At 39.3% G+C, this 72,089-nt stretch overlaps 1 long non-coding RNA gene across 4 annotated transcripts; it reads right to left on the bottom strand.

Annotated features, from left to right (window-relative positions):
• Positions 1-35,634: 35,634 nt before the first annotated feature.
• Positions 35,635-65,287, bottom strand: LOC149126207 (uncharacterized). 4 transcript variants are annotated; one of them, XR_016234921.1, is made up of 4 exons: positions 65,019-65,287; positions 59,504-59,650; positions 48,553-49,030; positions 35,635-36,145 (listed from the first exon to the last, which is right to left on the bottom strand). It is a non-coding gene; the product is annotated as an uncharacterized LOC149126207 (long non-coding RNA). The 4 variants fall into 4 exon arrangements; XR_016234920.1 differs by lacking the exon at positions 35,635-36,145 and adding an exon at positions 46,562-46,926; XR_016234922.1 differs by lacking the exon at positions 35,635-36,145 and adding an exon at positions 46,562-46,926 and having other exon boundaries at positions 59,523-59,650.
• Positions 65,288-72,089: the final 6,802 nt, after the last annotated feature.

The following is a 72,089-nucleotide window of genomic DNA, read 5'->3' as shown; positions in this document are numbered from 1 at the left end:
ACAGATTCTCATCTGGGAGCATTCTAATTAGCGAACCAATCAGAATGGGTTTATGATTTAGGATGTCTGTCCAGCCAATGGGTGGCATATCTTAAAAGTTCAGGAAGACTCATCTCACTTACAAGTGATTAATAGGTAACTAACAAAGTCAAATCCTATATAAATCTTCCATAAGAATAAGGAGTAGAGTAATTCCTTTCAGTCAAAGACATGCCAGAAAGCTGTGCTTAAAAATTAATCAAAACTAGAGCCTCACCCAAAATGAGAAAAATGATGTTAAGAAATGCTACCAGTGTTCACTTTTCATCTGAGGCTGATGGGACCATCACTAGCTTGCATCCTATCTTCACTCAGCCAGTTCCAAGTCTGTCCCACTTGCCTTCCTGCTCTATAGAAAATCATGGACAATTAAGGATCTTCCTCTCTTTGCCTAACACATTTCCTTTTGCTGTCTAATGTATTAACAGCCCATAATAGTCATTTGTCAACCCATTGCAGAATCACTTGCTATCCTCATAATAGTTGACTTTGCAAAAAATCTGCTAATGTGTCTTTTTAGCATCCTTGTTAAAACTGCACAGAATTGGCTGAAGTTATGACTCATCCTAATATTGGATGCATGTAAAAGTATGATTTGTCAATTCTCATGCTTTTTTTTTTTTTTTTTGACAGGCAGAGTGGACAGTGAGAGAGAGAAAAAGAAAGGTCTTCCTTTGCCGTTGGTTCACCCTCCAATGGCCGCCGCAGCCGGCACGCTGCGGCCAGCACACCATCCTGATCCAATGGCAGGAGCCAGGTACTTATCCTGGTCTCCCATGGGGTGCAGGGCCCAAGGTTTTGGGCCATCCTCCACTGCACTCCTTGGCCACAGCAAAGAGCTGGACTGGAAGAGGGGCAACCGGGACGGAATCCGGCGCCCCAACCGGGACTAGAACCCCATGTGCCGGCGCCGCAAGGCGGAGGATTAACCTAGTGGGCCACGGCGCTGGCCACAAAGGGCTTTACATATACATTTTCTCTTCACCTTTCATGTCAGATTTACCCTAATCCATACAGTTCCAATCAAGATGGATTTGTGTTTTCCCTCCATCTGTTTTACAGGGTTGCCCTGTAATGTTTCTGTTTCTCAGAAGACACAGTCCCTCGTGTTTGTTTTTCTTTTGGTAGCAAGAATAGGGGGAGCCATTGCTAGGGAACATATGCACGCCATTCCGTATTTGCATTAGGGATGACTTTAAGGAATTCCAAAAATCATATGGCTCAGTAGGGTATTGAAGGAACATTCCTCAACCAAAGCAAGGCTATATATGGCAAACACACAGCCAGCATCTTATTGAATTGGAAAAAGCTGGAAGCATATCCACTAGGATCAAGGATGCCCACTTTTACCGTTGTTATTAAGTATAGTCCTGGAAGTTTAAGCAAGAGCCATTAGGCAAGAAAAAGAAATCCAAGGGATACAATGTGAAAGGAGGAAATCAAATTATTTATGATTGTAGATGACATAATTCTGTATATTGGAGATCCAAAAGACTCCACTAAGAGACTATTGGAACTTATAAAAGAATTTGGTAAAGTTTCAGGATATAAAATGGACATACAAAAATCAATAACCTTTGTATATACACAGAAAATGCTGTGGATGAAATACTTTATCCATTTTAGTATATTTTTTTTTGTTCTAGTACCATTGGTTGAACTCTGTAATTAACAAACAATTATTCTTAGGTGTTTATATTTTAACTGAAAAGTGATCCCTGTTAGGAACTCAGGGGCCTTCCATAGCCTAGGCAGCTCATGACAAGAGCCTAGGGTGATTACTGATGCCATAAACAAGAGTGTCAATTTGTTAAGTCAACAACAGGAGTCACTGTGCACTTACTCCTCATGTAGGATCTTTGTCCTTAGTGTGCTGTACATTGTGATTTAATGCTATAACTAGTACTCAAACAGTATTTTTCACTTTATGTTTCTGTGTGGGAGCAAACTGTTGAAATCTTTACTTAATGTATGCTAAACTGATCTTCTGTATATAAGAGAAACGAAAATGAATCTTGATGTGAATGGAAGGGGAGAGGGAGTGGGAAAGGGGAGGGTTGTGTGTGGGAGGGACGTTATGGGGGGGAAGCCATTGTAATCCATAAGCTGTACTTTTGAAATTTATATTCATTAAATAAAAGTTTAAAAAAATTTAAAAAAATAAATAAAAAAAGAATAAAAAACAAAAACTTAAAGATAATTTACATAAAAAAGAAAGAATTTATAACATCAGTCTCACTCACAATGGCTACAAACAGATTTAAATACCTTGGAATAAATTTATACAATGATGTGAAATATCCATACAATGAAAATGATAAAACAATAAAGAAAGAAACAGAAAAGACAAAAGAAAGGAAAATCTTCCATGTTTGTGGATTGGAAGAATTAATATCATTAAAATGCACACCACTGTAAACAATTTACAGATCCAATATGATCACAATCAAAATACCAAAGGCATTCTTAAATCTAGAATAAAGGATACTAAAAGTCATATGAAATACAAGAGACCCTGAACAGCTAAAACATTCTTAAACAACAAAAACAATCTAAAGGCATCACAATACAAGTTGTCAAGATATACTAAAGGGCATTTATTATTAAAAAAAAAAACCAGATACTGACACAACAGTAGACATGTAGGCCAATGGAACAGAATAGAAACCTCAGAAATTAATCAACTTGTCTACAAGTAAGTGATCTTTGACAAACAAGCTGAAATCAATCTCTGGAGAAAGAACAGTCTCTTCAAGAAATGCTGCTGAAAAAATTGAATCTCTCCATACAGAAGTATGAAACAAGACCTTAGCCTTATACCTTACACAAAAATCAACCCAAAACGCATTACAGGTCTAAGCCTATGACCTGATACCATCAAATTACTAAAGGAAAATATTAGCAAAATTCTGAAAGACATTGGAATAGGCAAAGACTTCTTGGAAAAGACCCCAGAAGCACAGAAATAAAGATAAAAATAGATCATGGGGTTCCATCAAGCTAAGAAGCTTCTGCAGTGTAAAGGAAACACTCAGCGAAGTGAACACATACTGGGAGAAAATATTTGCAAACTATTCATCTGATAAAGGAATAATATCCAGGATTTATAGAGAGCTCAAGAAACTCAACAACAACAAAACAATCATGTAAGAAATGGGCAAAGGAGATGAATAAACATTTTTCAAAGGATGAAATACAAATGGCCAATAGCACAAGAAAAAATGCTCAGTATCACTATCCATCAGGGAAATGCAAACCAAAACCACAATAAGGTTTTACTTCACCACAGTAGAATGACTATCATCAGGATAACAAGATGGCATATTAGGGAATGACTTACTGCACTAGGCTAGGGATAAATAATTAAAAAAAAAAAAGTAGAATGTGCATTCTCAGGGGAGGATTGGAGAGAAAACCACACTAGAAATTCTACAAAAGGAAGAGGTATGCCATGGACCTGTGTGGAACATGTATGAACATGGACACAAACAAGACTGCAGCACAGGGCCGGTGCTGTGGCACAGTGGGTTAATGCCCTGGCCTAAAGCTTCAGCATCCCATATGGGCACCGGTCTGAGACCTGGCTGCTCCACTTCTGATCTAGCTCTCTGCTATGACCTGGGAAAGCAGTAGTGATTCCCCAAGTCCTTGGGCCCCTGCACCTGCATGGGAGACCCAGAAGAAGCTCCTGACTCCCAGCTTTGGGTTGGCACAGCTCCAGCCATTGCAGCCAATTGGGGAGTGAACCTCCGGATGGAAGACCTCTCTCTCTCTCTCTCTCTCTCTCTGCCACTCCTCTCTCTGTGTAACTCTGACTTTCATATAAATAAATAAATCTTTAAAAAAAAAAGACTGCAGCAGCCAAGATCCAGAGCTGGTGGCATCATAGAGACAAAAGTGAAATAAGACAGCAGTAACCTGTGGTGATATAGCTGGAGAGAGAGCATGCAGAGAATCCAGAGTGGAGACTTGGGGGCTAGTATTTGCCTGTGAACCTAGTGAAAGTGGGTGGGGCATGTTTATCTCACCCCAACCTCTCCACAACAGTGCCCACTGCCCAGCTTAGATAGGGAAGGAACCATTTTGGCTTTGGGTGGCAGCTATGGAAGGCTTTGTGCATGCGCACAGCAACTGGCTGAAACAGAAAAAACATTTTCTTGGCAGTACCAGCAGCAAGAGCAGAGAGGGAGCAGTATTCTGCCAGTGCTTCTTGCATACATGTAGAGTCCAGAGATTCTAGAGGAGAGAAAAATCCATAGTCCCCACTGACTTTGGGCCTGGCTGGAGGAATGAATCAATGGTTACATGACAGGGTGCAAAAGGTAGCTGGGCAATCACTGGGTGTGGCTCCACACACTCAGAGATTCTAGGTTGACTGGGGCAGGTCATTGCAGCAGGAACCATGTAATAAGTATATACCATGTAATAAGTATATAAATAGATTCTTAATTCTATGTAGATCTATATGTATGTAGATACAGATAATTAGATGATTGATAGATAACATCTCTAATTTATAATGGATTGACATAATTTTTCAATTTGACAGTGATACAAAGCAATACATATCCAATGGAAACCAAACTGTAAATTTTTATTTAGGGTCTCTCAGAGGCTAAAACATGCATGTGATCCTCTCTCATGATGCTGGGCTGCAGCAACAAGTGCAGCTCCCAGCAAACTCTGCAATCACAAGTAGAAAATTTACACCCCACAGTGTGCTTTTTTGCTATACTGTGGTGTTTGATAAGCTAGGTACATTCAATGCATTTCCCACTTACAATATTTTCATTTTGCAATTGATTTGTAAAGACATAATCCTATTGTAAATGAGGAGTCTCTCTCTCTCTCTCTCTCCTTCCCTCCCCCTCTTCCTCTCTCTCTCTCAGCAATATATAAATTCTGGTTTCCTAACATAGTAGCTGACATGTTCTCTTTGCTACCATCTCCTACTACTCTTCATCTTTAGTTCCTGTTCAATCTGACACACAAGTAGCAAAAGAAACCAACCTTTCAAAGACTCTGGGAAGGATATTCCAGGCAACAGACACAATAAATGCAAAGATCTCAAGTGTGGAAAAAGCCTGTATTTCAGAAGCTAATTAGAGGTCATTGTGAGCAAAAGATAAAAGGGTATGAGAAAAACAGGCAAGTTAGAGGCAAATCACACATGGCATTAGACACCAGAAAATTGCTTGGGTTTTCATTTCCAGGAGTAATGGAAGCCCACGAAAAGGTTTTAAACAGAGGAGTAATATGATCTGATTTGCCTTTTGGAAAATAGTTGCTATATAGAGATGGCTTTGAGGAAGCAAGAAAGGAGGCAGTAAGAGTCTGGATGGCTGCCAGGTGAACAAAGGTTGAAGTGACTGTGTAGCCAAAAGAAGTGATAGATGTGAGTCCTTGCTACTTGTTGGATGTAGTGGAGGATTAGCAAGGAGGAGGGAAATAATTCTTTCTGGATGAACTTGATGGATTGCATTCTCATTGGCTGGTATGATTGATGTTAACTTGAGAGAAACAGGGTGACAGAGAATTTAAAAGGTTCATTTGGTCTAACTTGTCAGTAAGCTGTGCAAGCGTAAATGTTAGAGTCAACTGAAGAACCAATGCTATGGTATAGCAAGTAAAGCCGCAGACTGCAATGCTAGCATCCCATATGAGCCCCTGTTGGAGATCAGGCTGCTCCACTTCTGATCCAGCTCCCTACTGATGTGCCTCAGAAAGCAGTAGAAGATGGCCCAAGTGCTTGGGCCCCTGCACCCATGTGGCAAACCTGTACAAAGCTCCTGGCATCTGGTTTGGCCTGGTGCAGCCCTGGCCTTTTGGGGAGTTAACCAGCAGATTGAAGACCTCTCTCTCTCTCTCTCTCTCTCTGTCTCTTTGCCACTGCCTCTCCTTCTCTGTAATTCTGACTTCTAAATATATAAATAAATCTTTAAAAAAAAGCATAAAAAATAAAAAAAGAATCAATTGACTATGAGTGTCTAAAACAAATGCATTGGGAATAGTACTAATGCAATTTTAAAAGCTTTCTTTAATTCTGACTTCATATGTATATACACATACATATGATTTAAATATATACATATACTTAATATATACATATATAAATGTATTATGTACATGAGATTTACTTGTATTGTGGTAAAAGAGTATTTTAGCTTTCTTTAAAAGAGATTCGAGTCCCCTGATAATTCTCACATGTATTTCTGTAGAAAGAATTAAGTTACAAAACCAAATCTAAGACTTCAAAATAATGTTGTGAAGAAACAACCCTCATTTAATCTTCATCAGATGTAGGATCACAAAGTAATTTGAACTATAAGGAGCTTTTTAGTTGCAGATATTAAAGAAAATAGTGCTTTCACTGGAATTAATCAGCTGGAACTTGTGATGATTTTCATTGTATTCACTGCTCATCATTTTGTCTGTTATCTATCATTCCTGAGATCTTGAAATAACTCAGGGAAGAAATGAGATAACTCTCTTTAGCATTATGATAAAAAATAGTTGTTTTCAGGAACATTCACTTTTGACAGCTTAAATTTTTCTGGAAGATATCTTACCTTCAAAAGAAGCTCCAAAGTACCCACTCTTATTTTAGGGAAAATTGAATATGAAAAAGGCATTTGAAATTTTCTCATGACTAGACTTTAAATTTGAATAATTAAATGAATAGTTCATGTTAAATTATCAGTTGGCAAGTCAGGAACCAAAGACAGATGAATTTGATTCAATCATTTTGTTGAATGTTGACTTTAAGATTGTCAGTGTACTTTAATTTCTTGACAGTGCTAACTTTAAATTATTAGAAAGTACAAAGATGAAAAAATGACCCTGCTATACTTCAAGGGGTGGGGAAATCCATAAAAGCTATCAAGCTCATTTAAAAAAGCTTGGTGTAGCACCACAGAAAGGGGGAAATTAATTAGTTTTCTTTTGGAAAGTAATCATAAAAGAGTAAATATCTTTGCTGATACATAGTAAAATTCACATTTTTATAAAATATGTGTGTAGTACATAAAGATAAAGTTACATAAAAACAATTATACTAAATTGATAACAGAATACAAATTAGCATGTATAACTAGATATAATATTGTATAAATCCATATCATATATATGTGTGTGTATGTGTGTTTGTGTGTGTGTGTGTGTGTGTATAATGTGCAATACTAATCATTCATTCAGGAAACTTACTGAGAGTCTTCTCTGTGCCAGGCACACAGACAATGTGTACAGTGATGAGAAGAAGAGAGAAAGGGAAGGGAAGAAGAGAGGAAGGGAGGAGGGAGGAAGGAAGGAAGGGAGGAAGGAAGGAAGGTAAGAAGGAAGGAAAGAAGGAAGGGGAATCCCCTAAGAGATTAAAATCTAATGGATGAAGGCAGACACATAACAAATAATCATCATATAATAGGTTTTTTACTTATTTATTTATTTATTTTTATTTTTGACAGGCAGAGTTAGACAGTGAGAAAGAGAGACAGAGAGAGAGGTATAGACAGTGAGAGAGAGACAGAGAGAAAGGTCTTCCTCCCATTAGTTCACTCCCCTAATGGCTGCTACAGCCAGCGCTGCGCCAATCCGAAGCCAGGAGCCAGGTGCTTCCTCCTGGTCTCCCATGCGGGTGCAGGGCCCAAGCACTTGGGCCATCCTCTACTGCCTTCCAAGGCCACAGCAGAGAGCCGGACTGGAAGAGGAGCAATCGGGACTACTACCCGGTGCCCCAACCAGGACTAGAACCCAGGTTACCAGGGCCTCAGGCAGAGGATTGGCCAAGTGAGCCACAGCGCCAGCCCATATAATAGGTTAATAAAGTAGAAAATAAAGATGTAAGTGGACCAGAGAATGACAAAGGTTGCTTGTTTAGTTTGAATACTGATCTGAAAACAACTAGGTTGGAAACCTAGAAAAAGTATGATTCATGTACAGAAGTCACATTGAAGATGTCTTGAGTCAGAGAATCCATTCACTGCTCACTCCCCCCTCTCCAACTCCACTTCACCCAGCTGCACTTGCCTTAGAGGGGCTTTGTGCCATCCTAATTTTTATTATTGCTTTGTCTTTCACGATTCTTCTTTTCTCCAGTATTATACTTATGGAAGCTTTAATTTAGTAGTTGCTGTTCACTTTCCCAAGATTTAAATACAGCTTCATTGTAAAGTACTAGTTATGGAATGTGACCAATCCACCTTCATATCTCCATAAATGTGACTGTATTTCAACGAATTGCAACTGTCTCTCTTTTTCTCAGAAGAGAGCTGGTTGATTTTACAAGACAACCACACTTTTTTTTCTCAAATAATCTTTAACACATAAAAGCTATCCTCCTACGTGCGCACTGACAGAAACTTTCATCAGAAAATCACACCACACACACATACACACACACACACACCTCACTCTGATCTTAACTCACTAAATGTATAGATAAGAAATATAGAAGAAAAACAAAGTTCAAATAATGAGAAGTTCCAAATAAATGCAAAAGTTTAGGCCCATTTCAGCGTAGTGTGAACAGAGAGAATAGGAAGATACTTCAAAATGTTCATGGGAATGGAATTAAAATACGTTCATTTTTGTGAGAAAAACAACGAATTTCATCCACAGTTTTCCATAATACATATTTTCCATGCACTTTCTGAAGGCACCACATACAATGTGCTTGTTAGGTTGCTGTTTTTCTCTTGTGCATAGGACAACAGATCTAGAAGGCTGCCTTCAATGCTACCAAAGTTCAAGTACACAGTGAATTCTAAGGCAGTGACAATGAACAGGGCTCCATTAGAAATTGGGAAATTTGTCTGGTCATTTGCAACAAAATGGAGGATTCTGGAAAACATCATCCTGAGTGAAATCAGCCAGTTCCAAATGGACAAATATCATATGTTCTCCCTGACAACTAACCGAGCATTGAAAAGGAAACCTGTTGAAGTGAAATGGACACTAGGAGAAACAATAACTTGATCAGCCCTTGTCCTGACTGTTGATGTACACTTAATACTTTATCCCTTTTAGTATTTTTTTTGTTCTACTTAATACTATTGGTGGAATTCTATAATTAACACACAATTATTCTTAGGTGTTGAAATTTAACTGAAAAGTGATCTCTGTTAAATACAACAGTGGGAATAAGAGAGGTAGAAGATGTACAATTTGGGACATGCTCAATCTGACTTGCCCCAAATGGTAGAGTTAGAAACGTGCCAGGGAATTCCAATTCAATCCCATCAAGGTGGCATGTACCCAATGCCATCTCATAGTCCAAGTGATCAATTTCTGTTCACAATTGATCATAATGATAGCATTAAGAGCCAAAGGGATCACTCAAACAAGACTAGTGTCCGCTAATACTAACTGATAGAATCAAAAAGGGAGAGAATGATCCAACATGGGAAGTGGGATACACAGCAGACTCATAGAATGGCAGATGTCCTACACAGCACTCTGGCCTCAGAATCAAATCTTAAGACATTTGGACCCAGCTGAAAAGCCCATGAGAGTATTTTAGGCATGGAAAGCCAAGACACCCTGGAAAAAAAAAATGACCTAAATGAAAGATCTCTGCGAGGGAGATCCCAGTGGAAAGAACAGGTCATCAAAGAAGGAGGTACCTTTCTCTGAAGGGAGGAGAGAACTTCCACTTTGACTATGACCTTGTCTAAATATGATCAGAGTCAGTGAACTCAAAAGGCTTCCATAGCCTTGGCAACTCATGACAAGATCCTAGGGTGATTATTGACACCATAAACAAGAGTGTCAATTTGTTAAGTCAACAACAGGAGTCACTGTGCACTTACTCCTCATGTAGGATCTCTGTCAATGTGCTGCACATTGTGATTTAATGTTATAACTAGTACTCAAACAGGATTTTTCACTTTGTGTTTCTATGTGGGTGCAAACTGTTGAAATCTTTACTTAATATATACTAAACTGATCTTCTGTATATAAAGATAATTGAAAATTAATCTTGATGTGAATGGAAGGGGAGAGGGAGTGGGAAAGGGGAGGGTTGTGTGTGGGAGGGAACTTATGGCGGGGGGAAGCCATTGTAATCCATAAGCTTTACTTTGGAAATTTATATTCATAAAAAATTGGAAAATAAAAAAAAAGAAATAAAAAAGAAAAATGACCATTTCACCCATATACAGTAAATTTTTAGGTAATCGCAGAGCAATAAAACTATAGTAGTACAATATTCTTTCCATTCAATTATTGTTTATTGCTGTTTATATTCCCACTAAGCGATAGTCATCTTGTTTTTATTACTAAACTTCTTATTTGGTGAAGTATTAAGCCTTTTACTATAATGTCATTTTAAAATATTTTATCTCAAAAACTAAAAAAGAAACAAAGGGAGAAGGAAAGAAATTAGGAGGGAAGGAGAGAGAGGGAGGAAGGAAGGGAGGAAGTGAGAGGGAGGGAGGTGATATCATTATGTTCTTAGAATTGTTTCTACAAATCACATTGAATATGTTATAATCTAATTAAAACTACAATTTAAAAATTATATAAAAACCGTATTGCGGTATGACTTCTGTGTAATAAGCTACATCCATTTACAATATGTAATTCGATGATTTTTTAGGTAATGTACACAGTGTGAAACCACTGCCCACATCAAACAGAACATTGCTATCAGCTCCAAGTCTTTCCTTGGACCCCATTGCAATCCCTCCCTCCTTGCATCCTTGACACTAAGCTATCACTTTTCTATCATTGTCACTGTAAGTGGGTTCTTATTTCCTAGAATACAGTATAAATGAAATCATGTCATGAATATGATCTTGTATTTATTTTTCTCAGCATAATGATTTTGAGATTTCCCCCATGTTATTTCTGCATATTTTATTTCATTTAAAAATTACTTTAAAACTTAGACAGATAATGATTGTACATATTTATAGAATATGTTGGAAATATTATGTATTGTCCAATCAGAGTAAATGTATTTGTCTATTCATACATTTAATTCTTCTTTATAGTGAAACATCCAAAATCCTATTACCTAGTTTTTGTATTATAGAGACATGTACATTATAGTAACATTATCTTTAACCACCCCATTGTGCCATGGAACATGAGATTTCTTACTGAATTCTTAAGGAAAATGTGGATCATATACACAAAGGAATACTACTCAGCCATGAAAAGGATGAACGCTTGTCATTTACAGCAACATAAATGGAACAAGATAAGTACTGCATGATCTCACTCTCCTGTGCAGTCTTATAAAAAGGTGATCTAATAGAAGTTAAATATATAATGGTAGTTACCAGAGGCTGAGGAGGAAAGAGGAGAGGGGTGGCAAAGCTTGATTGACTGGTACTAGGTCGCAGCAGGGTAAGAGGGAGAAGTTCTGGGGTTCTGGGGTTCTATTCTTTTTTATTGCTGAAATTAGAAATCATTCCATACATAGAAAACTAGGTCTTGCTGTAGGCAAAAGAGAAAAGGAATGGGGATTGGAGGAAAGCAGTTTCAAGTACTAGCTATGACCACAAGACCTGTTGTGGAAATGAGTACTATGATAGTCATAAGCATTATCTTTGATATGAACATGTGCATATATAGCATTTTTCTCTCCCCTTCCCATTATTTTATCAGCTATCATAAAGCGTTTTGATAGCAGCTAAACTTTACACCTCCGTATTACTGGAGATCAAAAAAAGAGTGTGGCTTAGAAGAGTGAGCAGAAGGGAAAGGGACATGATGTCCTCTTTTGGAGAGAAAGCCCAGCGTGCTTTCTCCTGTAATTTAGATAATCGTAGTAAGTTAGGTGGAAGTATGACTTTACCATTTGGAATTTCAGTATGGTTAAGGAGTATCTGTAGGTGCCAAGTTGTGGCCCCTTTATAATATGCCAGTTTGGTTAGACCAAATTGTGGCTTCCGGATCTCGCTTTCACAGAATCTTTCCCTTTAAAGCATCATAATAGACACTTTGCACAGGCTTTGTAGGAGGATGATTTAAGAGCCATGTGTGCACAGGTGATTTGTTGCTCACATGTTGTCACTGTCTGGAAAGGGGCAGCAACTGGGCCTGCCACTGCACAACCTTGTACCTCCCCAGCTTCTGCAAGTCCTGCTCCAGGTTCACATAATACTCCTGTAAGAAACCGCAGCATGTTCTCCTGCAGGACATCTGTAACACTGGACTTAGAGTCGTTGAGAGACTATCCTAGGGTCCAGTCCACCCTGTGGGCTCCAGCTCATGTGCATGAGTTCCAGCTCTGTCTTCCTCCCCCTTTTTATATTCATCTGTCCTTCCCTGCAAGTCAAGGTACAGATGAGGCATGAAGACAGCAGCTTTGCAAAGACTGCTTAACTAGTTCTCATAATTGTGTAAAATCAAGTCCCTGTAAAAATTTCCCTGTGTTTGATAGCATATTATTGAGTATCATATAATTAATAATGTATATGTTGGGCACAGCAGACTGCCCCAAGCCACCATTTTTGACACCAACATCCCATATCAGAGTACTGGCTCGAGTCCCAGCTACTTTACTTCCAATCCAGCTTCCTGCTGATATACCTAGGAAGGCAGTGAAGATGGCCCAAGTATGTGGGTCCCTGTTCCAGTGTGGGAGACCAGAATGGAGTTCCTGGCTCCTGGTTTTGGCCTGGTTCTGGGTTGGCTGTTGTAGATATTTTGAGAGAAAACCAATCGATAAAACATATATATCTCTCTGTGTTTCCGTCTCTCATTCTCTCTCTCCCCTCCCTTTATATTAATAAATAATTTTTAAAATAATATATATTAATACACTATATAGTGTACATAGCTTACTGGTTCTGCTTCTCTAGCTGGAACTCTAACTGAAGTACTACCTGACATAATAAAAATAGAAATGATATTTTCTCTAAAATACAGTTTCAAGGAGGAGTTTTTAAGTCTGGGCTCAAATGTGTTTTAGGCAAAAGTCTGTGTAGCAAACAAAACAGAATATTTGCTTTACCCTTTGCTATGAAAAACAAGCAGTTTGCAGGAATTGGTAGTGAAACATTTACATTTAAATTTTTCATCAGTGCATTTGGTATGCCTATGTGTGAAGTCAATCATAGACATTTTCTGTATTAAGGAGATACTGACTCAGTGTTACCATCAATCAGCCAATCAGCTTTGATATTTCTTTGTACTTGCCACTTGTTGATCTATTTTAACATACAGGGTAATATTTTCAAATGTAGATCCTGAGACTCGAGCTCCCCCTCCCATGTTGTGCTATGTCTTTTTTCTTTCTTCTTCAAGGGGCTCTGTGTTCTCACTTCTAAGGACACACCAAAGGCAGATATTCATATGAGAAGATCCAGCCTCCTAACCTTCTCTTTGAGACTTGTACTCATTGATATCCCACTGCTAACCAACTGCCTCATCCCATATATTTCAGACCACAGTGCAGAAAGTCATATGCATTTACAGAATGTGTAACACAGTCTGCACAAAAAGCGCTTAAAAACAAATTGTTATTTTATTGATTGTGCACTTGGCAGGGCCTTTTTGTGGTTGGCAGCATGCATCATGCTTCTTGTATTTCTCCCTACTAATTTTCTTGTTGATGATGGAGATAAAACACCAGCTGGAGTTAAAGAGAGAACATGTCTGACATGTTTATTACACAGATGCTGAGTCCCAGAATGGGAAGACTCATCAGACCCATCGGATGGGTCTCCTGCTAAATCATCCATGGATGCACTGTTTCTAACCATGGGAGCAATTTCCATAGACTGTGTTGTACTTTTCAGAACTCCATCAAAGGACGTTGCTTTTATAGGGGGTTTAAATAACCTATCTCAAGATAAATGGAATTAAATCCTTCACAGGAGCCTTCAGTTGCCAAAAAAAATCAATCTAGATATTACTATTTCATTATATAACTGTATTGCTGCAGTTTAACTTTTTCAAAGCCATGAATGTATTCTCTAAAGGAAAAGCCACACTGGGACGTGAACATGGGTAGGGTATTAATACATGCAGTCTTTCACCCTCAAGTGTAGTTGTGTATACCTTTATGCTTATTAGGCAAGCTCAGGTGTTTCCGATGCACCTACTATGAATGCATCTTCTTAGTCAAGCCTCTATTCACCTCTACCACCTTCACTGCATAGAAACTCTTTACTTGGTAAAGATTTTCATTTTCTTTTTATTTTCCCCATTCTGAACTTTTACATTTAAATCCCAGATTCTGGGATGCATCATCATAGGATTCATGTACCTCTTTCTAAAGCTTGTTTTATTCTCTCCTCTAGGAAGTCCCCAGCAGCTACCTACCCATGTAATACCAAAGTTCCTGGCTCACTCTGTATTAGGTGCTATGTGTGAGGGTACTTGTAATATCCTAAGGTTAACCAAGCTGACTCTCAAGTAACATACTTTATCCCTTTATTTAACATACCACTCTGATTTTAAATGAAAAATCAGCACCATTCAAATTTTTTCTTGGAAAAGTTACTATGAACAGATGCTAATGCTCTTCATATCTGGAATATGTATAATCTATCAAAAGAACTACATATGTGCTTATAAAATAAAATGACTTCCAAAATAACCAAACTATACATTTTTAATGTAAGCTCTGAAAGAAATCATTTTACTGCCCTTATAAAGATTATATAAATTTCTTTTCTTTTGCCAACTCCTTCCACTCTTCACTCTTATTCAAAGTTAAAACCAGCTCAAAATTCTCGATTTTTTTTCTGTTGAAGAATTTTTCTAGATTTATTTATTTATTTGAAAGGCAGAGTTACAAAGAGGCAGAGGAAGAGAAATAAAGATCTTCCATTCACTGGTTCACTCTCCAGATAGCTGCAACCAGGAGCCAGGAGCTTCTTGCTGGTCTCCTACATGGGTGCAGGGGCCCAGGCACTTTACCATCCTCTTCGGCCTTCCCAGGCACATTAGCAAGGAGCTGGATATAAATAGAGCAGCTGGGACTAGAACCAGTGACCATTTGGGGTGCTGGTGTTCCAGGGATCAGCATTACCTGCTATGACAGGGCTGGCCCCTAGAAGATTTTGATCCTGAATGCGGCCAGCGCACCGCGTTGATCAGATGGCAGGAGCCAGGTACTTCTCCTGGTCTCCCATGGGGTGCAGGGCCCAAGGACTTGGGGCATCCCCCACTGCCTTCCCTGGCCACAACAGAGAGCTGGCCTGGAAGAGGGGCAACCGGACAGAATCCAGCACACCGACTGGGACTAGAACCCGGTGTGCCGGCGCCGCAAGGCAGAGGATTAGCCTAGTGAGCTGCAGCGCAGGCCGATTCCTTCACTTTTATGTACACTAAAAGCATGTAAAGATTTTTAGCAGAGAAGAATATCAATCCATTTAAATTATTTTTAAATCTTCATTTACTCAAAGTTTTTCCTATCAGCCTATCTATCCATTCTGCTCACAAATCTGATAAATAAAAACATTACAAAAGACTGAAAGCAAGGATTACTTTTATCATGGATTTCCTCCTTCTCTGCAGTCACAGCCAGAAGGCTAGTATGAATATTCTCTGAACAGTGGAAAATCATCCCAGAGCCCATCCTTTTGACCAGCTTCCCAACATGCTGCTGTGTCACAGGGTCTAATTAGGCTCTAAGGCACCTGATGAGGCTGCCTTTGCATTTATGTTGTGGATGACTGATACTGGAGTTCTTGATCATTATGCTGGAGGACAGTGGGGACTCCCATAATTAGTATGACTCAAAGAACTCCCATGGGGGGCATCATGGTTTATGAATCAAACATGATTAATATTCTGCATCCACTGTACTGGTTTATCCTGGTGCCATTTTGAATCAGAGTGAAACAGAAAACAGAAAGATAATCAAAGATGGAATGTTGTTATGAGGTCTTTCAAAGCCCATATATATTCACTAGGCTTCTTACATGTGTACACATACATACACCATTCATGTACATGCACACACATTCACATACACACAGGCCACAAACACATGTACATGTACATATTTTTGGAAAAAGGCATCACACCTTAAGGAGTTGGGACAACTTTTGTAAAAAGTATACAGTAACAGAAAAAAAGAGTTAGAACAAGGTAAATCTTAGGTACTACTTTTTGTATGGCAGATTCTTCTATTACTTCAACACTATTCAGATGAAAGGGAAATATGCAGGCCAAGACTACCATTTCCTTCAGAATCAGTGAAAATAGATAAATGATCAGTGGTAAAGGATATGTCTGTCCCCACAGGACAGGTGGACTCGACTTCAAGCTCTTTGAAGTTGATCTCTTCCTATTTTGGGAGTTTTGTGTTGCACACAAAGGAAAACCATAGGAGCAAGGCACAGTTCAGGTCCTTACGGAGTGTGTAGGTTGATGGCGGATACGGATCTACAAACACATACTTAGAACATGGTACCTACAGAGAGTATGTATTTGTTATTTACTGTTACCCCAGTTCTAAACTAGTGAGCCTTGGGAGGCTCCCAAACACAGCAAATTATACTGCAATCCCTTATTGAAAATGCTTGGGACCAGAAGATTTTCAGGTTTATTTGGAGTTTGAAAAATTTATATAGATGTAATGAGAAATCTTATGGATTGGCCCCAAATCTAAACATGAAATTCATTTATGTATCACACCCACACACTATAGTTTGGGGCATGAAACAAACTCCCGGTTTAGAATTTTCCATTTGTGAATCATGTCAGAACTCCAAAAGCATGGGACTTCGGAGCATTTCAGATGTTGAAGTTTCGGATTTGGGATGCTCAATTTCTACTGTCTCAGACAGCAAACCCAAGAAGGGATTTTTTTTTCAGCTTTTATTTCTCAAAATATATACAGAGAGAATTCTTAGGCCATAAGAAACTTGCCTGGGATTCATATGTGATATGTCCATTAGGCTTCAGTCGCTATTTTTTAAAATAATCTATTTATTTGTTGATTTAAAATGTAGAAAAACAAAGAAAAAATAGATATTCCACCTGCTGGCTCACTCTGCAAATATCCACCGCAACCATATTTCAGCCAGGCTGAAGTCAGGAACCATGATCTCCATTCTGGTCTTCCAAATGGGTAGCAGGGTCCCAGTAAATTGAAACATCTTCTACTGCCTTGCCAAGTGCATTAGCAGGGAGCTGGATTGTAACAAGTGCAGCCAGAACTTGAACAGGCATTTCACCTCTCAAGGGGTGGCTTAACTTGCTGTGACACAATGCAGGCCACCAGTCACTATTTCTAGCCCATGTGGCTTTTTAGCAGCCACTGTCAACTTCCTCTGTTCCAATTAGCCAACAGCCATCTCATAACATATAGGATACAATTTGAGCTGGAGCAAAAAACAGATCACTCTGAAAAAATTTTTTAAAAATTTTATTTACTAATTTTAAAGGTAGAGTTATAGAGGGAGAGATAGTGAGAAAGGTCTTCCATCTGCTGCTCCACTCCCCAAATGGTTGCAACAGCCAGAGCTGGGCCAATCTGATGCCAAAAGCCAGAAGTTTCCTCTGGGTCTCCCAAGCAGGAAACCCAAGCACTTGGGCCATCCTTTACTGCCTTCTCAGGCCATAGCAAAGAACTGGATCAGAAGAAGAGCAGCCAGGGCATAGACCTGGACCCACATGGGATGGTGGCTCCGCAGGCAGAGGCCCACTCCACTACAGCACAGCATTGGCCTCTGAACAAATTATTTCATGACTTGTAGGTAAGGGGCACCTTGTCCCCCTTGCTCCAGGGACAGGGGATTTATATTCAGCTTCCCATGTGGAGCCAGCATCAGTCTGTCCCCTACAACTTCCAAGAGACCAAGAGAAAGGAAACAGAAATGTGAGTAGCCCATAAAATAAATAAAGTGCAGTTGTGGATCTTTGGGGATGAGGAAGCATCCTGCTCCTAGTGCAGAGAGAAAAGGAAACACAGAGGTACAAGAAAACCTCTACTCAGTTCTTTTGTTTCTCACTGTTCCATCTTCACATTGCCTTCCTTGTGTCTGTTTTATGAAAATACAAGAGTTTACATTTAAGACCCAGGGAAATAGTCCAAGATAATCTCTTCTTTGCAACATTTTCATTTTAATAATTTCTTTTGCAACATAAGATAATATTCATTCTTTTATTATGTGAAGTAATATTCATAGGTTCCAGGAATTAGGATATGAATGAGGCCCACCATTCAATCTGTTACATCCATCAAATGCACAAATGCCTACTCTTCAGATCCATAGTTCTATTTAATAAGGTATACAACAGGTACACACATCAGACAATAAAATATGCAAGTGTTGTGTGCAATACATTACTATTTCTGAGTATATCTATTTATGCAGTTTTTCACCCATAATCTGAGGCACAGCCTTGGAATGAACCTACTATGTGCACACATAAAATTCTTACTTTCTTGCCAAAGGTGAGGATAAGGTTTGAAAACTCTAAACTGTATTGAGAATTGGGAGCTCTTTTATGATTTATTTATTTATTTGAAAGGCAGAGTTTCAGAGAGAGGGACATACACACACACACACAGAGAGAGAGAGAGAGAGAGAGAGAGAGAGAGAGAGAAATCTTCTACTGATTCACTCCTCAAATGGCTGCAACAGCTGGGGGCTGGAACAAGCTGAAGCCAGGATCCAGGAATTCCATTCGGATCCCCTATGTGGGCACAGAAGCCCAAAGATTTGGGCCATCTTTTGCTGCTTTCCCAGGCACGTTAGCAGGAAGCTGAATTGGAAGAGGAGTAGCTAGGACTCAGTCTGGTGTCCATATGGGATGCCAGGTGTTGCATGTGATGGCTCAACCCACTGCACCACAATGCCAGGCCCCAGAATTTGGAGTTCTTAACTTTTATAATTAATCCCTTTAACAAGTAAACTGATTGTTGCTATCAGTGCTCCAGCATGAGGAACTAAGCCTTCAGAATTGTATTCAATTCTGCCCAGAGAAGCAGAACCAATAGGATACAAAGACACAGACCTTTAAGAGGAGTTCTGTGGGAATTGGCTCATGTGATTATGGGAGGCCAAGAATTCCTGCTGTCTGCTGACTATAAGCTGGAAGCCCAGGAAAGCCAGTGGTGTCATTCAATCTGAGTTCAGAGGCCTGAAACACTGGAGCTCTGAGTTCCGAGGACAAGAGAGTGTGCTAATCTGCTAATGAAACCACCATCCTCCCAGAAACCAGGCGCACACTCTTGGCATCTGTCCATCTCAAGAACAGAGATTAAGAATTCACCCTTCCTCTGCCTTTGTCTTCTGTCTGGACCCTCAACAGATTGATGCACAATTGATGAGAGCGTATCTTTACTTCGTCTATGGATTCAAATGCTAGTCTCTTACAGAACCATCACCCTCACAGACACACCCAGAAATGTTTTACCAACTATCTGGGCATCCACTAACCCAGACAAGGTGACATAAATTTTACCATCCCAACAATGTTGGTGATTGCTAATTCACTAGGTGCCAGTCTCTGTTGTAACACAATTTTGTATATATTTACTTCTAATCATCACACTGTCCCTATGCTGTAGGTCTTATTACTATTTCTAGTTTACAAAGGAGAGAATAGATCCAGAAGGGTTGAGGTCATGGTGTGGTATTTCACAGCCAACAAGTAGCAGATCCAGGACTTACAGGCAGGCATGTAAGACCTGGATCTAGGGTCTGTGTTGTTGACAAAGGTGGTGTTGAGGAAAGACTGAGCTGCCCCCATTCAGGCCCACCCTCTGATGATGGCCAGTGTGGTCCTGACGAGTATGCTGGGATGTGCTGCACCTGCTGCAGCCTGATGTCAGCACCTTCTTCTAAGCAAACATTAAATCCCAGTTTGATTTAATTATGATCTTAATTTAGCATTGCGGTAGAAAAAGGGTGTTTCTGAACCCTGCACTTCACAAATCAGTCCCTTTCCCTCAGCAATCATAATCTGCTAATGAAACAACCAAACTCCCAGAAACCAGGCACACACTCTTGGCATTTTCTCTCTTTTACCCTTGACCTATTCTCCAGAGTCGTCACTTGCTCTACAGACTTGAGGTCACAGGTATTAGTCATCCTCCCTCCTCCTCTGTTCTAGAAGCTGCCACTGTGATGGAGCCAAGCCCTTGTGAGCCACCTTCTTAGCGGTTCTGCTTTGGTACTGCCATAATCTGATTGCAGACAAATCTTCCTGAAGAGTAAGCCTGGTTGTGCGTCCTCTCCCCAATTAAAACATCTTTATAGATCCAGTAAAAATCATGTACTTCTCAAATGTGCTCTTCAAAAAAGTGTGCTGTTTTCAAAGCCCTCAGCCTAGATTTTCTGTTTCATTGCTGCTGGATCTTTTTGCATGAACTGTGTACAAACTTGAGACCTCTCCCAAGCTTCTACTTTTATGACTTTGCATTCTATTTTTCTGCCTGGAATATCTCTCTTTGCACCAGCTCCTCATATTCCCTTTTTCACATACCTAAAGTCTATCTTTATTTAAAGACTTGATTCAAATGCTACCTCCTCCAGGAAGCTTTCCCAAATCTCTCCTAATTGCATACAATGTAATCTCCTACTGTACTCCATAGATTTTCACTTACATTTCTGTGGCTCTGTTTCCTTTCTCTTTGTTTTACAGGTATCTTATATCTCTCAACCAGGATTAGAACCTTCTTGAAGCCAGTCTTTTTATCCAGGGAATTTAGCAGTTCCCTTTACTATTCCATATTATGTCGAGTATTTAAAAAAAAAAAAAACTGCTGTTTATTAGAAGATCATGGAAGGTTTTGGAGAGAGGTGAAAAAGCAGGGTTAGAATAGGAGTCACATCTGGGCTGGATCCTGGCACTGATACTGACCCATAGCAAGCCCTCATACACTGATGAGTCTGACTTATTTGTGTCTTCTTGAAAGCGTGGTATGAGGCCATGGACTCAGAATCAGCTGGGCAGCTATGATGCTGAAGTTTATTAGGCTATATTTCAGGCAAATGGAGATAAAACCTTGCTGAACTCATGGCAATATCCTCCAAGAATTCCTATGAAGACAACAAGACACTGAGAATCATTGCCTCAGAGCAAGGCTCACATCACTGCTTATAGCTGTGTGGTGCACAAGCAAACAGTTCTACAGATGAACATTCACAATCAGTCTGATGAGAAGGACTTGAACTTTGAAATCTAATTAAATGAAATGTTATAGCCTGAAAAAAATATTCCATTCTTCTCATTAAGAGACCTGTATTTTAACATAATCTCTACTCAATTAGTATTCCATTTTGAGGCTGTTCAATAAAATAATTGTAAAAGTTTGCTTTCTCTATTGTTACATATGTATGAGTGCACTTCAAAATGTTGAATAAAAACAAATTTATTTTGATTCAAAAAAATTGGGGTGGAGTGCAGCACTGTGGCACAGCAGGTTAAAGCCCTGGCCTGAAGTGCCGGCATCCCATATGGGCACCGGTTCTAATCCTGGCTGCTCTTCTTCCAATCCAGCTCTCTGCAATGGCCTGGGATAGAAGTAGAAGATGGCCCAAATCCTTGGGCAACTACACCCACGTCAGGGACCCGGAGGAAGCTCCTGGCTCCTGGCTTCTGATCAGTGCAGCTCCAGCCGTTGCAGCCATCTGGGGAATGAACCAGCGGATGGAAGACTTCTCTCTCTGTCTCTACCTCTCTCTGTAACTCTGTCTTTCAAATAAATAAAATAAATCTTTAAAAAAATTTGGAATCCATGTATAGTATATTTTAAGTTTTTTAAAAAATTATTTGTCTTACCTATTTAAAAGTCAGAGAGGCAGGAAAAAGGGAGAGAGTAAAACAGATCTTTCAGCCTCTGGTTCATTCCCCAAATGCTTTTTAAAAAAAAAAGATTTATTTATTATTTACTTGAAAGTCAGAGTTACACAGAAAGAGAAGGAGAAGGGGAGAGAGAGAGAGGCCATCCTCCACTGCTTTCCCAGGCCATAACAGAGAGCTGGATCGGAAGTGGAGCAGCTGGGATAGGAACCAGAGCCCCTATGGGATGCTGGCACAGCAGGCAGCAGCTTTATCCACTACACCACAGTGCCGCCCCACACCCCTAATGCTTTCAACAGCCAGGACATTCAGGGCCAAGGAGAAGCCAGGAAGCAGGAACCCAATCTGGGTCTCCCATGTGGATGGCAAGAACCCAGGTACTTGATCTATCGAGACTGCTTCCCAGGGTCTGCATAAGCAAGCAGCTGGAAAGGAGCGTACAGCTGAGTCTTGGTCCCCAGCACTCCAGCAGGGAATGTGGGCATCCCAAGCAATGGCTTAACCACTCGGCCAAACAGTCACTTCTCGTCTTCTCATAATATGCATTTTCCAGGATATTTTTGTAGGTTCCGAGTACACATACCTACATAATATCCTTAATTTTGCTTTTTTCCTGCAAAGCCTAAACTATTTTACTGTTTGATCCCTTACAGAAGAACTGCTAACTGCTTTAAAGTTTAATAAATATAATGAATCAATGATAATCAAGATTTGAAAACAACACAGTTTTTTATTCATATACTGACATTTTTACAATCTATGAGCTTAAAGATATATATGGCTCTCCTTATTCCCCCTTAAAAATATACAGAAAACTGCCATTATTCCCTCCTTGCTCTCAGAGCTAGATGGGTGTCTCTGAGGACAAAATATACAAGGAGGCAACTGAAATTCAAACTCTTCTGACCCAACTTATAAATAAAAATCTGGGCCCCCAAATCTGTGAATATTCTAATGATTTAGAGAAAGATTCAGCATTTACATATTTGAATAGTGTAATCAGGGAATCTGTAGGTGCAAAAGACTTTAAGTTCAAGCAAGTTAAGCTAGTTTGAGAAACTTTAAAAGGCATATATTGATAGGGAAATCTCCTTGTGATCATAGTTTTCCTAAATAATCAAAAAAAAAAATTAGGAAAACCTTGATTCAGGATAAAGAGCACCTACTGGAACAGGATTTTAGTTTTCCTAAATAATCAAAAAAAACAAAAGACCAAAAAATTAGGAAAACCTTGATTCAGGATAAAGGTTACCTACTGGAACAGGATTTTAGTGTCCATATTGTGGCTTGTTTTTAAAAGATTTGTGTTTGGAATTGTTTTCCCTGTTTTTAAACAGAACACTTATAATGATGTTTGCATTGATCTCCATTACCTTCCTCCATTTCCTGTGAAAATTTGATCTCTAGGGCCTTGACTTTGCAAATCAATGTACTTTTTCATTTCTTTGGTTGGCTAGAGTTGATTGTTGAAAATAAAAGTCAATTTTGCTCTTTCAGTGTGATTCATTTTCTGTTTTTCTATGGTAATGCTATTCATAACTATTTACAGCTACTTGTTCTAGCTCTCTGTGTGGATGGCAAAGAAGCACTCGGGAGGAGATGAAGAGTTCATGTTACTGGGAATGGCACCCTAAGGAGAGATCAAGGCCGGGAGATGAAGCTGCAGGGAGAAGACTCAGCACCGTCAAGCAGTGGGCTCCATTTAATGAAGAACCAAACAACCTTGCCTCAAAAGGCCCACTGGAAATTCCTGAATAAAATGAAACATTCATGAATCACCCAAAAATGTTAGATTATATTGGTGTATTATATTTTATGGGCAACGAAATGACATTATTGAAAGGTCTTTATAAAATGCTCAAAATAAAAATAGTTTTGATTCTCCCAGACGGGGCTTCAGTGCTCTGTAAGGGGAACAAATTGCCTGTGCTGTTCAGCCAGCATGTGCTCTAGACTAGGAAGCACCCAGACAAGAACGGCTTGCCTTGGAAGTGCTTAAGGCCATCAGGCCAGAGCTGGAAAAAAATATGAGAGCCTCCATTTGTGTTTATTCTCCTCTCATCCTTTTATATGTTATATAATATGCTTTGTTATGCATATTATACATAATATTATGTCTATAAGTTAAAAAAACATCAATATAGTAATACCAAGGTAGATGTTGAAAAAGTCTTTACAAGTGTGGAGTACAATAGAAAGTGTAGAAGCCTCTGACATAAAATAAGATTGCAGAAAGAGTATGAATTACAATTTCGCAGTGATGCTGTGAAATTTGAAGCGGAGTTGTAAATAATGGCCAACATCACTGGTAGGATGGCCTTTCTCCACTCTTGAATAAGTGCACTTTAGTAGCAGAAAATGAAAGAAACATGTTCTAATGTGTACCCAAAGTTTTACAGAATATGGGCTATATTGGCCATATTTAAAGCTTAAGGTTACAAGGGGGTGGTGGCTACATGATTTGCTTGTCATGAATTGTGATTGGGGGGCCAGTGCTGTGGCATAGCGGGTAAAACCACTGCCTACAGTGCCAGCGTTCCCATATGTGTGCCAGTTCGAGTTCTAGCTGCTCCACTTACTATCCAGCTCTCTGCTAATATTCCTGGGAAAGCAGTGGAGGTTGTCCCAAGTACTTGAGGCCCTGCACCTACCTGGGAGGCCAGAAAGAAGCTCCTGGATCCTGGCTTCATATTGGCCCAGTTCCAGATATTGCATCCAGTTTGGGAGTGAAACAGCAGATGGAAGTTCGCACTCTCTTTCTCTCTCTCCCTCCTCTCTGTCTCTCCTTCTCTCTCTCTGTTAACTCTGCCTTTCAAATAAAATAAATCTCTAAAAAAAATTGTGATTGGTACAAAGGTGTCAAGTTTTCGTGTAAGAAAGGAATTGGGTATTTTCTCAATCTCTAGTAATTTAGGAGACTTGGGGGTTTGACAAATGAATAACAAAAGCTAGTGAATTGCAGATTGGCCCAGTTAAGATTTTAGCTCCAATGTGGGTGTGCATATCTGTAGCCCTGTTCAAAAATTAACTCACTTGGGGCCGGCGTTGTGGCTCACTTGGTTAATCCTCCGCCTGCGGCAGCGCCTACATCCCATATGGGGGCCAGGTTCTAGCCCCGGTTGCTTCTCTTCCAGTCCAGCTCTCCGCTATGGCCTGGGAGGGCAGTTGATGATGGCCCAGGTGCTTGGGCCCCTGCACCTGCATGGGAGACCAGGAAGAAGCACCTGGCTCCTGGCTTCGGGTCGGTGTAGAACCGGCCATGGCGGCCATTCTCTCTGCCATTCTCTCTGCCACTATCTCTGTAATTCTGCCTTCCAAATAAATATTTGAAAAATTTTAACATGACTTGCTGACTCCATTTCAAGTGTCCTATTTTGGTTTTATCCATTGATAAACTCTCACATACACGTTCCCGAGTCCCTAGCCAGCCTGTGGCTTATATACTCATCAGTCTTCACAGTTATATGAGCCAATTACTTAAAATCTCTCTGTGCGCATATGTGTTCTGATTTTGGGGTCTCTGGAAAACTCTGACTAATAATAGCTCCTCTCCCTCAATTTCTGAAAGTGAGATAAGGTATTTTTCACTTTACATATAAACAAATAGATCTGCCAAAAGTAATCAAACTACAGGTGAATTTCAAGTGTAAAAAATATATTCCCCAATTTGAATATGTCACAAGAGAGAGACTGAGATTAAAAACTTACTCAAGGATACTTTAAATGGCATGAAAGCATATCTAGATAGAGAATAAGGCAATTAGCATATCACTTCCATTCCAGTGACCAGTATTTTGTAAATGAAGAGGACTTTGACAAATTTTAAAGCAGTCATTTACTTTGTCATTCATTACAATACATTAATGGAGCTTACTTTTTTTACTCTCATCTAACTACTTGTAGAACTCCTACACTGTAGTCTTAACATCTCTCTCTCTCTCTTTTAACAGCTTTGAATCGAAATGTTTATCTGCCCAGGCATAGTTTATTTCTACCCAGTTAATATGATCTTCCAGACTTCCAAAGTGACCTGGTAAGAACAATCAAACTGGATTTTCTATTTTCTTTCAGCCAACTCCCTAACAACTAATGAGAAAGCACAACTGTCCTCCTTGTAAGAATCAGTAAATTTACAACCTGTAATTTCCAACTCCCAGTGGTCTTGGTACAACCACACTGCATAGCACAGCTCTCTTCTCCCAACATAATCAAATGCCAGTCCCCATTATTCCACCTTGAGGAGCATGGATTTCCCAACAGTGTCCTCTGGATTCCTATATGGGAACAGATGAGGCTTATTATAGATTGATACTTTGCAGCTGTGTGGCCTTTGAAAATCTACTCCTCTCACCTTCACTTTCCTGGCCTTTAAAATGCAAATTAGGTTTCTTTGATTTCCTCTAAGAATGATTAAGACAAAATGTGATGATAATGTATGTAAAAGATGTTTGATTATAAAAAGCTGGCTCTACCAATATAATGTTTGCCCTAACACTGAGTTCTTTTTTTCTTTCTTTCTTTTTCTTTTCTTTTCTTTTTTTTTTTTTTTTTTTATTTGACAGGTAGAGTTATAGACAGTGAGAGAGAGAGACAGAGAGAAAGGTCCTCCCTCCATTGGTTCACTCCCCAAATGGCTGCCATGGCCAGCACTGCGCCGATCTGAAGCCCACAGCCAGGTGCTTCCTCCTGGTCTCCCATGCAGGTGCAGGGACCCAAGCACTTGGGCCATCCTCCACTGTCCTCCGGGGCCACAGCAGAGAGCTGGACTGGAAGAGGAGCAACTGAGTCTAGAACCCGGCACCCATATGGGATGCCAGTACCACAGGTGGAGGATTAACCAAGTCAGCCACAGTGCCGGCCCCCAGTTCTTTCTTTCTTAACAAGCATTCCCAAATTCTACTGAAGCATCATATTGACAACTCAATGATAGCTAAGCTATTAAGTTGAATTCTGTATAATTATCACCTATACTTTGTACATTTGTTGATATATATTTGAGCTCAATGAATGGTCTTTTAACCTGTTACCTTGATGTTTTCACTAAAAACTATTAGATACTGTCTCTGCTATAAATGTTTAACCTGTATCACTACTTTAATTCACAGATTTTCTGGACATTTGTAATTCTTACCAATATAAAAGATACCATGAGCCACTGAAAAATTTGTGCTAGACAGTTTCTACTTGAGTTATGAAAGTATATATATACATATACATATATGCTTATATATAATGTTTAAGGTGTAACCTGTGTCCCTTAGGAAACTTGAACCACATTGGAAAAACAAGAATAATTTTCTGTGGGTGCAAAAGCAAATACTTTAAGTTTCCTTCCTACCACAGAATTTTCTAAAGGATATTCTCTCCTTGCCTTTTCTCAATTAGATGTTAATCAATTTCTCCATTGATGTTAGAGGGTTATAGCCACACAGGAAAACCTCAAGGCTAACCCCATTGACATTCGAGGACCTTAGCAGCTCATCACCCTGAGCATGGCTTTTGTCTCTTTGGATTTTAGCGATGACCAAAGACCCTAGCTCAAACCATGCACCATGCGGTGATGTTTTTGCTCCTTTATTTCCTTGTTTTACTTCATTATCCGTTTAGGATGCTGTGTAACCCCATGCAATATTGAAATTGTGAACAATGAAGACCCCTCTACCTTTGCCGAGCAGCAGGCTTCCCTTATCTGCCAATCATACTAAAAACGTTTTATAGTCATTCACCAGCCTGTTGCCTAGGTAACCTGCTATACTGTAATGGTAGCTGTCTTTGCTAAACTTTTGCTGAGCTCTCTTTTCCCAGGGTCTGTGATAAAACCAGTTGGAACCAGCTACAGCTGAAATAGCAAGCTGGAATCAGGCTCATTATGATAAAGGACACATCCCTCCCCAAGGATGCTTTGGTGTCCATCTTGCATGTAGAAGAGTGTCGGTCTAGAGAGTATGCCCCAGGGAATTGTCACACCTACTTGTTCCATACATATCGTGTTCTACTACCAAGTTTCACTCGCTTATTCCCCATTTACACTACTTACTGTTACACTAATTTTATAAATAGCTTTAATAACAAAACATCAATATGAACCTGGATGTTCATTTTCTGTTAAAATGACAGTTTTCTTGGGGGTACTGCTCTTACTTAAAATAATTTTTTTAATTCTTTGAGTAATCTGCCTGGAATATAAAGATATTTTTGCCTGAACAAAATAATTTCCTGATTTTTATTTTGACTTTTACCAGGCCTTTGATTACTTAAGAAAGCTCAGTCCTATTAAAAGAGCTAATGATGGGGCCAGCATTGTTGCATAGCAAGTAGAGCCACCAGCTATGACAATGGCAAACCATTTGGGCATCAGTTGGTGTCCAGGATGCTCCAGTTCTGATACAACTCCCTGTTAATAGCCTGGGAAAAGCAGTGGAAGATGACACAAGTGTTAAGACCTCTGCCACCCTCGTGGGAGACCCAGATGAATCTTCTGTTTCCTCCTGGCTTTAGCCTAGCCCAGAACTGGCCATTGCAAAAAAAAAAAAAAAAAAAAAAAAAAAAAAAAAAAAAAACAACTTAAGGTTTTATTTTTCTACAATATACAGCTTTCTGTATTTGTCTTCAAGATTTTTTATCATTCTTGTTAAATGAGTAGTGTTTCAAATTGACCTGTGATCCTATTTCATCAAATGTGTTAACCCTTGGATATTTTTGACAAATTTCCAAAATAAAATTCCAAATCAAGTATCCTCAGTCTCTAAACTGGAGATACTCTAAAGGGCCTGTAAAGTCTCAAAGGACTTGTCTCTTACCTTGTAAAAGAAAGATATTAAGTTAATTGGTCATATTTGATATGTTACATTATATGAGGATTCCAGATTATGGTGCAGTAGGTTAAACCACTGCTTGCAATGCTGTGCAATATTCAATTCAGGTTCAAATCTTGGCTGCTCTGCTTCCAATTCAGCTCCCTGCTAATGTACCTGGGAAAACAGAAACGATGGCCCAAGTTCACAGCACCTGACACTCCTGTGAGAGAGACCTGGATAGTGTTCTGGGCTCCTAGCTTTAGCCTAGCTTCAGCCTGGAACAGTCTGGGCCATTGTGGCCATTTGGGGGAGTCAATGAGCTGATGGAAAATACCTCTTTCTATCTCTCACTACACACACACACAAATATATATATATATATATATATATACACACATATATATAGTTTATATGGGAAACATTGTCAAATAATAAGTTATATCTATGGGTATGTTATTGATATGAATGTTCCAGAAATTGCTTAAATCCCTTAAATCTGATATGTGTTGGTAGAATGTTATCTGACATAATTTAAACTTATTATGTTAAAATGTCAACTGTTAACAGAAGAAACCAAATTTCCTTATAGTGACATCATGATTACAATAAATTTTCATCATTTTTATTATCGTGGACATTTTTAGTCTTATCATCTGCAGATAGTTAATTGCTCTACTTCAGTATTTTTCTGAAAGTTTCTGCCAGCAACTATATTAAAGTGCATTGTCTTCAAGGATATTCATGGAAACAGATTCTATCAAGAATAGGTTCCTGATAATTTTGATTATATCATAGGACTTGGCTAATGATTTCTAGAATTCTGATAAAGAATCTGATAAATTCAAAAACTGCTAATCAAAATCAAAGAAAACAAAATTTCTTTACATGGGATTGAATGAACTGTGGAATAATAATTATTAGTTTTTGCAGCTATTGCATTTGAAATTATTTTTTAATATTTTGTTTTCCAGATTTAAGGAATTTTTTTCTTTTCTCCTAAGCTATCTATAGTGTACAACAAATTGTCAAGTTATACCTCTGTAAACACAACTGAAACAATCACTTTTCCTTTCCTAGGTGAACCCTCCAGATTTCAGAAAGTATTAATGAACATTGGGGTTTTTTTTTCTGAAGTTTATTTATTTACTATTTGAAAGGCAGAGTTACAGAGAGAGAGAGAGAGAGAGAGAGAGAGAGAGAGGTATTCCATCTTCTGGTTCACTCCCTAAATGGCCACAAAGGCCAGAGGTGGGTCAATCTGAAGCCAGGAACCAGGAGCTTCTTCCAGGTCTCCCATGCGGGTGCAGGGGCCCAAGGACTTAAGACATCTTCTACTGCCTTCCCAGGCCAGAGCAGAGAGTTAGATTCGAAGTGGAGGAGCCAGGACTTGAACAGGTGCCCATATGGATGCCCACATGGCAGGCAATGGATTTTACCTCTTAATGAACATTCTTATGTTCATGGCAATATAGCTATTTGCATAAGTTCCATAAGAATCTGTTCTCTTTATAATACAATAGAAAACATTGCATTCATTATAATTAATAATGATCAAGGCTTTGACTGAGAGGTTATATTTGAGACTATGCATAAAAATACCTGGCTTCAAGGATTTTTTAGTCTTATCACAAAATGTCCAGGAATCTTAAAATACTTTGGGGTTCTCAGGAAGAGAGGAATTCACCCAAATTTATAGATATTCGAGGAGCAGCTTGATGATACATTGTTGGTTTGGCTTTCTGGCCTCAAGAGTATTTAAAAATTCTAATCTGAAATTCCTCATCAAAATTCACAGCAAGGCAGATTTAAAAAGAACCTATATGTTTAATCAATAGTCTTTGCTACACTTATGTAAATATTCAGACTAATTTTGAAGAGTCTAGACTTTTTTTTTTTTTTTTTTTGACAGGCAGAGTGGACAGTGAGAGAGAGAGAGACAGAGAGAGATGTCTTCCTTTACCATTGGTTCACGCCTCAATGGCCACTGCAGCCAGCGCATCGTGCTGATCCGAAGCCGGGAGCCAGGTGCTTCTCCTGGTCTCCCATGAGGTGCAGGGCCCAAGCACTTGGGCCATCCTCCACTGCACTCTCAGGCCACAGCAGAGAGCTGGACTGGAAGAGATGCAACCGGGACAGAATCCGGCGCCCTGACTGGGACTAGATCCAGCACCCCAACCAGGACTAGATTCCATGGCGGCCATTGGAGGGTGAACCAACAGCAAAAAGGAAGACCTTTCTCTCTGTCTCTCTCTCTCTCACTGTCCACTCTGCCTGTCAAAAAAAGAAGAAGAAGAAGAAGAAGAAGAAGAAGAAGAAGAAGTATGCTCCAGTCTCTAGTTTTACCCTTCTGATAGTCCTCATTGTAATCTCACTGGTGCTCTGCATCTCTCAAGGTCTTAAATGTGTGCTTGTAGCCATTAATGCTATACCAGATGGTATTACTATAATTAGAACAGCAAAATCAAGATGAACACAAAGGGAAGATTTTTTCCAAAAAACTGACATCATGATTTATGAGATCCACACTAAGACAAAGAAAACCCAGCCATGATCATGAGTGAGAGTCATGCTATTGCCATAAATTTGGATCACATATCTCAGGATAGGCTGAGTCTGATCAAAAGGTGTGAATTGTTAAATAATTAAATGTATTGGACTGAGCTCCTGCACTAGGCCCCAACAGATTAGACAAAATGAGAATAGAATTACTCCTGCTACTTGTGACACATTGCCATATAGTCAAACTGAACTTGAAACAGGCCAGTTTTTACAGAAAAAAAAAAAAGTGAGATTACAGCCATCCATCAAAAGGGGCTCAGTCAACCTGAGACACATGATGAACTCTACTCTGGTTTAACCAACTCAAGGAAAGTGAGTTTGAAACTACCAGCCCAGTTTTTGTTCCTTGTTTTTGCTTTTTTCAGTCTTTTGTACCATAAGGCATACTACTCTCTTCAGCTATTTGACAGGATATAGACTGAACTCTTTGTTGTCATATTCTTGGCTGCAAAAGAATGCATCCTCTACACTAAACTCTGTGCAGACAGCCACAAGTAAAGTGCAAGGTTTAAACAAATAGCACTTAACACTAGAATTATTGCTGGCTGTTTAGCATATTAGATGTTTGATCACCTGTATATGACAATGTGGTAATAACAATGGGAGTACAAAACTGAAGAATGCAGAGTGTGAAGTGGGTTTGGTGAATGCAGGGGTGGGGGAGCAGAAGGAATTCTGAACCCAGGACCATGTAAGATGGCACAGACTTTACAGGTGGCCACTGGGATGGGTGAAATTCTGGATCCCTATGGAACAGAGAAAACTAAGGAGGCCAGGAGGGAGTTTGAGATAAAAGTGAGTATGGAAAAAAGCAGTTATGTAAATAAGAAAAAAAGACACAAATATGGATGGCAGAGTGGCTGTGTTTTTGAGCAATAGAGCAGAAGGGAATAAAATAGGGTAATAATGATATTTACCATTCAAAAGTAAAATGTGGGATGGGTATTTGTTGAAGTGGTTAAGATGTGATTGGGACATCAGCATCCCGTATTAAAGTTCTGGGTTTAAGTTCTGGCTTTTCTACTGATTCTAGCTTCCTGCTAAGGCACATTCTGAGACACAGCAGATAATGGATCAAGTACTTGAATATCTGCCACCAATGTGGAAAACTCGGACACAGTTCTGGGCTCCTAACCTTGGTCTAGACTAGCCCTGTCTTTCCAGCATTTGGAGAGTGAACCAGTGGATAAAACATCTCTCTCTCTCCCTCCTTCTCTCTCTCTCTCTCTCTAACAAAATGAGAACAAATAGTTTAAAATATGAACATCATACCAGATGTTATGCCAAGAGGTAGGTTCTTGTTTAACATGATAGTAATACAATAAATTAAACAAAACCCATGGATCCAACTGCACCAGAAACCACTCTGAATCTGAATGCAGTGGAAATTCTACAAAAGAAGAGGGAAGCTATGGAGCACCATGAAAACTGAGGACACACAGAAGCAAGCAGGGACACTACCCTTCCTGCAGCCTGGGACTGGAGAAGCCAACTTCTGAAAGTGAGGGAAAGCCAACTGTGGCAGCCCATGCCACTGGTGATACTGCCTGAGTGAGAAACTTGTAGACCACATTGACCTAGAGTCTGGCCTGGAGTCCTGGATAGGGGGCAGGGTAGCCACCTAATCCAGTGAAGGAAACAATCATTCCTTTCTCTCCATCCCCTCAAAAGGATGCTCACCACATTGAGTCAGTAAAGGCTGTGGTTGCTCTTGGGCATTCGTAAATAGGGGACTTTATGAGAGGAAAAAAATCCATGTTCCCTACTGACTTTGAGTCTGGTCAAGAATGACTAGAGGCTAAATACCCACTTATGACTGTGAGGTGCCCCCATACCCTCAGCTTATCAAATACTCTGGGGATCAAACTGCCGAGGAAGAGCACCCACAGGGAGCTGGGGCCCCTGGGGACATCTCTATTCTCACCATGGATGGAGCAGGCTCTTTGGTCTGAGAGTAGATCATCTGTACCCTATGACTGCGGGAGTCTTGTGTGGCAACCTTACTTATCAACAATAACCTTGACTGTAAGTGGCCTAATTTCTCAAATTAAAAGATACAGACTGGCTGAATGGGTTAAAAAACAGACTCAACTATTTGCTGCCTACAAGAAACACACCTTATCAACAAAGATACACAAGATGGAAAGTAAAAAGATGAAGAAAGATATTCCATGCTATTGGAAAGAAAAAATGAGCAGGTGTAGCCATCCTAATATCAGACAAAATATACTACAACACAAAAACTGCTAAAAGAGACAAATAAGGGCATTATGTAATTATTAAGGGGTAAATTCAATAGGAAGATGTGGCTATTGTAAATGTAAACGCAACCAATGCCAAGGCTCCTGGCTGTTTAAAAAAATGTTAATGGATCTGGATCTAAAGAGATACATAGACTACAATACAATAATAATGGGGAACTTCAATACCTTACTTTCATCAATAGACAGATCAACTAAGCAGAAAATCAACAGAGATAAAACAGAACTAGCCTACATTAAGGAACAAATGAACCTAAGTGATATCTACAGAACTTTCATACCACAGTTGAAGAATACACATTATTTCCATCAGTGCTTCCCATTCCCAGGAATTTACCCAAATGAAATGAAATCAGCATACAAAAAGTTATCTGTACCACCTTTATTGCAGCTCAGCTCACAATAGCTAAGGTATGATATCAACACAGATATTCAACAACCCATGACTAAATGAAGAAAATGTAATATATGTACACTGTGGAATACTATTTAGCCATAAAAAATACTGTCATTTCCAACAAAAATGGATGAAACTAGAAGGATTATATTTTGTGAAATAAGCCAGACCCAAAATTACAAATATGTTTTCCCTGATAATGTGGCAGCTAGTACAAAAAAAGGTAATGTATATGAATAAAATCAATAGTTTGAGATTTCATTATTATTTATAGCACTTGTCTCTACCATTGAGGAGCAAATTTTTTTTGCTTCTTACTGTTTGCCAAATTCTTTACTTAGTGGAGTTTTAAGCTATGATTATAAAATGAAGTGAAACTATGTCGTTGTAAAAATTAAAGAATAAAACAGGAAGGAGGAGAGAGGTTGGGAGCATGCATGAGAGGTAAGGTAGGTTGGGAACTATCACTAAAGCTCCTAATTCTGCATATATGTTCATCTTATATAAATAAAAAAAGGAAAAATAAAAAAGAATTAATCAACAAGTTAATGGGAGATTAAGCTGTGTTCTAAGTTTGCTTTTCACTAAAATGTATTACTTTAGTGTCAAGAAAATTTTCTTTTCTAGAGTATGCAGCTTATACTGGAGATATGCACTTCTGATCTCTGCATATAAAATTACAATAAATCCAACAAGAATTTATTCTAATCATTATCTTTAGGGCACACAGGCAAATAAGTCCAAAAGAAATGATTTTTAAAGAATTTTGATGAAGATATTAATGAAAAGTGGCAAATGTAGAGTGGAGAAATTCAATTATCAATTAACAATTAATCTTCTTCCATGAATGCTTACTAATTCTACTTTCTTAGATCTTCAGAAAATGTGTGAAAATTCTCACATTGATTTCTCTGCTAAGTAAAAATTCTTAATTTATAGCACATAAAATTCTAAAAAGATAATCAATCACTGGTGAATAGCTCATATATGCTCCACAGTTTTACTTTAAGTTGAATGAGCAATTCTTGCCATAAAGGGAATGGTTCTATGACAAAAAAAAATAATACCTGAAGTGATAATGACACTATTATATTGTGTGGAAAATGTAATTTTCATTTTGCATTTGAAAAATTTTGAAGCTATGAATAAAATAATACAAATTAAAAGCTGGCCATTTGTTATTATCCAGAATCAATTCAGTTACAAGGTCATTTACTTATGCTACAGTAACTTCCAAATTGAGAACGACATGGAAATTTCAGTCAATTGATTTTAGCTAATTACTATATCACTTTAACAAATGGACTTTTAATCCATTTCCCTCAGATTATTATTGTTATTCAAATTTTATTAGTTTCCTGGGAAGATATATCTCATGGAATTATATTATTTGAGTGTCATTTGCATAATTCTCATTATGGACAATTGTTTGTTCTAAAATAAATTAATTTTGAAAATGAATGTGTGATTAATATGTGCATGTTATATTTTCTAACTTTTTATGTTGGTAAATATATGTTCACCATTAAATGAAATTATAATTTTAATCAGTAAAGAAATTATACTTAATTTTTACTGAGAAAAAGAGTCATTTCATTTGGGTTGAGGATTCAGATGTTTTTGAAGAATGAATGAAAATGAATTTCTATTTATTTTACAAATGAAGCAGCAGCACATGTTTTTCCATTGTGTTCTTTTTAGCACACTGCTAAAGAGAAAACTGGAAATAAACTCTTATTTTCTCTAATTATTTAGATAGTTTATGATTTCCTTCCAATTGCTGTTCATTAGAAATGTAGAGGAACCACCCCAAAAATGAGAACAGTTAACAGAGATGAGATAATGTATTTTATTAATAGCTGTAATCTTTCTACTTTCTCCATTCTGCAAAACTATTTAAGATACAGCTGAATTATTTCTGTAGTCTATATTAAACAAAATATAATTGTGGGCTGATGTATTGAATGACCATTCCAAACTTACAAATAGCTCAAAATCCAAACAAAATATAATTCCATCATAAGATAAGAAGAGTACAACCAGAACATAAGAAATTCAGGCTAATGGGGCTGGCGCTGTGGCGCAGTGGGTTAAAGGCTTGCCTGAAACGTCGACATCCCATATGGGCACTAGTTCTAGTCCAGGCTGCTCCACTTCCGATCCAGCTCTCTGCTGTGGCCTGGGAAAGCAGTAAAAGACGGTCCAAGTCCTTGGGCCCCTGCACCCATGTGGGAGACCTGGAAGAAGCTCCTGGCTCCTGGCTTCGGAATTGCTCAGTTCCGGCCGTTGTGGCCATCTGGGGAGTGAAGCAGCAGATGGAAGACCTCTCTCTCTGTCTCCACCTCTCTCTGTCTTTCAAATAAATAAAAATAAATCTTTAAAAAAAAAAGAAATTCACGTTAATGAATAGTACAGCCAAATAAAGCCAGTTCTTACAAAGCAAGGAAAGTAGACGCATCTGTTGTTTGGACTGACCGCCATTTTGAGAATACTAGACAAGACTCCTAAGATGACTCTACAGATGAGCAACCTCAGTGCACAAGCCATCAAAATGCGTAGCTTAGTTTACAGGATCTTGGGGGAGAGGATTTTAAGCTCTTCTGTGATAACCTCTGACAAAATCATAGAGTTTGGGAAATGGTACATGAAAACTCAACACGACTCAAATTGAAACAAACTGGACTTCAAACATATTCACTGATACCAGTTACCATCATATACCTCTCAGGAGCTATGAATATTTGGATCCACAAGTAATTGGGTCTACTCAAGATTATTACTTACAATTAATGACTTTGAATATAAATGGACTAAATTTACCAACTAATAGATATAGACTGGGTGAAAGTGTAAAAAATAAGGCTCAATGATACGCTGCTTACAAAAAACTCATTTCATCACTAAAGGCATATGTAAACTTAAAATGAAATGTTAAAAAAAGATATTCCATACAAATCAAAACCAAAAGTGAGCAAGAGTAGCTATACTTAACATCAGACAAAACAGGCCTTAAGACAAAACATCAAAAAGACAAAAAGATGGCCACAATATGACCAAGTATATGATGTTTATAAATATATACACATATAAATAGTGTAACACCCAGTTTCATAGGAAAAATATTATCAGACCAAAAGGAAGAGATAAGCTCCGATACAGTTATAGTGGGGGACTTCAATATCCACATTCATCCAGACAAAAGCAAACAAAGACATAGTGGCATTAAGAGACACTATTGACCAAGTGAACCTAACAGACACTTGGAGAGCATTCTATTCATTACCTTCAGAGTATGCATTATTTTCATCAGCACATGAATTATTTTCAAGGAAAGACCGTATGTTAGGCTGCCAAAAATCTCAAAAAATTCAAACATATTAAAATCATATGTCTTTTCTGATCACAGTGGAATAAAAATAGAAATAAACATTAAAAGAAATCCTAGAAATTATACAAATACATGATTCTGAATGAACAATGGGTCATTGAAAAAATCAAATGGGAAATTTAAAAATTCACTGATATTAATGAAAATGAAAGACAATATACTAAAACTTAGGGGATACTGAAAAACATTGTTAAGAGGGAAAAGCAATAAACTTCATCAAAACAGAAATATGTCAAGTAAACCACCTAACAATGTGCCTCAGAGACTTAGCAAGACAAGAATAAACCTAACATAAAATTGGTAGAAGGAAAGCAATAATAAAATTTTGTGCAGAAATAAAGAAAAACTGAAAAAAATACAAAAGATTAATGAAATGAAGAACTTGATCTTACAAAAGATAAAACTGATAAACCTTTAGCTAGACTAAGAAAAAAGAGAGAGAAAACTCTAAAGAGATGAAAAAAGAATGCAAGGGATTCTTAAGGACTATTACAAACAAGTATATGCCAAAAGCTTGGAAAACTTAGATGAAATGAATAAATTCCCATATAGATCAAATGAACCTTGAAAATCTGAACAGATAAAAAGATGAGTGATGAATTGAATCTATAGTAAAAATCTCCCACAGGAAAATAGATTGTGTCACTGCTGAATTCTACAGAACTTTTAAGAAAGAACTAACACCAATTCTTCTCAAACTAGTCCAGAAATTGAAAGCAAAGGAACACTTCCAGACTCATTCTATGAGGTCAGCATTATCCTTATTTGGAAACCAGATAAAGATGTGACAAAGAAAGAAAACCACAGAACAAAATCCTTAATGAACATAGCTACAAAAATTCTCAACAAAATACTGGCAAATCAAATCCAACAATACATCAAAAAGGTCACTCACCCTAATTGGAATTTATCTGAAGAATGCAAGAATATTTCAACAAATACAAAACAATAAACGTAACAATCATATCAAGTGAATGAAAGATAAAATCATACGATCATCTCAATAGATACAAAAAAGATTATGATACAAATTTATCAAAGCTATGATACAAACCTTTGAACAAAGATATAGAAGGAATATATATTTATCATAAAAAAATCTATATGACAAACTACTGCCAATATGAGATTAAATAGGAGAAAGCAGAAAGATTTAGAATGAAATGACCATGTCTACTGTCATAATTAGGAAAAAGAGTGAAACAAAAAGCATGCAAATAGGGAAAAATGAAGTCAAATTGTCCCTGTTTGCAAATAGTATTATTATGTGTAGAGAAAAACTGAAATGCACCACTAAGAAACTATCGGAAATGATAAATTCAGTAAAAGCACAGGACACAAAATTAACCCAAAAAATCAACAACACTTTTATATACCAATAATGAACTTGCTGAAAAAGAAATAACAAATGTAATCCCATTCACAATAGCTACAAAAATACTTTAGAATAAATTTAACAAGGATATGGAAGACCTCTAGAATTAAAAGTACAAAACAAGAAAGAAATTAAACAAGGCACACACAAAAATGGAAAGACCTCCCTTGTTCATGAATTGGGAGAATTAATATTATCAAAAAGTCCATATAACCCAAAATAATTTACAGTTTTAACACAATTCCCACCAAAATACCAATGGCATTCTACATAGAATTTTTTAAAAGTTCTAAGAGGCTGGCACCGTGGCTCACTTGGCTAATCTTCCGCCTGTGGCACCGGCACCCTGGGTTCTAATCCCGTTCAGGGCGCCGGATTCTGTCCTGGCTGCTCCTCTTCCAGTCCAGCTCTCTGCTGTGGCCCAGAAGTGCAGTGGAGGATGGCCCAAGTCCTTGGGCCCTGCACCTGCGTGGGAGACCAGGAGAAGCACCTGGCTCCTGGCTTTGGATCACTGCGGCGCACTGGCTGTGGCGGCCATTTGGGGGCTGAACCAACAGAAAAAGAAAGACCTTTCTCTCTGTCTTTCTCTCTCTCAGTGTCTAACTCTGCCTGTCAAAAAAGAAAAGAAAAAAAAAGTCCTAAGAGTCATATGACAAGATCAAATACCTTGAGTACTCAAAGCAATTTCGATCAAAAAGAACAAAGCTAAATCAACAACGGGAGTCACTGGGTACATGCTCCCCACATAGGATCTCTGTCCTTAATGTGTTCTACTATGAAACTTAAAAACAACACTACTAGTCGAACAATACCCTATGCCTTGTGCGGTTGTGTGAGTGCAGCCTGTTGAAATCCTTGCTTAGTATATACTAAGTTGATCTTCAGTATATGAAAGTAATTGAAAATGAAACTCGATGAAGGGCAGAATGGGAGAGGGAGTGGGAGAGGAGAGGGCCACGGGAGGGAGGGAGGTTGGGGTGGGGAGCCACAACAATACAAAAGTTGCACTTTGTAAATTCACATTTATTAAATAAAAAAATAACTATATAACAGACAAAAAGAAAAAGAAAAAGACAAAAAGAAAAAGAAAAAGACAAAAAGAACAAAGCCAGAAGCATCCTAACAGTTGATTTCAAGACATACTATAGTTTCTGTAACCAAAACAGCGTGGTACCTCCATAAAAACAGAAACAAAGATAAATATAACAGCATAGAAACACAGAAATTATTTAATTCAGGCATCTATAGCCAACTTTTCTTTGACAAAGGAGCCAAAAACCTACCTGGAAAAGAGAATTTCTTCAATAAAAATGATGCAGGCAAAAGTGGATATCTATTCACAAAAGACTGAAACAAAATCTGCCACCTAAATTTCACATTATGTAAAAATCAACTAAAAATGCATTACAATTCTAAATGTTAAAGATTTGCAACTATGAAACTACTAGAAAATATGGGGAAGACACTTCATTAAATACAGAATTTAATAAGTAGTAAGTACAAAGATCATTATTTCTAAGGCAGATGAGACACTGGCATAGACAAACATTTTATATAAGACTCCAAAAGCACCTAAGAAAAACTAAAACGTATTATAAAAGCGGTTTTCCTTAAGGAGAGTCTCAGTATCTAACGGTAGTTCAATTGTCTTTTTATAAAGAATAAAGACAGTTTGACTCTAGTGTGTTATGGTTAAGAACTTTTTTCTGGTCATGTCTATTAGAAGTTCTATGTTCTTCCTATACTTGAATTTCCATAGATTTGTCTTCTAGCTTTGATATTTCTTTTGCTTCACAAAGTCTGCTGTTAAGGCTTTCCACCATGTTTTTTTATTTGATCTATTGAAATTTTCATTTCTACTATTTCATTTTGATTTAGCTTTAAAAATCTCAATTTCATGGGAAAAATTTTCATTCATGTCATGTATGAATTTCTTTAATTAGTGGATTTGCTTCTCATTGCTCTGAGTAATCCTATGATTAATCTTTTGAATTTCATTTCAGGCATTCCACCAGTCTCTCCATCTTCACATTCTAATATTTAAGTGTTGTCATGTTCCTTTCGGGGAGTGGGGGATCCTGTTTTCTACCTTAATCATGTTTCTTGAATTTCTGCATTTATTTTTAGGCATTTGTGGAGATATTTCTTCATTTTCCCCTCTGATGGCTTTTATCTTTGAACTATGGTTCTGTGGCTCAGAGAAATGTCTACTTTTTCTGTGAATACCCAGAGGTGTGAGCTGGGTGTGGCCAGGGAGTTCTGGTTAGTGCTCCAGAGCTGGACCTCTGCATGCAGACCTATGAAACAAGACCCTACCTTACATCTTAATGCAAAAATCCACTCAAAATGTACCAAAGACTGAAATCTAGAACCCAGTATCATCAAATTACTAGAGAAAATCAGGGGAAACTCTGAAAGGTGTTGGCATAGCAGAAGACTTCTTGGAAAAGACCACAGAAGCACAATCAAAGGCAAAATTGGCAAATGGGATTACATCAAACTGAGAAGCTTCTGCACTGCAAAACACTCAGCAAAGTGAAGAGGGCAACTGATAGGACTGGAGAAAATATTTGCAAACTATGCTACTGATAAAGGATTAATATCTAAAATCTATAAAGAGCTTAAGAAATTCAACAACAACAAAACAAACAATCCAGTTAAGAACTGGGCAAAGAACTTGAACAGGCATTTTTCAAGAAAGGAAATTCAAATGGCCACCAGACACATGGTAAAACATTCAGGATCACTAACCATCAGAGAAATGCAAATCAAAACCACAAGGAGGCTTCACCTCATCCCCATTAGAATGGCTTTCATACAGAAATCAACAAACAACAAATGATAGTGAGGATGTGGGGGAAAAGGTACCCTAATCCACTATTGATGGGGATATATACTGGTTCAGCCACTGTGGAAGACAGTATGGAGGTACCTCAGAAATTTGAATAAAGACTTACCATATGACCCAGCCATCTCACTCCTGGAAATTAACCGAACAAAATGAAATCAGCATATGAATGATCTGTATCTCCCATGTTTATTACAGCTCAATCCACAGTAGCTAAGATATGGAATCAACCCAGATGTCCATCAACTGAAGACTGGGTAAAGAAAATATGGTATATACACACTATGGAATACTACACAGTGGTAAAAGAAAAATGAAATCCTGTACTTTGCAACAAAATGGATGCAACTGGAAATCATTATACTCAGTGAAATAAGCCAGTCACAAAAAGATAAATACCATATGTTCTCCCTGATCTATTAGCAGTAACTAATAGAGTACCTAAAAACTAATCTATAGGAGTAAAATTGACATCATGAGATGCAATGATTTTTAACAGCTCTTGTCTCAACTGTTGAGGAACAGTGTTTTTTTTTTTTTATTTTTTCATACTATTTGCTGAACTCTTTACTTAGTGTAGGGTTAATCTTCTGATTATAAAGTTAGCTGAAAATGGATTTTTGTAAAAAGTAAGAATATAGGAGAGGGAAGAGGAGAGTGGGAGCACAGGCAGTAGGGAGGGTAGGATAAAAAGCATCACCATGTCCTGAATCTGTATACATGAGATACATGAAATTTGTAGAACTTAAGTGCAATTTCCAAAAAATAAAAGTGAATTTAAAAAGTTTTAAAAAGTGAAAAATGAATAAAATGAACTAATTATTTTTGTTAACAAAACAACACAATTTTTATTGTGCTATTTAGGCATAATACCAGCAAAACCTAGAGAACTGAATACAAGTTATCAAACAACAGAGGATTGAAGGTAAAGTCAATAAAGCTAGAAAGGTAATGTGCATCATAAATTCTCTCTCCCTCATTCTTGTAGTGCATATACAGTGGGAGGTATTTAGGATCAGTGCCTGCTTTTTGGATATGAGTCTACTGGTCTACTTGGAATACTTCAAATGAGCCACTAACCTTGAATTTGTATTCTTTAAACTGAAAAGATGGGGTTAAACTCTACCTTTCCTTTAGCTCTCAAGATTCAGTCCATCTTTATCTTAGTTAAGAACACATAAACTTATATAAAAAATCCAGAGAGAATGAACTTGAAATTTCATGAGATGAAAACTGTCATTTTGTTAATATTCAAATACAATTCTTAAATATTCTTTTGACTTTGCTTGTAACAAGGGACTAGAGGAAGCTGGTGATGCTGTACATAGAGTTTGTGAAAAACCTCACTCATATTTTAAGTAAACCAGAGATTATTTTCTAACATAATCTGAAATCTTAATGAGAAGAAGAGTTTTACTTATGAAATTTCCTTTAGTTCTGGTGATTACCTATGCAAACAATTAAGGATACATGTTCAGCATTTGCTATTTGTGGTTATTTTTAGATTGGTCTCTCACTGAAGTTTCATTCTTTTCTCAAATCCAGAACGACAGTCCACGTGAGAGGAACAATTGTTCTTTGATAATTACTCAGCTGCTCTCTGTATAGCATTGTGTCTATGCCATGTGGTTTGACAATTTTAAAAATTCTTTACATAGGAACAGAAAATAAACACAGGTGGGAAACTTCTAAATATAAATCTGCCTATTTGTAACTCAGAAGTGCAATTGTACTCAAAGAGCACAGTAATATTTCCATTTAATATAGAAGAAAAATTACACATAAATTTTAATATCTCATTTTAATAAGAAAATAATAAATTTTTCTTCCTCTTTAGAGGCATGATACCACCATCATCCTGTAATAACACTAAGTTACTCAATAAGCTTTTTTATTTTAGGAACAGGTATTTCAATACCTACAGGGACAATGAAATCAAGTAGTATGGAGAATGGGCTCAAAACTAGACTGGAAAGAGTAAAATTTCCACCAATAAATTTAGTTGGAGCAATTTTTGCCAGGATAGTTTGCTTTTCATCCCTGATAGGGACTGAATGCTTGTGTTCTTTCAGAATTTCTGTGTTGATTTCTAACCTGCCATGTGATATTATTTGGAGGTACGCCCTTTGGGAGGTGACCAGGATATAAGGTAAAGCCTTCACAAACAGTATTAGTGCCCTTATAAAAAGAGTCTAGAAAGTCAATTCACTCCCTTTCTGACACATGAGGATAAAACAGGAAGTCAGCAGTCTGCAAACCAGAGAAGTGTCTATATCAGAACCCAGCCATGCCAAGCCACTGACCTCAGATGTCCAGCCTCCCCAACTGTGAGAAACAAATGTTTGCTGTGTCTATGATACTTTGTCATGGCTTCCTGAACTAACCAGACACCCCTATAAAGATAGTCTGTGTTTATTCTATGATAATGTCAAAGAAAAGAACAGAGCTGACCTGTAGATAGCGCAGTCAAACCACATTTTACTCAAGACTACTGCTTTAGGGAACAAGAGTGTTGAACTGGGTTCAGTTACAAATCATCAAGAGGACACAGGAATTTGTAGCTATGGAGCAGGACAGAGGTAGGGGGTGTTGGTTGATGGAAAATTCCCAAGAGGAAACATTGGACTAAGGGAGGCTTTATCTCAACTGACCTAACAGGATTATTGCCAAAGACAGCTTAAGGCAACCAAACATTACCTGGGAATGGTGGAGGACAAAAAATCCAATGAGATATGGAGAGTGATCCCATATTTAGTGTGAGGTTGCTGATGTGACTTAGCAGGGTTCTTTGCTAAAAGAAAACTTTATAAGGAAGTGCACAGCTAGACCTTGGAGAAAGTTCTGGAGCCTCACTAAAGTTGGATCAAATGAAGAATCTTGTCAGTTTCTCCTCCTGCTTAAGGAGAGAAAAAACAACCTATTTTCATTTGAACAATAGTGGCCCATTTAACCCATTTCCCCACTATCTGATGACCCTTGATACCTGATCAGTTTCCTCATCTTCCATCATCCCCCAAGGGATGCTTGATTGCCTTGGTCCATCCTCAGCAAGAATCCTGTTAGGTCAGTTTAGCTAAAGTTTCCATTACTCTTGATGTTGCCTGTTTGTCACTTACTCCCACCTGATACCTTAGCTACAAATTCCCACTTACCCATGCTGCATTCAGAGTTGAGCCCAATCTGTCTTTCCCACAGCAAAATCTACATTGCAAGAGACCCTATATTGGATTGCAGTGGTCCTAAGTAAGTCTTTCTTACAGAGCATTAACAAGTATCATGGGAATTTTTCTTCTTTAAAAAAAATTATTTATTTTATTTGAAAGGCAGAATTGCAGAGAGACGGGGGGGGGGGGGAGTGGAGAGAGAGATTCACTGATTCACTCCCCAGAAGACTGCAACAGCCAGAGTTGTGCTGATCCAAAGCCAGGAGCCAGGAGTTTCCTCCAGGTCTCCCACATGGGAACAGGGGCCCAAGAACCTGGCCCATCCTCCACTGCTTTCCCAGGCCACAGCAGAGAGCTGGATCAGAAGTGGAGCAGCCGGGACTCAAACTGGCACCTATATGGGATGCCAACACTGCAGGCAGTAGCTTTCCCCACTATGCCACAGTGCCAGCCTCGGGATATTTTTCTTTAACAATGACATGTAAGATAATTTTCCAAGATCCTTATTTTATATGGGAAGAATGTCTTCGTTTTCAACCCACATACAAATTTGTGGAACAAATAAGACATGACAATCTTAACATAGAGTTGTGTTGGGATGGTAGAGGTTACCAGCACTTTCAACCATGGCTCCTAATCATTTAAAAACTAAATAAGTCTGGGTGTGACTGTACAAAGAAGTAGCTATAGCCTATAAGGAAATTCTGTATATGAAAGATTTTCCTATTCTCTAGATACAGTTCAGGATAGTCAGCTCTAGATCTTTGAGCCCGATTCCTTGTAGAAGAATGAAGAGAGTATGAAAGGACTGGTCATCAGTAGCTTCTGTGTCACTGAGACAAGGCACATGGAAATCTACATACCACTGAATCAAGAAAGAAGCTTAGCAACCAAGCAAAACTAATGCCCAAAGAAACCCATCAAAGCATTAAGAAACAACAACAGGAGAGATTTGCTATTAGCTTTTCAATATTACTCCACCCAAATTAATTATAATTTTTTAAAGAGAGGATGGTTTCTCAGTGCCCAGCAAGTTACCAGTCAATCTTCATGATCTTTAACCATTGGAAGGGGATCTTCCTATCAGTACAAAAATAAAGGAGACCTATTTCAATGACTTGTATGGACCACAAATGCTACCTGGATGCCCTAAACTCAGATGCTCCTGACAGTATAGATGGAAGCCATCGTCTCTCATCAACCTATGTAGCCTACCCCAGGGTCTGGAGAGCCAGGGGTCTCCCCAAGAAGTTAGCTCATCAAGTAGGAAAAGATCAAACTACTATCTATAAAGTAGAGATTTGATGTGAGGAGTTGGCAGGCTCTTGTCTTTACTGTATGATTCCTGTTGATGAGCAGATCCTCAACCCTCAGCATTTCCACAGCTTTTATCAGTCCTACTCCTTACCCTTTAGGTTAGTCCTGCCCACCCACGTTTACCCACAATCAGGGAAGGAAAGCAAAACACGCCCACACACACGATTTCAGGGAAATCGTGGCAGTTCCCTGAAACTCTTCTCACGGACTCCTGACTTCTCCCTTCAATATCACCTGGTACACAGGAAATAACGTGGGATTTAGTACAAAATGGATCTTATTTTAAATCCCAACTATTCTGTTTATTAGCCATGCAGTCCAAGCCACTCGCAGAACTTCATTTCCCTGATTTGTAACCGTAAGAAAATCTAAGACTGTATTGGATGAGAGCTGCAAAGTTCCCAACATGCTGCCCTGTAGTGAGAAGCAGGACCCAGAGCACTTGGCTTCTACCTTCCAGCTCTATAATCTCTGCTTTAATTAGCTGTCATCAGCCCCAGGATTTGGTTGCTTGGATATTACCTTTCCTGCATTTATAATTCAGCATCCTTGAGTGAATTTTGAATAAATACCAGTTCCTTCTGTAGTCAGATTTTAGGTTTTTCCCTGTGAAATTTAGGTCACTATGGGTTATTTGATTTTTCTCATTTGCTAAGTAATATTTGCGGTAGCCTCAAGGAAGAGATCCCAGTGACTTGGCTACTAAAAAGTATCCTTGCTTTAAAAAAAAAAAAAAAAAAGAAAGAAAAAAAGAGCTCAAAAGTAACTTTAAAATTTTAAGAAATGTAAGCATCACCCAAGTGAGTTCAGTTTTAATTACAATTTTTAATTTCTGAATGTGTTTGACTGAATTCCTCTCAGCTCCATGCGACTAACTGCTGGAAACTGCAAACCGAAACCAAGAAGGTTTCATTTGTTTTGATGATACACTTTTGCTGAGACTCTACTGTGTGCACTACCTTTCTCCCTGTGGTTTTCCCTTCACTTTATGGGATTAGCTTTACATTTTGTGGCACAATAGGAGGTTTTTTCCTCTTGAAATCTTCATCAATGGTTCAAGTCGCCTACCATGAGAGGGAAAGTAGCATTTTAGTAGGATTTCTGCATAAAACGTCTCTGATAATCAAATTTAAAAATTCAGGTATATTTTTCATTTATTAAAATAATTAAGTACAATATACAAAAGCCATACTATGGAAACATGATTTTGAAAAGATAATAGCTAGTTATAATCTGGTACTCTTTTCAATAGTACTTAATTGTTCTCGTTTTTCATTTCAACACTATGGTTTTATAACGAAGTTACTAGACTTTTTTTCTTTTAATATAATCCCTTCAGAGAACAAAGGCAAAAGAAAAATAATACCACAAATTAATGAAAATAAGCATGTCCTCTCTGGTCAAGCTACATTGTCTAATGTCTCCTGCATACCAGTCTAGCTGGGAGATAACCAACGTGCAAAATAAGAAAACCTGTCTTGTCACAAGTTGGCAACTAAACCTGATTTCTCAAGCTTCTAATCCAAGGCACATGCCTCCTTCCAGTGTCTGATTCTCTAGCCCCTCCACTGTACCCATCTCAGCTGTGCTTTGGACAAGAACCCCTGTGTGAGGCGCCACCTCATGTCCATGCATCTTCCCATCTGCACCGACACAGATTTCCTCCTCTCATCCATCTGCACACATCCCTTCTATGGAGGGACGGGGTGATCTATGCTAGGTATCCACCTTACACAGTATAGTTCTGCTCCTGCCGACCACCCTCTTCTACCTTCAACCCAAGACCACCATTTTCTTCCTGGTGTTAATACACTGTGCACATCAAGACTTCCACTTAATAGCTGCGCTTGGGGAGCATTATAGCTCCCCTGAAGAATAAAAGGTGTAGGGAAATAATCTGCCTGTTTCATCGATCTGTACTTTCTGAGCTCTTGAGACTGAACTTGGAAAATGGCCTAAGACCAAAACATCAAACTGAATGTTTGTAGAAGCTGGGAGCTCACCAAGGACAAGAAACCAATGCATCAACCAGGAGCAAGCATCCTGAGTGTGAAGTGAGACTGGCAGGGGTTAGAGGAGAAGATGTCTTCTGGGCTATTTTGTTTTGTTTCATTTCTTTTTCACATCTGTTCAGATAGTTCATATGGAGGCTGAGTAGGACAATGTTTACATCACAGCTCCCGAAGTGCTATGAGAACCATGATGGTGATAAAAATCTCAACAGGTCTAGACACTGCAGGCATTTGTTGCTCGCTACCCAGGGATTTCAAATCCCATGTCAGCTGAAAGTGGTCCTCTAACAGACACCACAGAACAGAGTCACCAGCCTGCCTGTCATGGGCCACCAAGCGTCCCAGCTCAGTCTTGGCCCCAGAAATGGAGCGATCCTATTTGCTAAGCTCCACAAGGTGTGAAGAGCTTCAGGTTTGTTTGTGACGAAAGGGTGCAGTTGAAGCTGCCTAGACCCATGAGGGTGCCATCTCTCCCCTGCCGCCCTGAACCCCGGGAGCAAGCTATGGCCCAAGGAGATGCTACGTGACTTGCCTCCTCCCTTCTCTTCCCCACCTTTCCATCCTCCTCATCTTCATCTCTGCTGTTACACACCATGCTCTTCAGGGAGCTACAAAAACAAACTCATGCCCTCATCATGGGAGGAGATTTTTAGCAAAATAATCAGAAAAACAACTTACCTCTTCCTTGCAGTCATCTAAAGAAGCAGTAGTCGGACACTGAAGGATGCTGCGATGGGATATATCCATGTTTCATCTGGTTGAAATCACAATTGAAGAAAGCAGTCCATCATAAAATATTCCAGGCTGTATCCTTGTCTTCCAGGAGGGTCACACTGGTGCTGTAAAGTCTTCACTCACGCTCTTATTTACATTGACTTGGGTGCATTCCTGTGGATCTTTAACACTCACAGAAACAGAGATTTCCACTTCTCATGGACTCGGTCCCTCCAAGGGCACACTGAAGTATTTAATTAACCTTGTAAGATTTGCTTCTTTTCCAGGCCTGCTGAGCACATGCCGGTTTCTACAGGAGGTTGTAAATTGATATTTTGATGATATGCTCTTTCACTTTTCCAGCGCTGTGCAATGTGTGCTGCAGCTTGGCATTATAATACTATCATTCTTTCCATAAAATTGACATTTTCTCTTTGTTGGCCTAGAAGATAACAGCCACTATATGCACTTAGCACTCAATAAATATTGATTAATAGTATGAAGGCCTAAAACTGGACAGGCTACCTGTTATGTTTTTATAAATGACAATGCTTCATTCATATTTAGATTTTTGAATGGGTATACATAATAATACAAACTATTCAAATAAGACACTGTCCTGTTTTCTAAAAAACAAGATTTATTTTATTTATTTAAAAAGCAGAGTGATAGGGGCTGACACTGTGCTTAGCTGGTAAACCTGCTACCTGCAGCCCCAGTATCCCAAATGGGTGCAGATTCAAATCCCAGATGCTCCATTTCTGATCCAGGTCCCTGCTAATGTGTCCGAGAAAGCAGAGGAAGATGGCCCAAGTGTCTGGGATCCTGCACCCATATAGGAGACCCAGATGAAGCTCCTGGCTCCTGGCTTTTGCCTGACTGACCCAGCCCTGGCAATTGTGGCCATTTGGGGAGTGAACCAGTGAATGGAAAACCTCTCTCCTTTCCTCTCTCTCTACCTTTACCTCACCCTTTCTGTAACTCTGACTCAAATAAATAAACAAAACTTAAACATAAAAAAGGCAGAGTGTGGCAGAGCGGCAAAAGGAGAGACAGGCAGAGAGACAGATAAAGAGAGGTCTTCCATCCTCTAGTCTCTTTCAAAACGACCACAGCAGGTGGGTCTGGAGCAGGCCAAAACCGGGAGCCAGGAACTCCATCAAGATCTCCCAGGTGGGTAGCAGGGGCCCAAGTACTTAGACTATCTTCCACTGCTTTCCTAGGGGCATTAGGAGGGAGCTGGATCAGGAGTGGAGCAGCTGAGACTTGAACTGGTACTCCAGTATGGGATGCAGGTATCACAAGTTGCAGCTCCATCTCCTATACCATACTGCTGGCCCAGCTACTGTACTTTGTAAGTCTGGGAAAGTTTTCTCAAGTTCTAATAATAAGAATTCATATAGTTTTCTGTGTTTGTTTAAAAAGCAGAGGGAAGGAGGAAAAGAGATGAGAAGGGTGTTATTAGGTAACAGGGGAAGAAGGGTAAATTGAGCAAGTACTAAGCTGAAGAACATTATCTAACAAAGCTGGAGTCATTTAGGAGGGATACATATTAGAAGTAATTTCCTTATAGCAAAAAAAAAATAGCAATAATGACAACAGCCGCAAAAAAATTGGAAATGAAATTCCCCCTCTGCCAGGTAGTCACTCTACCTAAACTGCAGTCCCTTTGTGGCTTTGTGTTTCCCAGCTGTCAGGATGACCCTGAGCTCACACTGAGCAAGCCCAAGCTCTGGAGAGAAGCTGGAGCAGCACTTATTTCTGGGGCCAGAAGTCCAGCCCTCACCTCCAAAGCTTCCCAAGGAAGCACCACCCACTCCCGCAGCCAGGTCCCTCCAGGGCGGCCTCTTGGGACCTGCTCCTCTCCCTGTCCACCTGACTACTTCCAAAGCACATTCTCCTTTGTGACATTTTTAAACCTTCCAATACTGCCAAGTGGATATTAATTCCAGATGCATGGGGAAACAGGTTCAGTTGTAAATTGTCCAGGGAAATGCGGCTTTTCCGCACCCTTCCTAATAATACCTGAGGCTGAGAGCAGAGGTAAAGACTGAGGCTGGCTTCAGACTTAGGCTTGAGTCTTGTATCCATAGTTTGCAGGGGGTGAATTTAGGCAAGTTGTGAGTTTCTCTAGCGAATAGTTCCTTTACATATAAAATGGTATCCAGTTTAGATAATATCTACCTTAAGGGATTAAATAAGATGACCCTACTAAGTGTTTAGCACAATGCTTAACAAAGAGGGAATATTCAGAAGTTAGCTGTTATTATCGTTATTATTTTAAAGTAATCTGTGCCTCTATAGTTCTTCTCTGCTTTAACTTGGTTCCCAATGCTCACCAGTCACTTTTGAGTCTGTATTCTGAAAAAACAATGCCTCACACAATGTGTATAATCAATAACTTTGCTGACTGAGTCAGCACCTGGTCCTCCAGCACATGGAAAGGTAGGGCTGCTACACAAGCACAGTTCACTTTGCATTGCTGCTTCCCTGTAAGACCAGCTAAATACCCTGGTAATTATTCCACACTCAACAATAGAAGAACTCCGAAAGCTGAAAGGAATGACATGGGAGTTCTCTGGATTTTCCTTTGTTCCCCGTATACCCTCCATTCTGGGTACCAGACAATCTTGCAGCCCAGAACTGCCAACAATCATTGATGAGAGAAAAAAAGGTTGGAAAGGAAGGAGGAAGCAAAAAAGAAATAAGAAAATTAAACAAAAGAATAGTGGTGCTTTCTCTGGCCAAACAGCTAAGAAAGGAGAAACTCAACTAGGAACACTTCATGCAGAGTCCCAAGCTCCACCCCACAACCAGTGCACCAAGGGCTGTCAGATCCAAGAGCAGGGCAGCAGTAAAGCCCTGGACCATCCCAACCCACACCACAAACAAGTGGGGCTGAGCAGTAGCCCCACGTGCCCATAGCAGGAGTAGCAGTGAAACACAGCAGTCCCCTGCTCTCTTCTCAGGAGCATAAATGAGGTGCAAATCTGCCTCAGCAGGTCTGCTGTTGATGGCATGCAGCCCAGAGAAATACCCTCTGCTCCTGCTAAAGACAGCAGCAAGGATTGAGAAGGAGCCATGGCAGCACCAGGAGAAGGAAGCTGACCAGAGTAGCACTGCAGGGACTCTGAAAACTGCACTGCCTTTGGAACACAAAAGTAAGCAAGCAGGCTTGCTTTCTAAACCTACTCAGGGAAACTTACTGGTATATGTAGGTATGTATATATATAATTAAAATGTTCTTCTATTATAATACACAAAGTATTTAAGATGCAATTTTTAAAAATCATATGTTTGCATGAGAAAAGACAGTCAATTGAAACCAGTATAAACACAAACTTGACTTTGGAATTATCTGAAAAAGATATAAAATTATAAATTCTCTAAAAATTAGCAAAGGGAAAAGAAAGAAGGGAAGAAAAGAAAGAAAGAGAGAGAGAGAGAGAGAGAGAGAGAGAGAAAACAAGGAAGGACAGAAAGAAACTGTCAGCAAAGAAAAAAGAACCATGTGGAAATTTTATGTGTAGAATTGAATGATGCAGTACTCAAAACTTCAAAACTCACTGAAAGTATTCACTAGTGAAGCAATTATGACAAAGGGTAGAATTGGTGAACTGGAAGACAAATCAAAAGGGTTTATTCAATGTAGACGTGACATAAATAACAGACTGATATGAAAAAAAAAATGAACAGGGATCTAACTTTAATATCATCAAAGTCCCAGAAGTAAAGGAGAAAAATGTGATACTAAAAAGGTATTTCAAGGGAGCAGTGTTGTGGCGTAGCAGGTAAAGGTGCCACCTGCAATGCCAGCATCTCATATGGGGGGCCCATTTGAGTTCCAGTTGCTCCACTTGTGATCCAGCTCCCTGCAAATATGCCTAGGAAAGCAGTGGAACGTGGCCCAAAAGTTTGTGCTCCTTCCCCCATATGGGAGACCTGGATGACGTTCTTAGCTCCTGGCTTCAGCCTGGCCCAGCCCTGGCTATTATGGCCATTTGGGGAATGAACCAACATATGGACAATCTCTCTCTCTCTTTCCTTCTCTCCCTCTCTCCCTCCCCCTCTTTCTGGTAACTGTGCCTTTCAAACAAATAAAAACAGATTTTTTAAAAAACACCAGTCTTCAATAAAATGCAGGAGCATCTATATGAATATCAGTGAGGGCAGACTTCAGAGCAAAACTGACTAACAGAAAAGATGAATATACACACTGATACAAGGATTAGCCAACCAAATGCTGGTAAGAATATGGAGAAACTGAACCATGATAATCTTTAAAAGAGTTATTTATTTAACTATTTAAAAGACAAAGTTACAGAGAGAGTGAGAGAGAGAGAGAGAGGAAGAGACAGAGAGAGAAGGATCATGCTAATTTTAAAGTAAAAAAATGAAATTATTAGGAAAACTAACAACTATGTTCTTAGATCTATATTCCATGTATATTCCAGAGAAATGAGAACATTTTCATGCAAAATTTGGGGCAGGAATGTCCATAGCAGTCTAATTAATAATAGCCAACAAGTAGAAATTACCAGGATGCTTTTCAATGGATAAATTGTTAATTAAATGGTGGCATCTATATACTATATAATACTGTTCAGCCATGAAAAGGAAAGAACTACTTGCTGATGCAAAACCTTGGATAAGCTGCAAAGAAACATGTTTAGTAAAAAATCTGAAATGGGTACATGTTACATGATTCCACTTATTTAACATTCATAAGATAACATAATTAGAGTGGGAGAAAGCAAACTAGTGGCTGCCAGTGGTTAGGAAAGGGTTGAAGAGAGTAGATATGGCCATATAAAGATATAGAATTATGAAGTCTTTGTTTTTAAGATTTATTTATTTATTTGAAAGTCAGAGTTACACAGAGAGAGGAGAGGCAGAGAGAGAGAGAGAGAGAGAGAGAGGTCTTCAGTCCGCTAGTTCACTCCCCAGAAGGCCGCAATGGCCAAGCTGCGCCTATCCGAAGCCAGGAGCCAGGAACTAGGAACTTCCTCCAGGTCTCCCACATGGGTTCAGGGGCCCAAGGACCTGGGCCATCCTCCACTGCTTTTCCAGGCCACTAGAACCGGTGCCCATATGGGATGCCAGCGTTTCAAGCCAGGGCGTTAACCCGCTGCACCACAGCGCGGGCCCCAAATTATGAAGTCTTATGGTACAGTAATGCAAGTTGTTTGAAGCTACACATATGATCAGATTTTATACACACACACACACATACACACACACACATAAATGAGTGCATGTGTAACTGGTGAAGCTTGTAAAAGCTCTTTAGATTGTTTCAATGTTAAGACACTGATTTTGACAGTCTATTATAATTATCCAAAAAGCTATCATTGACAAAGACTGGAAAAATGGTATTAATACCTTCTTCTATCTTGCTTTATGCTTCCCCATGAATCCATGTATTTAAAGAGAAATGAAGCTGTAATTCTCAAGAGATTCCAAGGGCTGACACAATGAACTCTATGAACTTAAATTCTGAATAATGTAGGAGTAATCAAAAGTTCCTCAACATTATTACCTAATGAAAAACACTAAAACTAAGAAAGAAATATGTTCCTAATTTTTTTAAAGAAATATTTAGGGGCTGGCACTGTGACATAATAGGTAAAGCCACCACCTGCAGTGCCAGCAACCCATATGGACATCAGTTCAAGTCCCTGCTGCTCCACTTCAAATCCAGCCCTCTGCTGTGGCCTGGGAAAGCAGTGGAAGATAGCCCATATCTCTGGGCCCCTGCACCCACATGGGAGACCCAGAAGAATCTCCTGGCTCCTGGCTTCAGATTATCACAGCTCTGTTGTGGCCATCTGGGAAGTAAACTGACAGTTGAAAAACCTCGTGCTCTCTCTCTGCCTTTGTCTATCTATTACTTTGCCTTTCAAATAAATAAATAAATATTTTTAAAAAAGAGAAATATTCAACAAGGGGATTAAAAGAAGAAGTCTTTAAATTTAAAATAAAATGATAATGTCCTTTGGCAATAGGAAAATACACTAATTATCTGTTACTATTATCCAGTTGATGTACATAGTCTATCATCTAACTGGTCTGAATAGCCTAACCCTTAAAGAAAATGCAACTGCTCACTATTTTTCCCCAAAATTAGACATTTTTGCTGTTTGGAGTTTGTAATTCAAATGCCAAAATTACCACACAACAACCAAGTTGTCACTACACATGGAGTGGACAGAAAGTCACCTGATTCACCAATTGTGAAATAAATTTTCTCTCCCTGCTATCCTTACATAACTTGATTCCCAGGAGATATAAAACATTGGATCTTCAGCAATAATGATCACAAATTATTCTCAGCATTGACAAATTAATATCTTATGTATTAAAATTACAAGTAGCAATATGTCTATTTTTCCACAGTAAATGCCAAATAAAAGGGAAAAAGAGATGAATTTTCAAAGGTTCTGAGTCTATTTATTCAAAAAGCACTTGTTGAGCAAACAATGGGAAGTAGGGGCTCAAAGATGAATAAAATACAGTCTCTACCCTTAGAAATTTTTTTCTAAAATATTTGCAAATAGGCAGAAATAGTCTCTATACACAGAAGATAGAAGGGTTTGTCCTAAAGGTAATTCCAAATACAGTAATTAACTAGGATGGGCTATTCATTCCTAATCTCATTAATTGGAAATTAATCTGTTGTAGCTGTGAAGGACAGGTTCTTTGAGCCTCAGACAGTGAACTGCACAAGACTCACAAAGATAGCAAGTGTAGGCAACAGTGATTTATTATAGCAAGCAAAATAAACTTCCCAATGAGAGTGGACATAGGCCTCTGGAAAGAACTCAGATTGAAGTCCAAGAAGACTCAGAGGGCCAGTGCTGTGGCATAATGGGTAAAGCCACTGTCTGCAGTGCTGGCATCCCATATGGGTGCCAATTCCAGTCCCAGCTGCCTCACGTCTGACCCAGCTACCTGCTAAGGTGCCTGGGAAGGCAGTGAAAAATGTCCCAAGTGCTTGGGCCCCTGCATCCACATGGGAGACCTGGAAGAAGCTCCCAGATCCTGGCTTCTGGCTTTGGATGGGCCCAGCTCCAGCCATCGCAGCCATCTGCAGAGTGAACCAGCAGATAGAAGATTTGTCTGTCTCTCCTTCCCTCTTTCTCTGTAACTCTGCCTTCAAATAAACAAATAAATCTTTAAAAAAAGAAGACGACTCAGTTCAGAGCCTCCCCCTAGGACCACAGAGCAAAACACACTCCATCGGACTGTAGGATCTGGCCTCTGAGAGAGTTCAGGTCCCTGAGTTAAATTCAAACTGTTAATTTATTGACAAATGTTTAGAAAGGGGAGGGGTAGTCACTGCAGGGAGACTCTGGTCAGAGTTCTTGAGCACAGGGATGCTGCCTTCCTGGGCTGAGAGCTATCACTGGGGACTCTGGCCAGGGACTCTCCTATGCAATGCCTCATATGTCTCTCAAGTTAGCTTTAGCTGCTCCCTTCCTGAGTCTGACCTGCGTTGGTCTTCATCTGCTGCATGCAAGTAGGCTGTCTTTGACAACTCTGGCCCCTCTGCTTTGAATTCTTATGTATATAGGGGCAAGAATTTGGGCTACAAAATTAAGATATAGAGTCTTATAGCATAGGAAACACAAAGGGCAAGTTAAGTGAGTACTGGACTGCTGTGGCCAGCCCCCAGCTCCTCCATGCTCATCAGCATATTCCCAGGGGAACTAACCAGTCCCTATGGTATCAGTGGTGCTCCTGGTTGTAGATAGAATGAGCACAGCACCTTTCCAGTATCCTTCCCAAAGGAGTTGGACATGGAACTTCATGTTTGAAGTGTACCATTTGAAACAGTTCGATAATCCATTTTTTAATTCTAAAAATTATGAAGAAATGTTTTGTAACTAAACAAAAATGACTTATAAATTATTTACATACAAGTTATAAACTGTGTATATAATTAAGAAGTCTACCGTAATGCCCCATCTGGAACAGAGGGTGGCCCAGCAATGGTAGAAAGAAGAGCAGACAGTCAGCACCCAGGCAGGAATGCAGCCTCTGGATAAGTCTGATTGCTTTCTGGTTGTGCTTCTGGCTTCCTTGGAATGTGCACATCCAGGATTAACTGTTTACAAAACTTCCTCAGGGGCAAGTCACAGAAGGGGCCCGCATCAGGCAGGGCTTCCCTCTGGCAAAAGACTAGATTGCTCTTTTGTAGAAAAGCTTAGTGGTGAAGGACTGAATCAATCATGCCAGACATAAGGTATCTGCTTTTGCTCACAAAGTTCTTTGGGGAAAGTAATTTCGCAACCTCTATTGATAATCTGTTCTCTTCTTAACCTCCTGCTGCCAGAGCGATGCCTTGGTTACTGCCAGCCAAATAAATAGATCTGTCTTTGGGTGGTAAAATGGAAGTGTTCTTGTTAATCCTAAATACAATAAATTCACTGATTTTGAAAATCTTAAACTTGAGAAGCCTAATAAAATAATTGCTGTCTAGGTAAAGTATTAACTAGGCACAAAAATAACATAATTAATGGCTTGATCCTAGAAGAAAATTTGGGATGTAAATAAGTAAAAAACAATAATAAAAAACAAGCAACCTTTCTCTTTTTTGAGATGATTGATACACTTTAAATTTTTTTCTCAGGGTAGACAATTGGCAAAGTGGTTGGAACACTGCTTAGGATGACTGCATTCCATATTGGAGTGTCTGGGTTCAAGTCCTAGCTCCACTTCTGATTCCAGCTGCCTTCTAATGCACACGCTGGGGGCATACAGAAAGAGAGGTATAAAGGAAGCCACTAAAGAAAAGGACTGCTGATCTGACCACAAGTTTCTGCAAGCAGAAGATGGCTCAAATACTTGGGTCCCTGCCAGCTACATGGGAGACCTGCATTGAGTTCTCAGTTCCTGGCTTTGGGCTGGCCCATTCCAGTTGTTGTGGACATTCGGGAAATGAAGCAACAGATGAAGGATCTCTCTGTGCTCTCTACTTTTCAAATACGTTTTCAAAGCTAAATTAATAAAAATGCATTTTTCTCTCGGTATACCTTGTTACAAGTATAAGGCTTCTGAAAGTTGTTGTGAGAATTAAATGAGAACATGTTAAAGAGCATTCTGGTGCATCAATCTGAATTTATCACAATTATAAAACAGTTGAATTAGGAAAGCTGGAGGGAAAAGCACACTGATAGCCAGTGGTGACATATCGGGGGTGGTAGTCATGCAGTGATCTGGCATGGTCCTCACATGCAGACCCAATGCCATTCTTTTTTTTTTTTGACAGGCAGAGTGGACAGTGAGAGAGAGAGACAGAGAGAAAGGTCTTCCTTTGCCGTTGGTTCACCCTCCAATGGCCGCAGCGGCCGGCGCACCGCACTGATCCGATGGCAGGAGCCAGGAGCCAGGTGCTTTTCCTGGTCTCCCATGGGGTGCAGGGCCCAAGCACCTGGGCCATCCTCCACTGCACTCCCTGGCCACAGCAGAGAGCTGGCCTGGAAGAGGGGCAACCGGGACAGAATCCAGCGCCCCAACCCGGACTAGAACCCGGTGTGCCGGCGCCGCTAGGCAGAGGATTAGCCTAGTGAGCCGCGGCACCGGCCCCAATGCCATTCTTAAAGCTGGAACTCCACCACATCCAGCCAGCACCAGGAATGCCTACCCCTGGATCTGGGGAGGCAGGAGGAGGAAGTCTGTACAAAGATCTGGGGGACAGAGAGTGAGGAGGTGTCACCAAAACTCAGTCCCAGTCCCCAGTGCCAAATCAAAACAGCGAAGACAAGGTTTAAGGATAAAGGAAAGAGAAGAGATTAATTTGGTGAGAGACAAGGGAATAGCAGACTTTCAAGCCCCAAGGACAAGTGCCCTGCTGAATAGGTTGTTTGGGGGTTTTTAAAGAGGCTGTGTAGGAAGGGGGAGCTGATCTGGCAAAATTGTGAAGGAGCCGCAAGCTTCTGCCAGGCTGTGAGCATTGTACATTCCTTTTCTGTTTCCTTGAAGTCCACAGGTGGTGAGATTAGACCTAACCTGATCAGGTTGTCTTGCCCCTGTCTGCTGAGATAAAGAACAATACAATGTGCACCTTACAACATGGGTGAACAGGAAGCCAGCAGTTCATCCATGAAGCATGAAGATGCTCTGAGTTACTGTCTGCCCTGGACCTGGAATTCCCCTAAATGGAACCCCTCAAAACAAAACTGTGTCTATAGGAGAAGCAAATAGTCAGTGATTAGAATCTTGTAGGGCCGGCTGTACCACACCCTCAATTCAGTGAGTTAAGCTAAGGGAAGGTGGCTAGTAGACTGGGGCCTCTTGGTATCCAACTTCTAAATTCAAGGCACTGTTCGGGGTCTTGGTTTGAAATCTTTACTTAATGTATGCTAAACTGATCTTCTGTATATAAAGAGAAACGAAAATGAATCTTGATGTGAACGGAAGGGGAGAGGGAGTGGATAAGGGGAGGGTTGCGGGTGGGAGGGACGGTATGGGGGGGGAAGCCATTGTAATCCATATTCTGTACTTTGGAAATTTATATTCATTAAATAAAAGTTTTTTAAAAAAAGAAGTTCTTAGAGAATCAAGACAGGAGAATTCCCAGGGTGGAGCAGCCAGGCAGCCTGCACTGGCTGAATATGAACATTGTTGATGTGGTCATTATTCTTGCTGTGCTTGAAAAGGGAGATATTAACTATAAAAACAGCTTTCAATAAAAGTAGTTTTAACATTCCCTCAAGGGTTAAACTAATGTAGTTTTCAACCAGGTATTTCCCCAGTATCCTTGTGCTTTTCCTACATAGATAGATCTTTATAAGAAGTTATTAGCCCTGGAAAATTGATCAGAGCTCTGCATTACATCTCTTAATTCTGTATTCAAGTTCAAGGGGATACATTTAAAGACTTTTTGACAGTAGATTTCATGATAGTGAGTCACCTCCAATAGATACCATCACCTTCTATGGAGTCAATGCCATCCTTCAGTCAACTGACACTTCCGGAGGGATGGCTACACCAACAGAGGGAACGGCAAGAGGGCAGGTCCATTGCTACCAGCATGGCTGGATCAGAAGCCCTTGTTTCCCTATAACAAAAGAAATTCAGAGGAAAGACACAGATGGGTGATCAACAAGCCAGTGAAGTTCAATGGAGCAGTACACTTGATAGATTTGCCTTTAAACAGTGGAGCACAGTCTACCTTTGGACTGGGATTTTTAGGAGTATGGGGAGCACTTTTTCCTGCCTTTATTCCTCTCTTCCACCTCCCTCTCTGAAACGTTACTGGGTGGAAAACCTCTAGGGCATGAGATCCCTTCAGCGTTATGTCATGAGGCAGAAAGATTCCTGAGTGGGAAACCTCTGAGCTTTCTTACAATGCTACCCTGATCTTTCTTACAGAACCTTGGGTCTGCAAATGTTGGATAGTTTTAAAGACAAGTTTCCAAGACATCTAGGCTTTAACCATCATTTAATTGCTTTTTCCTCCTTTCATTTCTCACATACATAGGCTAAGGTCTGTCTTCCTATCTAACCCAGTGAGTTTCTTACACAAAGGTCACATCAACTTGGAGGCATTGCAGAGAGATCTTAGAGAATTAATTTCCAAGCATATGTTGGTCAGCTAAGACTTTCCAGAAAAGGAGATAAGCTGAGGCCCTAATCCGTTAGGACATAACAGTTACAAACCAGCAAAGTTTATATTATTAACATTATCACAACTTTCTTGGTAACCATCGGTTAGAAAGGGCTGAGGAAACTCTGATTCATACACAGTCTGCCAAAAACCTTGCTCTCTAACCTCATGCTGGAAATATTGCAAAGACTCCACCCCCTCCCAGGAGTCTGCCCTGATGACCTGCAAGGCATAGATGTCTCCTGTTTCTGGTTTCCATAGCCATAAGTGATCAGGCACATTTTAGCATTTGATTCTCTGGTTCGCACATTTCAGCATTTGGTGAACAAATGCACAGTCTTATGTGAACAGAGAGGGGTCAGGGACCACACTAGATGTTTTCCTCATTGTGTCCACCTGAGACTGAGCAAAGCAAGTGTTCAAAAAATACCAGGGAAGGAGTTTGTCACAGTGGTTTAAGCATCACTTGGGAAGCTTGCATCCTTTATTAGAGTGCCCATGTTTCAGACCTGTATTCATTCCCAATGCCAGCTTCCTGCTATTGCATACCCTGAAAGACAGCAGTGATGGCTCACGCACTTGGGTCCTTAGCACCCATGTAGGAGACCTGGATTGAGTGAGTTCCTGGCTCTTGGCTTTGGCTTGGCCCAGCCCAAGGCATCTCTCCCTCTCTCCCTCTCTCCCTCTCTCCCTCTCTCCCTCTCTCCCTCTCTCCCTCTCTCCCTCTCTCCCTCTCTCCCTCTCTCCTCTCTCTCCCTCTCTCCTCTCTCCTCTCTCCTCTCTTTCTCCCTCCCTCCCTCATCTCTCTACTTTTCAAATAAACAGAATTTTTAAAAATAAAAAATGACATGATCCAAATTGGATTGATATTTAAAATAGTCTTAAAATGTCAAGGCCATCACCCCCCTGGAAATGGCAATACCATTATAGGCCTAAAGTTGTCCCAATTTTCTGACAAATGACTTTCAAATACTACTATGAAAGCCACTTGCAGGAAATTTTGTTTCTTGCCCAAGGAGAAGAACAAAATCAGACCATCAACTTATTATTGGTAATACCACTCATGGATAGCTAGAAAATACTTTTCATCATATCAAAAATCTTTTAAAAATATCTAAGATTAAAGTAACTATATGAAGAATTTTTTTTCATGCTTACTATGTCTCTTGTGCCTAGAATTGACTCAATGGAAATTAGCTTAAGTTCAATCACTTAAAAATCCTGTGATTATGGAATAAGCAAATAAGCAGCAATGTTTTAATAATTTCTAATAATAAAATGCTAAATAAGTCAGTAAGTTCTTTTGCACTAGTTCTTAAGTATAGTTAAAAAGGAATCTATAAGTAGTATAAGCAAGAATAATTCAAAGAGTAATAATAATAACTTGCGTGAACAGCTAAACAGTACAGTCTAGTAGTCATTGAAGGCTATTTAACTTTTCAACTTTATACATTTTTCTTTATAGTGTTCTTTATATAGAGCCATTTTAAATCTAGTATTTGGATATTCCTAATGGATTGAAATAGAGTCCAAATAATTTTGCGACCAATCTTAAAGTTTTATACATATTGTGGACCAGGGTTAATACCCTGTTGGTGCCAATATTGCATCTTGCAATTCTTATTTTCTTTACTAAGATAGTCTGACTTGTTTGAGAGGAATAACCACTCTTTAGTGCTATAGGAAAGTGTTAACCAGCAATTAAGTTGACCTTGATGCACTTGTTAGTTGAACAAAACCTCCCAGTACTTTGGAATGAGTAATATTCTCCCAAGTGAAAGAACATCAAGAATCTTATTATGACAGTCCAGGAAGAGCTTGAAATGGACATTCTTTTTGATATTAAAATGGAAACTTGCATTATTATAATATTGTAATTTCATTTTTAAGACTTTTTATTATAAAGAATCTCAAAATACACAAAAGTAAACAAACTGTTATTATGAATCCTCATGTACATCACTCAACCACAGTAATTATCCACTCACAACTAATCTTGGTTCATCCATACCTTCATCAACTTTTCCTCTCCCATATTATTTTTGGGGCAAATCCCTTATGAACTATGATTTTACCTCTAATTCTTTCATTAATCATTTTATCTAAGTTTTAATTATGTTAAAATATATAATTTAATATAACAATATAAACACTAGCACACACAAAAAAGAATTATAATTATTTCTTAATATCAGCAAATATTTGTTGTTCAAATTTACAATTATTTCATAAACATCATTATTTTATAGTTTATTAGAATTTAAGTAATATCTGCACATTGAAATTGATTATATCTCTAAGTCTCTTTTCTTTAAAATCTCTCTCTCCAGTCCTAGTTTTTCCTTGTTATTTATTTGTTGTAGAAACCAGGCTCTGCATTTTGTAGATTTTCCAACAGTCTGGATTTTGTTGATTGCATCTCCAAGGTATAGTTTAACATGTTACTCATTCTTATTTCCTATAAATTAGAAGTTGAACCTAGAGGCTTTATTAAATTCAGTTGTTGTTTTCCAAAAACACACCATAAGTAGAGTATTCTTCCATCAGGAGGAACATAATGTCAGATTATCTCTCTTTTGTGAAGTTAGTAGCCACTAATGTCATGACCTAGATCTATTAATACATTAGGCATTGCAGAATTATGTTAGACTAATCTTATCACTTCTCCTTAATATCTTAGAAGGAATACATCTATGGTTCTTCATTGTAATGCCAGCCTTCAGAGTTCTAAAATAAACCCTTTCATTTACTTAAATGAATACTATTATCCCATGATGGAATTTTTAAAGTATAATTTGAAATTCAAGAGATGAGACTGAAATGCAACACTAATCATTAGAGCTCCCTCTCCCTGGAGTAATAAGCCTTAACCCCAAGGTCTACCTTTAACAGAACAAAAAACTGCAGGAAGGAAACAAAATAACAAATGATTGAGTAAGGAAAAATACATTGAGTGAAATTCCAACACATGATCCCATACATTCATATTCAATTAGACATATTGGAATACTTATTTGGGTGCTATAAAAACTCTGGTAGCCTGGGGAGGAGATGCATCCTGGAAGACTGCAAAAGCTCAGAATCTGTGATATAGAACTGGTCTACTGCAGCAGAAGGTAAGAAACACTTGTTCATCAATGGAGAATCAGGTATACAAGTCAGTACAGCATCCTTACTGCTAACCAAAGCCTTGTTCTCTATGTCTCCCTTTAGCTGGGGTCTGAACAGAAGTACAGAATGGAGTTCCAGTTCCAAGGTGAGGCATGTGTCTGGGTTGGCCTTGTCACAGTATTGACATGGAGGAGGAATGAGTTAAGGCTCAGGCATGGTCCTTTCAGAGCATCCTATCTACCATAGAGACAACTTCTCTTGCACTTGGCTTATGAAGTCAGCAGAGGCTTCCTGAGGGAAGAGCTGGGAGGACAAATTGCTGGCATTAGGAAAGCCTGTGGCTGCTGGAGTCATTTGTAACCTTTGCTTTGCCAAAGTTAAGTAAGAAACACAGTAATGCTTACAAGAGGGATACCAGGAGACAATGTGTTCAGGAAAAAAGCAAACCACCATGCCTGCACTGAGTTTATGTATCTCGGATCATCCCTATTCCCTTGCGTCTTGGCCAGAGGCCAGGGCTGCCTGAATCAGCGGCTCCCACAGGAAAGAGTCCCAGCTCTCTGCTCAGGGAAAGTCATGCAACCCTAGGCAATGTTATTTCATATAGCAAACATTAAGGATACAAGATATAGTAAAGGAAGTCATTTTCAATATGTGAAAAACTATATTAATAAACGATGCCTGTTTGTTCGAGTCAGTATCTCCATTAATAAGAGCATAATGAAGACAGTGGAAATCTCAGAGGCATGGAGAAAATGTGTTGGCAGCACTGTCACACAGGCAAGCACCCAAAAGCCTAGCTCTGTGGACAGGTCATCCATCAACTCCTAATCGGTAAGAGCCACTGACGTGCATGTAGTTCTCTCTTCTTGCTTATTTATAGGCCCGCATAGACAATAAATCAACCAGCAAACCTCCTGTCCACAGACACAATCTTATCTTCATTAATTCTTCTACCACAGGCTCCTGAATGTGAATCACCTGTAGGTCCCCGTGAGCCTTCCTGCTCTCCGCTGATCCTAGTGCAAACACATGAAGGGTTCAGCCCATGATGATGGCAGGGGCTCATGGTACCAATGCATGGGACCAATCCCCCTGCACAAATGGGGCCTCTGTGTGATTCATGTGCATCTCATTTCAAGATTAATGTTTAAATCTGCAGAAAGAAAAAGACTGTACTGATGTATACAAATCCCTTGCCCAAATTCAGACAAGCCTGGGCATTAATGCTATTTTAATTGGAAGAATGTGACTCAACTAGTCAGTGGCCCTCACATTTTTTTGGGGGAAGGTAGGCACTGATTCAAGACATGATGATAACAAGCATTTATTACGTAGACAGTAAAAGCTATATCATCATCTATAAATCATGATGTCTAGGAGGGATACTCCAAACTAGCACTGGACATGGACCACCGACCAATGATTTTTCTCTCTTGTATTTTCTATGCTCACACCCTCAACAGAGACTGTAGAATACAATTGTCTTTAAAGTCAGATTGTTTAATTTGTGACACTGGCTTAGTCACTACAAAGCCCTGAGAAATTAGATAAATTGCCAAGCATTTTAAGACTTCATTTCTCCATCTTTGCACTATGGATAATAATAATTCCTATTTCATAGGTTTGTTGTGAAGAAAAAGCAAAATAGTGCTCTAAAGTGCTTAACCCATATGATGGCCTGATCCATAGGAATTTTGAGTATTACCTTCATGTCGCTCCCCCTCTTCGTGGAGGAACGACACAGGACCCTGCGCTGTTCTTTCGTCTGCTCGGCCCTCCCCGGGTTTGCTGCTGGTTCTTCCCGGGTTGGCTACTGTCCCTTCCACCTCCGTGGAAGGGCGGTTCCCCCTGCCACTTTCCCCACTTCCGCAGGGGAGCGGCACACCGTCGGCCGGCTCTCTGGGGGCTGCACAGGTGTTCCCTCAGATATTCCCCTTAGATGTTCCTGGTGCATGTTGTCTCTCTCCTCCTTTATAGTCCTCTTCCACCAATCCCAACTCTGCTACCCACACGCCGAGTACGCTGCTCTCCTCCAATCAGGAGCAGGTCCTGCTGCCTATTGGTTGAACTGGAGGCAGCTGTGCAGAAGCCGTCTCTCCCTTCTCAGCACCATATTGTGGGAGAGCAGATGCATAGAATAAGTCTTAATTCCAGTAACTCAGTCCAGTCCGGGTTGCTCCCCACACCTTCATCTCTCACTTCCACAACCGATGATTAAATAACCTTGGCCTGCCTTAGGCACAATCTGAAGTCAGCCTGTTGCTTCAACATAAACTGACGTGGTAGTTAGTCTACTTTCTGTTGATAGCTACCCTTGCCTTTATGGTGATGACAGTGCAAACCATTTGTCATTTTCCTCCTGTCATGTCTGTCTCTCTCCCACTCTGAAGGCAGGCTGCCTTGCACAGCTTCTCCAGCTTGCTGAGTTAACATATTCTGCTTCTATCACATCAGCTGATGTCTTTTCTCTCTTCCTAAACCACAGATTTCCCTGATGATTGTTTCCCTCACCACTCACTGAATGAACTCCTTGTCTTCTCACTGATGGTTCAAGCTCCAAGTCCAAATGCATCCACCACCAGTGGAGCAGCCTGGTCTCAGCTTATAACACACTTCTCTGAGGTTTCCCCTGACTACCCACCACTATCCCACTGTAGACCCCCTTGGACTGGTACCTCTGTTGCTCCATACTCCACCACCCCAGTTTTGCCCCTTACTGCTTTAGTGATGCTACACTGTAATTACACAGTCTCCCCCTTCTAGACTAGAAGCACCTACAACCTGCTTGCCATAGTATTCCCATCATTTCAGATAGAAATGCTATTGCATTTCAAGTAGAACAGTGTTGATCTCCATTAAGAGCCAAAGAGTGTTTACAAAGTTTTTTGACTGTTATATTGACCTAGATTGGGTCAGTTGCTGTGTGTCATTGCTCATTTGTTGCTGTGCTGCTAAGTAGTATACAGAACTAAAGACCTATCGAAGGTCTCTATGCCTTTGTTAGCTTGTCTGCCTTCTTAGATATTCCATATTTGACTTTTCAAACTTTACAAGTATAAGGATAGGTAGTTTATTATATATTTATTATATATAGAGGATTATAATCAAGGAATTTACTTCTATTAGGGATATAGTGAATGGCTATTATAATGAGTGATCATAATCATAGTAAAGGTTAAAAGTTAGGAAGCAAGTATTTTCAAAAAATTTTTGGCAGTGATTTTAAGGGTAATTTGCACAAATTATTTACATGAATTCTAAAATATGACAATTATGAAATATAGATTTATGTCCATTTGAAAAGTCATAAATATCAATACTGTACTATGAGGGCTACAAAGGAATTAAATCCAAAAATCCATACTTGTTACATGTCATGTCCTGACCTTAAATATTGTTATATGGGTTTAAAACTGTATTTCTGGCCTTTGAGATGGTAATTTTCTCAAACTTAGAACATTCCTTTAAGTTACTGACATACTCAACATTAATGGATAATTGAAGATTATGAACTATTGAATAATAGGAATCATTTAAATTCTTATTTACTTAAGCAGTCTAAAAAAGCAAGTTTTAATATTTCACCAGTCATTCCCAGATATCTTTCTTCTTATTTAAGAACAAGATAATATTATTCATTTGTTGATTTAAAGAAAATAGAATCACAAGCAGCTGAGTCAGCTGGGTGATCCATTTGCACGTGCTGCTTATCTCTCAGTGCAGATTTTTATTTTCTGAATTCAGATGAAAATAGAATTGCTGGACATGTGTTGGTAGATATTTACTCCTATAATAGTCATTCTCCCTTGATTTCTAATTCTTCTAGTCATGAAAATTGTCATTAAACTTTGTGACACATTATCCCCTCTCTTTTGTAATTCTGTAATGGGAGTATAAAATAAAAACATCCATTCCTAAACACTGCACACTTTTCTTTGTAATATAATTTCATGCTTCAGTAACAGCACCAAATACAGTAACAAAAATAAACACTATATTGAATAAAAAAAGTTACAGGATATCCCACAGATATAGGATACCCAGAAATATTTGTTGAAAGAGTGATTATGACAGGAGAGAAAGAAGGATGGGGTGGGGCACAAGGTATATGTCCCAAAACTCAAAGAAATGGGTCTGTCACACACTGCTTTATCAGTGCTTCTTCCCCAAACTCACGTAGCTTTAAAGGAAACAATATTTTCCATTCATTTCTGCTTCAATATTTGACATGAAATTCCCTAAATATCTTTGGGACTGATTCCTTGTTTTTCTCATGAAAATTTAATCAAATAGATCTTTTTACTTTTTACTTGTTGAAAATTATGGTTAGAGGTGCATTAAGTCTGTGATAATAAAGTAAATAGAAATTATGTATTGAAAAAATTAAAGGAAAAGAAAAGAAGGAAGGAGAGGAATTGAGGGAGGGAGGGAATTATGGTTATCTTCTTTTGAATTGTATCTATGAAACACATGAAATTTATTCTGTTTATATTAATAAGTTTTTAAAAACCAAAAAACAAAAAGTAATGAATGACAATTCATCAGAAAGACAAGCAACAGTGATAATGTTCAGCAGAAGTTGCTTCTTATCCAAAACTTTCTTTCCACTTCCTGTGTATTTCTGTATTAATTAGCTTCCTAAGTAAACTAAATATTATGATTATCATCTAATTATAATCTACTATTTCAGTTTGTTTCCATTAACAAATTTCTCATTGCTGTCCTTCTTGCCCTGAAGCAAAGAGGGAAAGGCCCAAGTTGTTTCACAGATGCATGCTCGATATGTTTGCTTTTTTATGTATTTGAGAGGCAGAGAGGGAGCAAGAGAAAAGAGAGCTCCCACTCACTGGTTTGCTCCCTAAATGCCCACAATGATCAAGGCTTGGCAGGGGCCAAAGCTAAGACCTGGGAACTCAATGTAGGTCTCCCACATAGGCTTTAGGTGTTACAGAAAGCTGGATCGGGGAAGTATCCCTAATTCAGAGGCTGGATGGAGAATCAACAGGAGCAGTTTATCACATTGATGGGCCCAGAGGAATTGCTTCTCAAGACTGAGCACCTGATCCAGGTTTCCTACTATATTTATAAGTTCATCAACATCATGCTTTCACAGCTACAGAATTGGTGGACTTGGTTGCAGCCTGTGAGACTCAAGACCACCCATGAGGAACTTGAGACCACACTTTATGGAGAACTTGAATGGGGGCAGGGAGGGGCCAGGAAACCATGATTAGGAATTCTACACAGACATACCAACACCTCTGAAGAACAGAGATTAGGACAACTTCCCAGATATGTCAATACCTATTGGGAACTGGAATGGGGGGGGGGGGGGCGGGGCGGGGGTAGAGTAACAGAGATTAGGACATCTGCCCTCTTCAGGGGTCTTGTTTACCTCCCTGGTCTCCGGTCACAGCCTTATTCTCTTCACAGGAACCCAAATACTTGAGTCATCACTGCTGCCTCCAAGCAGGCACATTAATAGGAAGCTGGAGTCAGGAGCTAAGGGTTGAACTCAAGTACTTCAAAGTGGGACCTAGCTATTTAAGCACTAAGCTAACCATTAAACCTCATGCTGGTTATTTTAGTGATCATTACACTACATCACTACATAGGGAGGAAAGAAAGGGAAAGGAAGGAAGGAGGGTAAGACAGAAAGAAAATATGGTGTTTATTAAATATTATGTTTCAAAAACCAAGAGAGGTGTTTCTAATGGCGGTATCAGTAGCCACTTGAATTACAGTGACAATGCTATTCCCACGGCATTCTTTTAATGGCAAGCACATGATCTTTTTAAAAAGTTTTAGCCCTTGTTGGACATGTCAGCACACATTAGTAAACATATTGAAATGAAGAGCTCTTCATTATTTGTTTTCTTTGAATTTTTATATAATGTTTCACTCCAAATTAAAGCATAATATTTGCAGAAAACATTGCAAGCTCTGTCACCCCACAGCTGCCTGCTTATACTCTGATTCAGACAGGGTTCTGTATGCCTGACCCTGATACCAACACTCACAAATCCTTAGATACTTCTCACACAACTGAGCAGAAGATACCAAATCAATGACCCAGGATGAAGATCCCTGGATCTAAAAGAAAGTTTTAGAACTGGACCCAGCCTGACCGGTGATAAGCCATTGGCTCAGCCTCCTAAGTGTTTACACAACATGCAGCTGCTCTTCAAATCACAACTAACCATGATGGAATGAGATGGAAAGAGAAACACCCTGAGCAAGCTACACATTTGGATACCATGTTCCCATTCAATGTAAAATCTAGAAAGGGAAGCATGTTTTCTTATTCTGTGTGCAGCCTTGAGACAGGTTGCTACAGTATTTCAACCCAATAGAGTCACACATTAGTACAGGGTCCCCTCTTATCTATGGGGATGCATTCCCAGATCCCCACGGAATGGCTGAAAGCACTAATAACCAAAGCTTATCTTTCTCCTAGGTAAACATACCTCTGTTAAAGATTCATTTGTAAATTAGGCACAGTAGAGACAAACAATGATAACTAATAAAAATCAAACAATTATAATAGTGAACTTAGAAAACATTTTTAAAATTATGAATTGCTTATTTCTGGAATTGCTCTTGTAATATTTTCAAACCTCAGCCGGCACTGTGGCTCACTTGATTAATCCTCTGCCTGCAGCGCCAGCATCCCATATGGGCACCGGGTTCCAGTCTCGGTTGCTCCTCTTCCAGTCCCGGTTGCTCCTCTTCCAGTCCAGCTCTCTACTGTGGCCCCGGGAAGGCAGTGAAGGATGGCCCAAGTGTTTGGGCCGGGTCCCCGCATGGGAGACCAGGAGGAAGCATCTGGCTCCTGGCTTCAGATCGGCACAGCACACCAGCTATAGTAGCCATTTGGGGAGTGAACCAACGGAAGGAAGACCTTTCCCTCTGTCTCCCTCTCTGTCTATAACTGTACCTGTCAAATAAATAATAAAAGATATATATTTTTTCAAACCTCAGTTGACCACATGTAATTGAAACCATGGCAAACAAATGTGTAGATAGGTGGTTGGGGGAGGGTGAGTTTGTAACTGTATTGTATTGTCAAAAGATAAAATTACAACAAATTCAGTTTTGCAAGCAAAATTGGCTTTTATCCACAATTTTAGAATTGGGCAGCTCTCCAAAGCAGAACCTGTTCAAAAACTGATCTGGCAGGGCTGCAACATGGTCAGATAGTATGGGTGGATAGAAAATGCAAGTCAGGGGGCTGGCATTGTGGTGTAGAGGAGTAAAATCACTGCCTGAGACACCAGCATCCCATATGGACTGTGGTTCCAATCGGCTTCAGTTTCATGTCTTGGCTGCTCCACTTCCTACCCAGCTCCCTGTTAATGGCCTGAGAAAAGCAGCAGAAAATGGCCTAAGTGTTTTTGCTCCTTCCACTAAACATGGCAGACCTGGAGGAAGCTCCTTGCTCCTGGCTTTGACCTGGCTCAGCCCTTGTTGGGACAGCCATCTGGGGAGTAAATCAGCAGATGGAAAACTCTCTCTCTCTCTCTAACTCTGATTTCAAAATAAATAATAAATAAATACTTTTTTAAATAAAGAAATAAAGGAAATTCAAGGAAGGTATGGAGAGAGAAGGAGGTATAGTGCTTCATGGGTTTGCCTTATTTGAATCAATTGGCCTCCTACGTTTGGGTGAAGCTCAGCAGCTGTAACTGACCACAACTCGGTTGCTGGTTTCCTAAACACACTTCTAAGTTAATCAGTTTCATTTAGCATGAATTACTCCACATTGGGTTTTGTTGAGCCCGTGATAGGAGCCCAGTCCAAACCAATGGTCTCCTACAAATTCTATTTAACAGTGTGAAATGGGTATATCCCAAAAGTCACAACAGGCATCATAGCCTCTGAGCAATCTCAAAGACTCAGAAACTTGACCAAATGGTTGAAAAAGATGTTTTTGAATGTTCTAAAATAATGATTGCCCAGAGCAACTAATATATAATTTTTTGACGAGGGAAAAGATGAAGTAAAATTTCTTAAGATTAGGGAAAATTTCTCAGAAATATTTAAGGTTAGCAATAGTGCTCTTGAAAAATCAGGCCAGATAAGATGACTCTTCAGATTTAAATTTATTTTCTTAGTGACTTGGTTTTTGTTTCCTGGTGTTAAGTTTTATTTTTTGAAGTGCTCTGGAAACTGTGACTAACCATGACCTCCATTGTAACCATTTGGATTATAACTGATGTCACATTCTCAGTAATTCTCAGAAACTGAAAAAAATTTATGGGTAATTTTTTTCCTCAACTTTTACAGAAGTTTTAAATTGTGATGCAAACACCACTTCAGGTGGATACAATTTCTAAGTGTCTCAGTACAGAAAATTGTGTTCCCCATTCCTGTGAGCATCTTTTCAATTTCAAATATTTTTTTAACTTTTCTTTAATGAATATAAATTTCCAAAGTACAGAATATGGATTACAATGGCTTCCCCCCATAACGTCCCTCCCACCCGCAACCCTCCCCTTTCCCACTCCCTCTCCCCTTCCGTTCACATCAAGATTCATTTTCGTTTCTCTTTATATACAGAAGATCAGTTTAGCATATATTAAGTAAAGATTTCAACAGTTTGCTCCCACACAAAAACACAAAGTGAAAAATACTGTTTGAGTACTAGTTATAGCATTAAATCTCAATGTACAGCACACTAAGGACAAAGATCCTACATGAGGAGTAAGTGCACAGTGACTCCTGTTGTTGACTTAACAAATTGACACTCTTGTTTATGGCATCAGTAATCAACCTA

Source organism: Oryctolagus cuniculus, chromosome 6 (genome assembly GCF_051225735.1).
Source record: "Oryctolagus cuniculus isolate XC-2025 breed Fujian yellow rabbit chromosome 6, ASM5122573v1, whole genome shotgun sequence".
Taxonomy (NCBI): domain Eukaryota; kingdom Metazoa; phylum Chordata; class Mammalia; order Lagomorpha; family Leporidae; genus Oryctolagus; species Oryctolagus cuniculus.
Note: the sequence above shows the minus strand (reverse complement) of the source record. Positions and strands in the feature narration are given on the sequence as shown.